We start from the raw sequence: 72,089 nt of genomic DNA on the forward strand, positions 1-72,089 counted from the left end.
GCTGTGGTCCCCTGGATGCCTGCGGACCGCAGAGGTCCTCTGTGACAGACACCAATCTGTTTTTGGAGAAAGAGCGCCACCTGCCGTCTCTCAACTCTGTCCGCCTGCAGCAATGTTTCCCGAAAGCCCCAGTGCTGTCATGTTTCAGCAGCGTCGTGTCTGAAGGGGTGAGATTCCCCCACAACGGGGAGGGAAAATATAGCACCTATAAACGTGGTACCTATACCCCATGTCGGACTGTGAACCAGGGGCCTCCCCCACGGGAACCCTGGCAGGGCCCTTCGCTCACGTCCCCTTCCTTCCCCTCCTGGGTGGCTTCTCTCCTCCGACTCAGAATGGAAAAGAAAGCCTTAGAGACTTCTGGTTCAGCTGAGGATCTGAATGGTAAAGAAGGGCGCCCAGGGTCACACAGCGGCCCCATGTGCATTCCAACACAGACTTCTCTCTCACCAGGTAAAGGCTGGTTTGAATTCACACAGTTCAGGTCTCTCTCTCTCTCTCCACCTGCAGTAGAAATGTTGCAGGCTTTTCTGCCCTGCTGCATTGCTGATCTCACCATGCTAGCCCCACTCCAGCTTGCTCGCTCTCTCTCTCGCTCTCTCTCTCTCTCTCCTGCAGCATGCTTTGTAGCACAGCTGTGTGCCTCCAAATGTTATCTCCCCTCCTGGAGCCCGAATCCCAGGAAAGGAGGCTGCTCAGCGTCTGAATCTTTGCATCCAGGAGCTTACCACGGTGAAACGTCTGGGGAGGAGCTCCCCACATGCCCCGGTCTCACTGGCTTCGGAAATCCATCCGCTCTCCTGGCCTCTCGAAAGCTTCAGCATTAATCATTTTACAATTCATACGTGTGTCAAATCCACATGTTGTACACCTCGAACTTACACAATGTGTCATGTAAATCTTTAAAAAATGTTTTTTCAGCTGTCACCGACTGGTCACCGGGAGGCCCGATCTCCCCCAGACTGACGGAAAAGGACAGGGGACCCCCAGGTCCTCTCATGGCCCCTTGGTCCCTCTCTCTCTCCCTACTCACTGCGCACCCCCCCAAACCACATCAGCCAATATTAACGCTTTTACATCTGACTACTCCAGTAAACCATGGGAGGCAACACGTAGACCGATTTTACAACGGTCACGGTCTCCCAGAGTTTTCCCAAAGCTTCTGAATGTTCGTCTCTCAACACACAAAAGATACAGCCATGAATTCTACTTCTCTTTGCTCCCATCCCCACCCCCAGGGAAGAAACCTGCAAGGCAGAGTTGGACCTTCACAGCCCGGAGAGAGGAGAGAAGCCAAATGTCACAGAATTATTGCCACCAAAGGAGACTCCGAGACCTCCCATAACCACTCAGTATCTCCCTTTTCTCGTCTGTGAGATGGGTGTAACAAAAGTGTTGGCCGATACGAATGTGGAAGGGTTACCCGAGACAATAAGGTACTTAGACCTCACTTAGCACTCAGACGAGGTCAGCCACTATCTACACACTCCCCTTGGTCCTCACGCCCATCTTGCTCCTGAGTCCCCAGTGTCATATGTGGCACAAAGGAGGTCTGCAGTCAACAGCTGTTTGATCAAGTAGGCAATGTATCTCACACAACAAGCTGTTGATAGAACAAGAGGAGTGTGAAGGGCAGGAATCTTCAGGGCTCCAGACTGAGACGCAAGCTACAGTAAGTTGGGGGGTGAGTCCCAAGGGAGCACCAGGAGGGAAGCTGCCTTGGAAAGGCTGGGAAGAGAGGGGAGAAGAAACATCCAGAGACCTCAGCCTTCCGTTTCAATACAGGTGGCCGGGAGTCAAGGATTCTCAGTGGGGAAAGGCCAGGCTCGTCAATAAATGGCACTGGAAAAGCTGTGTATCCACACGCCAAAGAATGAAATCAGAACCCTGTCTGACCCCCCCACCCCCACCCCCGGGGCAAAAATTAGCTCGAAATGGATGGAAGATCTTAAACTGTGTCTACCTTAAACTCACACGGTGTCATACGTCATCCCTCGATTATATTTCAGGGGAAGTGGGAAAAGTGAAAACATAAAGTCGAAAATGATTTTTTTTTTTTTTTTTTAAGCTGAGCCATTAGCTAACCCATCGGCCTCGGGTTCTGCCTGGAGCTTCACCCACGGGCCTGGGGCCGATTCCCTCCCAGGAGAACGCCACCAGCACCGTCCTGGCCCAACGCCAGCTCGGTTAAGCACCCCCCCCCGCCCCCCCTCGATCGCCTTCCGCTTGTCCCCTCCCCCACAGGCTCCCGGTGCCCAAGGACCCGCACTCCCACGCCCCACCCCCACCCCCACAGTGTTAGCAGGAGGTGTGATCCCCGCCAGCTCGTGGAGAGGCTGTGTCGTGCCAACAGCGCCTCCCTGCGGGGTGCACCTGACTTCCTTCTGATGTTCAGGCAAAGGCAGCCAGACTCTCCAGGGGTCGGCTGGAACGCGTCCCGGGCAGGGCGGGTGGATCTCACGGACACACTCCATTACGCACTCTGTATGCCCAGCCCTCCCTGGGCTGAGGCAGCAGAAGCTTCTCCTTTGCCTGGCACCGAGGAACCCCCCCCCCCCCCCGGGGGGCAGGCGGCAGCGGGGCTGCGTGCAGGAGGGGGAGAGCAGCGGGCGACAGAAAAGGTGTCTTCTGAGCAGCAGGCTGGCGGACAGGGGAACCATCTGGTAACACTCAAGGGGAAGCGGATCCACTTTGCTCCGCACGACGCCGCTGCAAGAACCGTCTGGACCTTCGCACCCCACACAGCACCGGCAGAATGCTGGGGCCCCTGGCCTGGCATCTCGGACACACCCAGGCACAAAGCTCAGGGAACCGAACGATGCTTTTTGAACGGGAGCCCCGAGGCTTCAACCTCTCTGTTTTGACCCGCCTGTAACGACCACGAGATGGCCTCGCAGACGACTCACACGTGGCTTGTCAACCTCCACCCTCCGGAGATGGAGACAAAGCTCTCCCGTTGCTACAACAGCTAGAAGTACTTGGAACCTACATTTTGTAAATTACCACGCGGGTCGTTTCTATCTTTTTGATCGTTGGAACACAGCTATAACCCTTTCAGGGGAAGTGTTTGAGCCTTTTGAAAATACATTTTGTAAATTACCACGTCCGCCACAGTAAGCGCTGCCCCAGGACAGAGGCTACGACCCCCTGGCCACATGGGTTAAGGTTTTGAATCGAGAGTAGAACCCAGAGGGGCAAAATGAGAGCCGCTGGTTGATCAGGACCCTCCAACCAACCCGGAAAGGCCTCTCGGCTACCCACCACTGCGTTGTGGCCACGAGGACTGACATCACCGCCAACCCGATGCCACACTGAAGCCCAAGTCCAAACTCCAGTCCTGCCCAGAGTTTAAGCAGGACAGCCATGGGAAAGTCGCTGGGCCTTTCGGATTCGCAGTTCCCTCTTCCGTAAAGTGGAGGAAGCTCGGAGATGCCCAAAGATCCTCCCAGACCCTCACGTCACTCGTCTCCTTCCCCATCCGCTGCAGGCGTCGGAAAATCAGAGTCAGAAGGGACCTTAGGTTACCTGGTCCCATTTTACAGATGGAGAACCCGGGCCACCAGGCAAGGTATTATCCCAACCCAAGTTATTATGCCACCCCTGACTAGAACCCAGAGCTCCTGGGGCCGAGTCTAGTGTGCCTTACAACCATAGAGTAGCAGGGAGCGTCACTCCTAGGTCCGGTGGCCCAGAAAGCAAACCCTGAGACAGACATTTAGCTGAGGGAAGTTTACTGGGGGGGGGGGGGGGGGGGGGGGGGGGTGCACTCAGTAATAATACCTTTAAGGGACAGGGCGCCTGGGTGGCTCAGTCGGGTGAGCATCCGACCTCGGCTCAGGCCATGATCTCGCAGTTCATGGGTTTGAGCCCCGCGTTGGGCTCTGTGCTGGCAGCTCAGAGCCTGGAGCCTGCTTCGGATTCTGTGTCTTCTGCCCCTCCCACACTCACATTCTGTCTCTTTCTCTCTCTCAAAAATAAACATAAAAAAAATTTTTTTAATAATAAAAAAATAACAGTACCTTGACGCGAGTGAGAGAAGCAAAATTAGGCAGAGGAAGAAGTTGAATCATACAGGAAGCCCAGAAGCTGAACTTCCCTCCAAAGTTGCCCTGAATCGAGACGAAGGTGCCAGGCCGTATTCCACACCAACCAGTCATTGGATGTGGGCTTCCCTTCGGGAGGAGCTGTAGCCTTGGGCTACCTGAAGATGAGCTTAGTTCCTAGAGGGGAACTCCCATGGGAGTCATGAGCAGCTGGCACCCTTAGCCCTTGGGGGGCAAAGTACCTTGGTCCCATGCAGGAATTCCGGGCAGCACAGCACGGCATCCCGTACAATGTAGCTTTTGTACCACCGGGATCAGTGACTCCGTGTTCTGAGTGTGCCCCTTCTGGGAGCAACTCCTAGGCTCTTCTGGGGCTTCTATTCACCAGTGGAAACTACCAGAGGAAGATGAGTGGGACCAACCACCGTCACCACATCCGATCAGGGGGCCGCAGCTGAATCCCACTAACCCCATCCTCTCCGACCCATTCTGGATACCTCTCACCTCGAGCCAACACCTCTGTTGTTCTAGGAAACTTACCTGTTGGAGGGATCCAGACCCTCATCCCTAAGGAGCCCACGCCCCTGGTTACTACACCACAGCACACGGCTCTCTGGCATGGCTTTCTACACTCGCCCATTTACCTCCTATCAGGCAGGGGTGTACCAAGAGATGCCCCAGGGGAGTACCTGAAGGCCAAACATATTCAGTCCTTCCCCTTTATGCAACAATGGTACCACCCCCTCCCATCACTGGGGTCAATGGCTCCTGCCCTAGGGGCAGCTTCTTGCCTTGCCTGCTGATCTCCTGGTACCAGGAGTCAGAAGACATCAGATGAAAGCATCCATCCTCTGGAAACCAGCCTCTTCAGACCCACAGGGTCTGCATCTGTGGGGTTGGGGAGCATAGATCCCCCAGCTGGGTCACTAGGAGGGATGGTAAGCAGGACCGCTCCTATGCCTTGGTTCCTGGATACAGAAAGTCTATCTTTCGGGGTCACGGCCTCCTATAGTGGACGCGTCTCTGGAGTATATGCCATATGGATGGCCTTGATCCCTGCCACCACGGGGCCACCACAGGGCCACCGCTCCATTCACATATCCATTGCTCAAGTACTGCAGGACAGAGGCTGGCTGACGTCAACGGCTGAGTCACTCCGCCCACTTAGTCGTTCGGTGTCTCTCCTGCCGTGGCTGCGCTCTGGTGGTATGAATATGCAATGCCAGGATCCTAACCCTTTCTGCCCCCTCCCTGAGGCCCAATCACGTGCCTCTCCCCCCCCCCCCCCCCCCCCCCCCCGTCCCCCGTGCCCTAAATCTTTCCATCTTTGTCTCCGCAGGCCCCTAACCAACGGTCGCACCATTCACTATTTCTCATGAGTCTCTGGATATTATTACTTTAGTCCAGTGCTCCTTCCGCCCAGAATGGATGGCCAGGACCAGCCCTCAAGGCTCTGCCTGTTGAGAGGCCTTCCTCTCATCTCCCTCTTTAGGAGCCAGTGGCAAGCAGGGCTGTAGTTCACGGCAGTCCGTTTCGGCCTGCACCCACATGCAGAGTCAGCCCATCTGTGACCCACACCTGACGTTTCTTCCCCTCCCTAAGTGGCTCCTAAGTGGGGCTCCATTGCAGCCATGGGCACCGGTGTCAGCTGGAGGAGCAGCGACAGCAGTGGTGACGCGAGGTCTGACCACGTGCTCACGCAGCGCACTTGGGCTCCCTGACCCTGCCGGTGCTCGTTCCCGGATGAACCGCTCGCCTTCTACAGACCCACCTGAAAGAACACAACCCACCCCCCTTCGGCTGCAAGCGACTCCTGCCAAGGGACCCGGCCATGAGTCCTCAGCAGCCAACAGTCTGGAAGCTGGGACAAGGAGTACCTTGACCCTAAAGGGGAAAGCTGGACAGTGCACTGGAGACCCCTCCCCGGCATCAGATCAGACCTTCATAAGAAACCCGTGAAGAAGAAAGAGATACCGAACATCTTGCAGGTGAGGAACCTGAGGTCTCCCGAGATTAAACTAAACTCCAGTTGATGGTGAACCAATCCGGTGTGAGAACGAACGGTCCCTGCACCGGCCCCGTCCAGTAGAAATGTAATGTGAGCCACATGTGGAGTTTTAGATTTTCTAGTAGCAACATTAAAAATATTAAGAGGGGGGCGCCCGGGTGGCGCAGTCGGTTAGGCGTCCGACTTCAGCCAGGGTCACGATCTCGCGGTCCGTGAGTTCGAGCCCCGCGTCGGGCTCTGGGCTGATGGCTCAGAGCCTGGAGCCTGCTTCCGATTCTGTGTCTCCCTCTCTCTCTGCCCCTCCCCCGTTCATGCTCTGTCTCTCTCTGTCTCAAAAATAAATAAACATTAAAAAAAATTTTTTTTTTAAATATTAAGAGGAAACAGATGGGACTGATTTTTTTTTTTTTTTTTTTACTTTTCAGTATTTTTAATTGTTGGAGAGGCATTTACCACGTTCCGTTCGTAGACTTAAACACATAAAAACAGACCTTCTTTCAGCTTATAAAAGAAATATAGGAGAACTTTTGACAAAGACACGTCATGACCTTACGTACAAGAGGCAATGGCACCCTCCCTAAGCACCAGACTTTCTAGCATTGTCAGACAGAACCATCGCACCGGGACTAGATAGATGGGTTTAATTGTAGTACTATATCTTATTTAACCCAAGAGATCGAAAATAGTATCATTGCAACACGTAATCCATATTACAAGTGAATGAGACACTCTACATTCTTTTTACCATACTAAGTCTTTGAAATCTGGCACGTGTTTTACATTTACATTTCAACTTGAACTAGCCACATTTCAAACACTCAGTAGCCACGTGTGGCTACTGGCAACCGTACGGGAAATTCCAGTTTTCGACTCTATCCAAGTCTCTGCTCTATCCTCCCTGACGCACTCCTTTCAAATTGGCAGGGCCAAGAATCTCGGGGGCGGAGATGCTCGGGCAATAATCCTGCCTCTGGTGGAAATCTATGTCCTTGCCATTTATGACGCTTCCAGAACCCCCCACTCCTGCGGTTCAGCCCCCATGCAGCTTCACAGGTGTTGCCACCACGTGCTGGGAAGGTTCCATTTGAAAAGGAAAGAAAAAAGCAGTTGTAGGCAAATGTTTGACTCCATCTCTGTGCGTGCCATATAATTTAGTGCTAAATCTGCCTCCATTTGGTTTCTGTGGCAACCAAGAGAACCAGCTTTCCACAGCTCATATGTCCAATATCTAAATGCAGGGTGCCCACAACACGCTCAGCATCCCAAACGTCTGAGCTCTGATGTTCTCAGAAGCCCCTGATTCCGAGCGTGAGCCACAGGCACAAGGATGCAATGTGGGAGCTTCTATTAAAGTCTTTGCCCAACGCGGCAAATGTAGGAAACGTAGGACTAGGCAGCTTTCCGTCCCAGCAATCTTCAGGAGTGGGAAAGCTCTTCGTTGGTCTGGAAAGACTTGGGAGAGGGAGTTGGTGCGGGCAAAAGGAGGCATTATGCCTGCTGTAGTCATTGCCAACCCATGTAGCCTTAGCAGATGCACCTGCTCTGCACAGATGGGCCCCTGGGGGCAGTCATGAGCCCTCAAAAGCAAATTTCCTTTCTTCTGTCTCTGTCCCTTCAGCAAGCAGCATGCATGGGATTCAGGGGGAGTAGACTGATATCTGGCTCCGGCACTGACTTAGATGCTTGAGATGCTTCTCTGTCTCTGGACCTGGAGATGTGGAGCCATCCTAGAGAACCCTCCGCCATCCCTGGGCGAGGCTCCAAGATTGGAGGGGATGATTTGAGGATCTTCTGGTAGGTGTTAGCTCCCCCCCCCCCCCCGCCCATTCAATACCGAGTTCCTGCCCATTGGCTCAGAACCCCGGAATGCACCTGTTTCCTTAGAAGCCCCCAGAGCAGTGATATCCACAATTTTCTGACCACCACCCACCACATAAAACGCCAGTCACATCATGACCCAGGACACCGGTCTGCCCATGTTCCCAGTGAGTTCCTCCAATCTAGTCTCCATGCTCACTGTATCCAGAGTGATCTTTTTAAAAACATGCATTGTGTCTACATAAAACTCCTTGGTTGCCTCTCATTGCTCTTAGAATCAAAATAAAATTCCACTCACCCCTATTCATCCTTCAGATCTCAGCTCTGCCATCATCTATTTCCTAATTTCTCTGGCCAGGCACAAGCTTTTGTTTATGAACATTAGATGTTTCTCCTTTGACACACTGTCACCATGGCAGTTTTGCATATGGTGGCATGGCTATTTGACTAACACCTAGCTCTCCGACTAAACTTGAAGCTCCGAAGAGCAGGAATAGTTCCTGATTTTTCCCAGCATTATATCCTGATGCCGATTACATCGTTTGGCATAGGGTAAAAGCTCTATAAATATTTGTCACCTGAATGAATGAATAAGTGAATTTCAAGTGACAGCTCCTGACAACTGGTAAAATTTCATAGAATTCTCTTGTCGAAAAGATTCTAATGCTGAGGAGACCAGGCTCAGTTTCAAAGAGTGTTGTGATTGATTGACGAGAGCTAACACGGGCCCCTGATTAGAAGCAGTGCCCTGACTCCTGATGACCCTCCATGTTCGGAAAGAATCCGATTTTCTTGGGTAGGACCAGGCTCTGAGCAGTTTCCTCGGGTTGGCTGAGTGCTTGGACTGGAGGCCCCAAACCCATCCGGATCCCCTCAGCATCCCCGAGAGCGCCTCTTGACCACTTCTGATTTCAAGCTCTGAACCTGAAGTATCTTTTCGTTTTGGGGCCACCGGTCCTCCCTCCCAAGGAGATGAAGGCAAGAGGTCCAATCTTTTACAAGATATGTTCCTAGCATCCTCAGGAAAAGCGATGTCGTTTGTGGAAGACTAACCGGGACGGGACAACCCAGCTCCAAGATGGAAACTCTACCCTGAGTGCAGACCAGGACCGACCCAATGGCATGGCCCACGGGTTCCCTCTGCACCCTCCCCCTGCCAGGGCTGGCCTGGACAGTGGCTCCCACTGCCCGATCGGCAGGCCGGGTGGCTGTGGCAGCTACTGAACCAGCCATCCTATAATTTTGCTCGGCATTGATGAAGGGGGAGCCGAGGGTCTAGGGAAAGAATCTGCTGTCCCGTGGTAGGGTAGCGTTTTGCTAGGTTCTTCCCTTCCTTCCTTCCTTTTCTCACTGCTCTTCTCTGCTACCCAGCTGGCTCAGTCTGTCAGCTTCTGCACAGCCCTGCTGACTCCAGCCAAGTGAAGTCAGGAGACAGCCCCGGTGGCCCCACGCTGGGAACGATGGGATGTGCTGTCCCAGCTCCCCCCGCCCCAGCCCCCCACCGCCCACACCGCTCCGAGCAACTGGTCACTTTGGACCACAGGCCCCCTGCCTCTGCAGGGCCCCAGGAGGCCGTTCTCTTTGCTCCACTCGCTCTGGGCCTCTCCTCGCAGCCACAGCTCGGACCACAGTTTTCTGGCCTCCACACACGTCAGCCCTTCCTGTCGTGCTCTGCCAATGATGTAGTTGGCAATCTATTTTCAGTGGGAAGTTTAAAAACCTACACGTTGAAGAGGAAGAGAAAGCAGGGCTGCAGGTCAGCCGAACCGGCAGCCAAGTAGCACTGCACAGCTGACCCTCTGGAGCGTTCTTTCAGGCTCCAAACCCGGGGACAGAGGTGGTCCAGTCACCCAGTTCTCAGCTTGGACGGTTCAGGGACGCCAAGGAACGGAAGAACTGGCACCTGGACTCAGGACTTAAATCCCAAATCCCTTCCCTCTGCAGCCACACCACCTGTCTCAGGCGGTTGGCCGTGGTCCTTCCCCAAAGGAAGGACATCAGTCTGGGGACTTCGGCGACCGAGAGGTCGCAGCACGCCTGGGGAAGCCTCCCCCGCTCGGACACAAGGACTTGGCCCCAAGCTGGGAGAATGGCGCAGTGTTTCGACCCAGAAAGAGCTGCGCGAGTTCTCAATGCTCCCCCTGCGCTTCCACGCACGGTGTCCTCCATAGGCCAAGGTGGGTCACAAAGTTGTTACGGAAAATTCTCTGCACCTGGAGCGTCCTGTGAGAGGCAGCAGGGCACAGCCGAAAGGAACCCGGGTTTTTGTCCTCAGAGAGACCTGGGTTTGAAATGTGCCCCTGCCTGTGCGCCCTCAGGTTGCCTCTCAGACCATCAGTCTCTTGACCCATAAACCGGGACTGATCACGCCTTTGTCGGGTTGTGCCGAAGGGACGGCGTGTGGCACAGAGAACGCTAAGACATCCTGAGGGCTTTGCTTGTTTTTATCCGTTTTTCTTTTTTTTTTTTTTAATTTTTTTTTTTAACGTTTAATTATTTTTGAGACAGAGAGAGACAGAGCATGAACGGGGGAGGGTCAGAGAGAGAGGGAGACACAGAATCTGAAACAGGCTCCAGGCTCCGAGCTGTCAGCACAGAACCCCTATGTGGGGCTCAAACTCACGAACCATGAGATCATGACCTGAGCCAAAGTCGGACGTGTAATCAACCAAGCCACCTAGGCGGCCCCCCAGAAAATTCTTATATGGCATGGCCGTCACCCCAGGGGCCCTTTCTAGAGCTTCCCATTTCCGGCCCAAGTTCTGACCTTCCCTCTCTGGTGATTCGCAAATCTGACCTCCTTTCAGGGTCGCCACTGACAGTCTCTTCCAACAACCGTTCCGGAATTGCGCGCTTTCTCTAACAATACCACAGGACTTCAATACACTGGCCATGGAATTAAACCTACTGGTTGTTTTCTGTCTGTGGCACGAATCTTTCCAGCCTGATAACTTCCTGGGACCCAAATCACTGACACAGCTGGAACCGGGGTGTCGGATAAAAGGCAGCTGTCACTTCACGTCTTACAAAGTGTTTCTACAAAAACTGCCCCCAGCTGCTAACATCTTTCACTAGGGAGAGCTGATTCATGGAATTTAAAATAGGATTTCTGCATAGCCAAATAATTCTGCTGAGGAAGATAGAAAGAGAGAAACAAGGACTGACTTCTTCAAGTTGTTCCTTTGAGGACGAGTCAGGGCACAGACGGTCGTAAACACTGGATGGCTAGTGTGGAGAAAGGGAATGTTGGAGAAGACACCCCCGTGTGGGTCCCGAAGGTGTCTACAAAAGTACACAGCTCCTGGGGGTTCACTGAGACCCTCCCCAGGCTAGAAATATCCAGCAGGAAACCAAAATTAGGGCCCACCAGCCCTTCAGAGACCAAAAGTTCTGCGAAACCACTGATGGGATCTGTTTCCGGTCACACTCTTAGCAAAATACTTGGTGACGATGTCGCCACAACCTCTGTGACACACAGGACTTTGGATCTCATCCCTTCCCGTCTTCCTGGGCACTTTTCATTGCTGAGCTTTCTCTCTTACACGTTCGACCTCTTTCTGACAACTGGTTTCGTCCAGCTGACCTTTAATATCTACACTTTTCACCAGAAAGATGAGTTTCACTCAACTTTTTTCTTTGCTGGCTCCTCTTTGTCTCCCTGCCCTTCACACGTTAGTTTTCCTCAGGGCTCAGTGCAAAGACTTCCATGATTCTCTGTTGTCCTCTGTCTCTGGAAAACCTCACCCATAGCCCGTTGTGTCCATTGCCACCAACGGTACTGACCCACCTGACTCACAGGTTTCCATGTTGACCTCAGTCCCATGCCCATCAGTCCATTAGATACCTCAATGGCACCTCCTATTCACCTATGGAAGCACCTCCCATTTTTCAATCCCCCAAAGAAACAAACAAAAAGGACAAGAGTCTCTTGTTCCAATAGTTTCTGATTTCTGGAATGACACCATCTTTTAGCTGTCAACCCAGAGGTCACCCTTGACATCTTCCTGCTACTTCCCACGGCCAAGCCGTCACCACATCTTATCCACTTACCTGCCAACTATCCCTCAGACCCGCCAACTGTCCACCTGCCTCCACACTTCAGGCCTTTCATATGCTGTTCCACTGCCCAGGAAGCGCTTCCCTCCTTCTTCTGGTCACCTGGATCTCAGGTCAGTGATCACTTGCTTACTTGGGGAAGCTGTGCTGACTTCTCTGTTGAGGTCAAATGTGCCCATTACAGCTGGACCTCCAGAGACCTTGTCACTGTTGCAACTTTACATCTGTTGGCCTAGGGATTTGATGACTACGCCTCTAGTAATATTGGAAGCTCCTGGCAAGTAGTCTGTATTTGTGCACCTGCTGCCTGGTCTCCACCTGCCGTAGTTCCCATCACCCAACTGTGTGCCGTGCAAGGATTCATTTAAAGAATAAACAAAAGAGGTTTTCCAAGTTGTTAGGGATCTGACCAGAGTGATTCGTCAGCACACCTGCCGCCCTCAGGCCATCATCATCTGGAGCAGGTTTCATCAAAAAGCATTCTGTGAAATATGGCCTTTTGTAGCAACATGGATGGAACTGGAGAGTGTGATGCTAAGTGAAATAAGCCATACAGAGAAAGACAGATACCATAGGTTTTCACTCTTATGTGGATCCTGAGAAACTTAACAGAAGACCATGGGGGAGGGGAAGAAAAAAATTGGTTAGAAAGGGAGGGAGCCAAAACATAAGAGACTCCTAAAAACTGAGAACATACTGAGGGTTTATGGGGGGTGGGAGGGAGGGGTGGGTGGGTGATGGGCATTGAGGAGGGTACCTGTTGGGATGAGCACTGGGTGTTGTATGGAAACCAATTTGAAAATAAATTTCGTGATAAAAAAAAAAAGCCAGACAGAGAATGACAAACAAACAAACAAACAAACACAAAAAAGCATTCTGTAATTAAGAAGCTAGAGAGAGGCACCTGGGTGCCTCAGTTGGTTAAGAGTCAGACTCTTGATTTCCGCTCAGGTCATGATCCCGGGGACACGGGATCGAGGCATGTGTCGAGCTCCCCTCTGAACGTGGAGCCTACTTGAGATTCTCTCTCCCTCTTCCTCAACCCTTGCCCCTCTCATGATCCCTCTCTCATAAAAAAAATAAATAAAATAAAAATAAAAAGCTAAAGAAAACAAAGTGAGAAATGAGAAAATGCTTCCTTTTTATTTCTCATAGGAAAGAAAGAAAGAAAGAAAGAAAGAAAGAAAGAAAGAAAGAAAGAAAGAAAGAGAGAAAGAAAGAAAGAAAAGAAAAAATTCCTAAAAGCTTCTTGGGAAACACCAAACCAAATATGAGGTGACCAAGGAAGTCTTGATAGTAAATGCAGGACATGGCCCGAGCGTTTCTTCGTTGCCTTAGCACCAAGAAATGGCTCTAGAGATCTGTATTTCTGAAGGCAGGCTGAAAAGACCCTATTTTCTAAGGACAGTGCTTACCTGCTCTGACTCAATTTGCTAAAAACCAATTCCCAGAGGACCAGTTCCATGGACTAAGTTTTGGGCAAACGGGCTGACTTCCGTATTTCTCCAAACGTGATCCCTGCATTTCCTGTATTACCACCCCCTGGAATGCTTCCTAAAAGCACAGGCCATCCCAGACTTATTAAGGGTGGGATCCAGGAATCTGAATTTTCAATACCCCAGATGATTCTTGTGCAAGTTAAATGTGAGAGCAGGACTGTGGTTCTGGAGAGTAGACGGCCACGATTTGCAAATACACTGAATCAGCCTCTCCTTGCCTCCTGGCAAGCCCCAAGCAATGACAAGAACCTGCCAAACACAGTAGTGAAAACCTCTCTCCTGGGAAAACAAAGATATCTTGCTTTCTAAGTTCTGTAGGAAGAGTTTGCTTTAAAAAAAAAAAAAAAATGGACACCAAGGAAGTTGGCTCGAATCGTTCCTGCTGTGGAATTGAGCCAAGGGTACTATCGCTTGTGAGTGCCTCTGGCCAGCAGGCTAGATCCCGAACTGACTTTGGGAAGCAGGGTCTATGGGAGACAGAGCTTTGCAAAGTTTTGGCATCCAGGTGTTAGGGAGAGGCTCAGCCCCCAATCGCCTCAGGACCTTGAGCGACAGAACACTTGCACGTGGGGCACGAGATGGGCTGAGGTCAGGGAAAATGGCTGTGCTTGAAACAGGACAGAAAACCCCATCCTGCAATAACTGTCTGTCTCCTACATTTATTTCACTTTAAGTAATGTCATTTGTGAACACAGTTGTCTCCAGGAGGCATCCATCAATAGAGGGGGAAGCCCTTGTCCACCATAGCAGGTGGACTGACGTGGAAATAACAGGTAATAACGGCAATAACAGGTCCCTAGAACTCCACCTGCACAGACTATAATTCATGCCTGTGAAGAAAAGTAGATTGAATTCACAGCACCCTCCAGAGGAGAAAAGAGTCCGAAAGGTTTCGTAATTTGCCCAAGGTCACACAGCAACGTCACACGTATGCAACGTCGTGACTAACGCCCAAGGTCACACGTATGCAATGTCGTGACTAATGCCATTCCATCCACATTCGAAGTCCCCTCCGGCGGGCTCCTGCAATGCCAGCCTCCCTCCCTACTTCCATTTTAGATCTCTCTTAACCTTTAGCTCTGCCCAGATCAAGCCAGAATTCTACTTCATTTGTTTCCCGCAGCATTAATGAGATATAAGTGACATACGACATTGCGGAAGCTTAAGGTGTACAATGTGATGATTACCACAATAAGGTTAGTTAACCCCTCCATCCCCTTGTATAATTCCTTTTTGTGTGGGGGTGGTGAGATCTCCTCTCTCAGTGACTTTCAAGTATATAACACAGTAATGTTCACTACGGTCATCACAGTGTATGTCGAATCCCCATGTTACACTGGGAAGTTTGTACCTTTTGACCGCTGTTGTCCCATCTCCTCCACCACCAGCAACCACCCCCACCCCCGCCCCCAGCAGCTCCTGGCAACCACTGTTCTATGATTCACAGGCTTTCAAATTATTTCTTCAGGGTCATATTCCTAATCTTCCCTTCGTGCGTCTGGCTTTTCTTTTTTTCCTTGCATGGATCTGTATCTTTTCATGCTCTGTATAGCTTTTCTCAGTTCACACCCCAAAGGGAACACTAACCTTTGGAACCAAGACTCACACGTACCAGCCTCCAGGTTTTTAATGGAGTACAAGATATGTCTTAAATACAAGTAAACATCTTACGTACTGGGCAATTACCCTGTGCAAAGTACTATTCAAAGGTGTTGGGGGGAAAAAAAAAGATGTGGGCATGGCCTCTGCCCTCAAAGAGTGTACAATCAAATGGGGCACAGACGTAGAAAGCACAAGTCCACAAGCAAGTGGGCTTGCTTATCCTCGCGGGTGCCATGGATGGTTTCCAGACTATGGTGGATGTCGCTGGAATGACTCCCTCTCCTGGACAGGTGGCATACAAACTGCACTCTGTGCATTAAATTCAGTTTTGTGCCTCCCAGAGCCATTTTTTCTCTTCTGTCTTTCATTGGCAGAGCTTCTAATACTCTGGTTTCCATCTTCTCTCACCCTGGACCCATGACCGCTGCTCATCAAACCATCTGTGGCCGCACCAAGAGGCGGACTGTGGTGCAACAGTTTCAGCCAATCCAGGAACAAATGTGAGTCATTAACTGTTAGGAATAATCTACCTGTTTAAGTGTGTGTTTCGAGTTCACTTAAAGTAGAGTCCTATCCTAACTTAGCGAAGGGATTTCAAATCTGCTGACTGGCAACCAGCAGCATGAGGCTGGCCTCTGTAGTGGGCAAGAATGAAAAAAAATAATACAGTTCCCTGGTGAGAAGCTCCTACTTGGATCTTGTTTGAATAAACCAGCTGTGAAAGACATCTGGAAATCACTGGGAAATATGAATACAGACTAAGTGTTTGCTGATATTGGGAAATTATTAGCAATTTTGTTAGAGTAAAATAGTACTATAGCTATAGGGGGAAATGTTCTTTTAAGATACATACTAAGTCTTTAGGTGTGCAATAAAATAAAATTGTCTGTAATTGACTTCACATTCTTCTGCATAAACAAATAAATAATAAATATTAAGTAAACACGGCTCAATTTTAACAATTGTTAAATCTAGATGATTCATATGTGTGTGTTCATTTTACTATCCTCTTTCTGCTTGTCTGTGGATTCAAACATTTTTTTATAACAAAAGTTTTTTATTGGTACCAAAGGAAAAGTAATCTAATATTTATTGTGTGTTAGGCCCATTATAAATACTTCCTCTTACATTATCTTATTAAACGTAACAATGACAAGTGAAATATTAGCCCCATTTTACAGATGAAGATTGAGGTCTAAAGAGAAACATTAATCATACATTCAAAAAACATTAAGCATCTATGATATGCCAGACACAGTTTCTGCCCTCAAAAAACTCATTTACCAGCCAGCAGGGGAATCAGCTACATAAGCCATAATGACAACTATTGTTACTGCTTTTTATAGAGCACCTAGTGTGACAAGCACTTCAAATGTCTTTTTTTTTTTCAGCTTATTTATTTATTTATTTTGAGAGAGAGAGAGAGAACGCAAGCCAGGGAAGGGGGGGGAGAGAGAGAGAGAGAGAGAGAGAGAGAGAATCCCAAGCAGGCTCCAAGCTGTTAGCGCACAGCCCAATGCAGGTCTTGAACTCACAGACCATGAGATCATGACCTGAGTCAAAATCAAGAGTCGGATGCTTAACCGACTGAGCCACCCAGGCGCCCGGGCATTTCAAATGTCTTAACTCAGTCTTCACAACGACCCCTTGAGGTTAGTAGCACTATCACTCCCCATTTATAGATGAGAAGACTGAGGCCCAGAGAGGTTGAAGACATTGCCCAAAGTATCCCACAAAATATACAATAAAGTATCATGGATGGTCCTACAGACATATATATAGGACACAAGGAGGAAGTGAGCATTCCTCCTGAAAAGGGAAGCCATCAGGAAAGGCAACGCGCAGAGGCTACGTAACTCGATTCTACCTACCAGGTGACGTAAGTGGAGCCATGGTGCATCTAACTCAGGGTTTCTCAACCTCAACACTAGCGACATTTGAGGCTGCATAATTCTCTGTTGTGGGAGGCTGTCCTGTGTGTTGTAGGGTGCTCAGCAGCATCCCTGGCCACCACCCACCAGATGCCAGTAGCCACCTCCTGCTGGGTCATACGGAAATGCTTCAGACATTGCCAAATGTCCCCTGGGGGACAAAATTGCCCCCCTTTGAGAAACACTCATCTACTTTAAATTGCAATTCCATCTATAAACTATCGATCTTATCCTCTTATCTCAAACTATACTCTTATCCTTAGCTAAATGTAAATGGGATCCCCCAAAACTATTTTACCCAAAGGTCCTCCAAAACACCATGCGACTGTCACTTTCTCTAGCCCATTCGAAGAGTCTTGATCTGTGACTTTTCTCATATGGATGTTTAGCCTTTCCACTAACCTCAACCTTGGCTATAAAGTCATCTCTAGAGCCAGAGAAGAAAATCATTTCTACCCAAAACCTGTAAGTAGAGAGACAAGAGGCACAAAGAGATCGGGTCATCACCCCAGACTTTGAAATCATGACTATCAAATATATTCAGGCTCCCATCCTTTGCTGTCGACACTTGTATTAACTTGCGTCTGCTGGCTCTTCAGATAGGGAATGACCTTGTGAGTTCCTTCAAATTGGAGTTTGCAGACTACATGATTGATAACGACAGTTCTGCAGGCAGGAAACCAGCATGAAACACAGCTGCCCAGCTGCACTCGGCTCACTAACCAGCCCAAACACAGGTCAGTCCCAACAACACCAAAACTCATGAGATATTACATCAGTTCTTCAGAAAATATGGCAGGCAGATAAACATCCAGGAAAACTGAAAATGGAAGCCAGCCCACGCTGACCCACATCAACAGTTCTATCATCATTATTAGCAACACAGGTAAGTGGAAATAGAGCTAGAGAATATTATTTGCAATGTATCTGTCTCTGGACGTGGGCTTTATTTCTAAGTCAGCCTATCTTTCCATTAGAGTTTCTCATCAGAGTTGAACTACGAAAGGGTGAGTGAGTGACTGTGTGGATAGAGTGATGGCCAAGTACTAAAAAAGAACTTTGGAAAATACCTTTTCATCCCCTGAATGATCCCCGAAATTTCTTTAAAGCATAATTCATTTGGCTTAAAGCTTTGGTCTCTGGCAAAATGAAAAATAAGACAGAGAAAAAACTCTCAGAGTGGTAACGGGACATCTACACTATAGTGTGAATAAGTTTCACATATTAAAAAGAAGTTTTGAGAGGGAATACAGCAATAACATAGATTAGATAGAGACAGACAGACAGACAGACACATGTATTTCCCAAAATATTTTGGGAGGAAATACCAGTAAACCTGGCTTAGAACATTTTGCAATCCCATTGTTTCTAACTCAGAAATAAGAACAATTAGGCAACAAAATAAGAAGCATTTTCCAGTTCATTTAAAAAAGAAGACACGACACTTTACCAAGAATTTGACTGGTGGATAGGGAGAGAAAAGCAGAGGGAAAGTAGGAAAGACAACTAAGTATACATCCACTTAACAACTTCTTCTAGAGCCTACTCTAGTTATCATCATACATTTCAAAAACATTCTTGCACCAAGAATAAACATGTTTAACAAGATAAGGGTCGGGGGCTTTCACCCAAAGACACGCAGAACGAATAATACACATTTTTAAAATCTTTTTTTCTCCACTAGCCCAGTGGTGTGGTAAGTGTAATTTTATGATATTTTATGTATGTAATTTTATGTATGTAATTTTATGATATTGAACTTGAATTTTATGATATTGAACTTGAACTGAATGGCGTCCCCCTCCACATTCACTTGTTAAAGTTCTAATCCCCAGTAACTCAGAATGTCACTCTGTTTGGGAATACGGTCTTTTAAAAAGTAATTCATATTACCAAATCTGCCGACACACGGATCTCAGAATTTTCACCACCAGAACCAGGGGAAAATGTACGTCTACTGTTTGAGCCCCCCAGGCTCTGGTCCAGCCCTGGGAAACTAATAAAAACTTCAAACTGCTTATCAGCTTGAGTTGATTTTATCGTTACCTAAGCATAATGGCCTAAGGTTTATACAGGGCACAGGGGCCCCCGCCATGATGTTGTGTTCCCGAAAGTTCTTCTGTGGCATCAGTCACTAGAATGTCTCAAAAGTTAACCAAACAGGATGCACGGGGGCCAGACAGCCTACAAACATCAAGAGAATTTACTGCAGCCAGTTGCCAACAGAATTTGGCCAATGGGAACCACTGGGCAGAAAAAATCAAATCCAAATATTACTCGAGCGTTCCCAGGCAAACCCTCTGGGCACCCACGTTTCTTTTGATGCTGTTTTCACTTCTGCAAATATCCAGGCCACTCTTTGTCGCCCATGCTTTGCCTTCTGTGTCCTCTATATTTTCAGAGGTCAGCAAGCATTTCTAGTAATGATGCTTTCTCGCGCATGGCTGACAGAATGTGAAATAGGATATAGCCGCTCTGGAAAATAGTCTGACTTTTCCTCCGTGAAACACAGAGTTACCAATTGACCTAGCAATGCCACTTCTAGGTATATACCCAAGAAAAATGAAAACAGATGCCCATACGAAACTTACACACAAATGTTCATGGCAGCATTATTTATAATATCCAAAAGTACAGAAGCACCTGGGTGGCTCAGTCGGTTAAGCGTCGGACTCTCGATTTCAGCTCAGGTCGTGATCTCGTGGTGTGTGATTTTGAGCCCCACACGGGCTCTGTGCTGACGGTGCGGAGCCTGTCTGAGATTCTCCCTCTTTCTCTGCCCCTCCCCTGCTCACACTCTCTCTGTCTCTCTCAAAATAAATACGCTTAAAAAAAAAAAAAAAAGTGCAAACCCAAATGTCCATCAACTGATGAGTGGATAAATAAAATGTGGCATACACATACAATGGAATATTATTTTGCGATAAAACGGAAAAAGGACCGATCATGCTACAACGTGGATGGACTTTGAAAACATGAAGCTAAGCAAAAGAAGCCAGATTTTTATAAAAGGTCACATACTGTATGATTTTGTTCATATGAGATATCCAGGATTGGCAAATCTAGGAGATTAGTAGTTGCCAGGGCTTGGAGACAGAGGAGAATTCAGTGAAGGATAATGGATACAGATTTTCTTTTGGGGGTAATGATGCTCTAAAATCAATTGTGACGATCGATGCATCAACTCTGTGAATATTACTAAAATCCATTGGAGTATTCTTTAAATGGGCAAAGTGCAGGCGCCCGGGTGGCTCAGTCGGTTGAGCGTCCGACTTCGGCTCAGGTCATGACCTCACGGTCCGTGGGTTCGAGCCCCGTGCCGGGCTCTGTGCTGGACAGCTCAGAGCCTGGAGCCTGCTTCGGATTCTGTGTCTCCCTCTCCCTCTGCCCCTCCCCTGCTCGTGCTCTGTCTCTGTCTCAAAAATAAATAAAAACATTAAAAAAAAATCTTTAAATGGGCTAAGTGTATTCTGTATGAACTATACCTCCAAAAAGCTGTTCTAAATAAACATTTTTCTATTCCCCATTTCCTTCTGGCTGTTCTCCTTTTCCCAAACCCAGTACATACACCACAGACTTCCTCCTTGACAGGGGTAACAAAAAAGGGGATTCAGGATTAGGACCTAGAGTACACAGCGATCAAGGCCCTTTTCAGACCTCAAGAATATAAAATACCTATGGATCATTTAATTATCCTATTGTTGCTCTGACGAATTACCACAAACTTGGTGGCTTCCAACCACACAAATTTATTATCAGACCGTTCTGAGGATCACAAGTCTGCAATGGGTTTCCCGGGGATCAAATCAACATATCATCAGGGCTGTGCTCCTTCTAGAAGCTCTACAGGAGAAGATGTTCCCTGTCTTTTCCAGCTTCTGGATGCTGCCTGGTCCTTGACACATGGACCGTTCCTCTGTCCCCAAAGTCAGCACCTTCAGATCTTTCTCGGATTCTATTACCCACGACAATCTCCCCATCTCAGATCTCCACATAATCATATATGCCAAGTCCTTTTGCCCTGTAAGCTAACACATCCAAAAGTTCCAGGGACAGAACATGCACATCTTGAGGGGGCCATTATACTGCCTACACATCTACTATGTCAAGCAAGTGGTTACAGCATTAGGGGAGACAGTGGACCTTAAGAAAGGACCATGGAAGAGAGAGAAAACAGGATAACTAGGTCCTCAAGATCACAGACCCAGTTCAAGGCTACCCCAGGCACATGACCGGCCTCTCCATTTGTCTCCTTATGAATATAAGCAAACAATCAACGGAGGTAGTTTCAATTTTTCAAACAAAGAGAAAGAAAAATCCAGATTTGTAACGGTCCTTGGAGGACATTTATGAGCTCTTAGAAAAGACAGCAGTGATCTCCAGGAACCAGCAGCAACTCACGAACGAAGTTCAAGACCTGACAGTTACACCTTCCTTTTTCCTTTGAGAGGGGACACTCCAGCTAAGAAATGTGGAGATTTGGCATATCTCACCTACTCCAAAGTCTCAACTTGGAGAACTATGGGCTACAATGTAAGGCACTTCTCTACGTAAACAATTGACTAAATAATCTTTGTTGAAAGGATATTGAGGGGTGCCTGGGTGGCTCAGTCGGTTAAGCGTCCGACTTCAACTCAGGTCGTGATCTTGTGGTCCGTGAGTTCGAGCCCCGCGTCAGGCTGTGGGCTGATGGCTCAGAGCCTGGAGCCTGTTTCGGATTCTGTGTTTCCCTCTCTCTCTGCCCCTCCCCTGTTCATGCTCTGTCTCTCTCTGTCTCAAAAATAAACGTTAAAAAAAAATTTTTTAAGTAAAAAAAAAAAAAAAAAAGAATGTCAATGAATGGATTGGGGTTGTCTTGTGAGTCATCTCTCGTGTTGGGCCACAGGGCTGAGGTTTAAGGTTTTTATCAGTGGCTTAGAGGAATAATTCTCATGCTTGTGGATGGTACAAGCAGACAGGAGACCTTGAACAGGATGCCTGGGTGTATGTGTGCAACACAACAGGGTTAGATCGTGGGGGCACACGGAGGACAAATGAGTTGGGATGCTAGGTGGGGGCCTGATCATCAGGGGGAAGTGGCAGATGCAGACCTCTGCTTTAACCGATCTGTCACACGATAAAAATAAAAGATACTGAAATGGGTGAAACCCAACGTGAAAAGGGCGCTGGACACAGCCGCGTAGAGACGAGGACAAAGGTGTGCCTGTAGACTGCAGACGTGTGAAGGCACACAGACAGGGTCAAGAGGCCAGGGGACAAAAGTAAATGCAAGACGACAGAGGAATGATTTCATTGATTATAGCACAACAGTCACATAGTAAGACCACCATCATGAACATAAGGTTCTCAAAAATATTTAATGGCGTGGAAAACAATATTAAATTCTTCTAAAGTGGTCTTCAAACTAATGTACGGTAGAATGCCAGTTGTGTGATTTTTTTTTTTTTTTTAAGTGTGGCTACAAGAAAACTCAGAAAGGGTTCAACATGAATGGCACCTGTCTCCGGGTGTTAGGATGGTGCGTGATTTTCTTTTCCTTTTTCGCATCCCCACATTTTCCCAATTTTCTACCATGGACATGTATCACGTTCAAGATCAGAAAGGTGGAAGCGTTGGTACTTAGGCAGAAGGAAAGCTGTCTTTTCACCTCGGACAAGAAAGAAGACAGAAAGAACATGGGTAGGAGCAGAAATACTTGGAGAAAGAACGGGAAGGGGTGTCGGTGAGGGAACTCGTGCTAGGCAGATGTTTCAGTCAAATCAGGAAGGCAGTATTCCTTAGAGAGCATTTCTGCAAGGAGGCAGTTTTCCCCTTGAGTAAAGGGGACATTTTTTTACTCTGTGTTCACTTTGGAATTTTGGCACCTTTTAAATGAGGAATGTCGGCGGGCAGCACGCTGAAATTAATCTACAGTCCGGCTTTTCTCCCAACTTAACAAAACTCACTAGGAACCACATGAGCCTCTGCAGGGGCTGACTGTCTATGTGCATAAAGCAAAGTGGGGCAGAACTCTCCATGTTACCGGTGACTATGCGCAGCCACCGTGACATCAGCTGTCACTCCACCGGCAATACACCTGCCGTGCAAATTATGCAATCGGCAGAAAGTAAGCCATCGGCCCATGGCCCACCGATGGCCCTATCTGCCTCAGTTCCATCATCTGAAAACTGAAGACATGCTCTCCACCTCTGAGGGTGAGGCAGTTACACTCACATGACAGAGATGTAGGAATTACCAAAGCACTTCACAATTACGCCCGATTAATCCAACGGTCCGCCACCGGCATGGGGGGGGGGGATGTTTCCTGCTGGAGGCTGATGGTCGTTATTGTTATCAACACCCTAACTTTCTGCTAAAATGGTCTCTCAGGAGACCCGTGGGTCCAGCATCGTCCCTTCACAAGGCACCGAGACCCAGAGAGGTTAATGGGCTTCCCCAAAGCCTCCCAGCTGGCGGGTGCAGAGTCAAGGAGAGAAACCGGGCCCACAGACATCAGGCTGCTTCTCCTTCTCTCTCCCTCCCCCCCCCCCATCCGCCCTTGGGAGAAAGGGTGCCAGGATGAGGGACACACATCATCTAGTGAAATGGCGATGGTCTCAGCTGGGAACATAAGATGTGCCTAGGAGAAGCAGACGGACCCTGGGGACAAAAGAAGAGGGGCCGGCCATGGGAACCTTGGTCCTGAAGATCCATAGTAGGACCTCGGGGATAGATTCATTTGTGTGCTTTCCAAAGCCTATTTATATCTTGAGTTGGAACCACCTCAAGAACTATCAAGTGTCACGTATTTACCACCAATTCAAAACATAAATAAATGACACAGGGGCACCCGGCTGGCTCAGTCAGTCTGGGGTCCAACTCTTGATTTCAGCTCAGGTCATGATCTCGCAGTCTGTGAGTCTGAGCCCCGCGTCAGGCTCTGTGCTGACAGCTCGGAGCCTGGAGCCTGCTTCGGATTCTGTGTCTCCCTCTCTCTCTCTGCCCCTCCTCCACTCACGCTCTGTCCGTCTCTCTCTCTCAAAAATAAACATTAACAAATTTTTAAGTAATGCATTCTTTACTAATGATTTCCTCTTCTCTCTTCCCTCTCTGCCTTTAATAAACCTTCCTCTTCAACGCTCAGAGGAGTTCCTTTCTATTTGCTAAATGGGATGTTGCCCGATTCATGATTTGTGAAATAAAGCCAAGTTGATTGTCAAAGTTACTCAGATGAGTTTTGTGTTTTAACATAGTGAAATTGAAGGCATGTCATTTCTTAGTTGAATCTCAGTCTCAATGTGGGGCTATGTCATTTTTTCCCCACAGGATTGTTTTAGAAATAAAAAGAGGTTATATATGTAAAGTGCTTAGCACAGTATTTAACGTGAAGTGTTCAATAAAGGATGGCTACTATTATAATTTCTGAGGGCAATCTATAATTATGGTATTAAGAAGACAAGGAAGGGCGCCTGGCTGGCTCAGTTGGTTGAACGGTCACGTGAGCGATCTCACGGTTCATGGGTTCAAGCCCCACATCCGGCTCGCTGCTGTCGGCACGGAGCCCGCTTTGGATCCTCTGTTCCCCTCTCTCTGCCCTCCCCCACACTCATGTTCTCTCAAAAATGAATAAAACATTAAAAAAAGAAGAAGAAGGGGCACCTAGGTGGCTCAGTCGGTTAAGCGGCCGACTTCGGCTCAGGTCATGATCTCGCGGTCCATGAGTTCGAGCCCCGCGTCGGGCTCTGTGCTGACAGCCCAGAACCTGGAGCCTGTTTCAGATTCTGTGTCTCCCTCTCTCTGACCCTCCCCTGTTCATTCTCTGTCTCTCCCTGTCTCGAAAATAAATAAAACGTTAAAAAAAAAATTAAAAAAAAAAAAAGAAGAAGAAGACAGGGAAATGGGTAATATTTTTTTAAATTTCTCTACAATTTCATTCCTTCCAGAGGCTACCTTTAGTCACAAAAAATAAAAAATAAATAAAAACAAACGCAAGCAGAATGACGTTTCTAAAGATTCGAGACAGCTTTTTCTGGATGGCCCATTTAAACCCCAGCATCAAATGGTGTCAGTCCCAGGCTAGTAGATCTGAATGCACTTCCTTTCAGAGAGGCCTGCAAACAGAAGCAAGCAGACGGGTGACAGCAGTAGTTCCCTGGGGATAATCGGCACCTTGCCCCCGGCCACGTAGACCAACCAGGCCCCGGACAGAGGCAGGTACCACAACTCCCCTGGCCCCGTGCTTTTCTAAATGGTCGTGACGAGCCCTAAGGAGAAAAAGCGCTTCCCTTGTTCTACAGGAGCGGGTCCACAGAATCAGATTCAAAGTAAAAAAAGACAATCAGGGGCGCCTGGGTGGCGCAGTCGGTTAAGCGGCCGACTTCAGCCAGGTCACGATCTCGCGGTCCGTGAGTTCGAGCCCCGCGTCGGGCTCTGGGCTGATGGCTCGGAGCCCGGAGCCTGTTTCTGATTCTGTGTCTCCCTCTCTCTCTGCCCCTCCCCCGTTCATGCTCTGTCTCTCTCTGTCCCAAAAATAAATAAACGTTGAAAAAAAAAAATTAAAAAAAAAAAAAAGACAATCAGAGGTCCCTGATGTCCTTTCAGTGCCAGGTGTATTAATATGCTAAACAGCGACCTGCAAAGCCAGCTCCAGAGTGTCTGTGATGTCGCCTTCAGAAATGCTGCAGCCAAACCCTGCCCTGCCCCCTTCCAACAGACACGAAAGCTCTTGAGAAAATTCCCTCTGTCATAGCAGGAGACGGCGGATGTTTAACAGACAACCTGGGTCCGAGGTCGATGGGAAAATGGAGTGGACTAAAGATATTTCCTACAAAACGCATCCCAAAAGATCCTGAAATCGCGCATCATGGATTAACAATTGATTTGCTAACCTCCCCAGCCTTCCTTCTCTCGGCCTTGAGCTTGGAAGCCACAGACCCAAGTCACCAAGCCTTGAAAAGAGCACGTGTCACATGTCCTGAGAAGCACACGCATGTATTACGTCCCTTCATTTCCACAATATCCGTGCCAGGCAGGAAGTATTTACCATTTTTCAATGAGGCAAGGGAGGCTCCAGGAGGAATCTGCCCCAGTCCCTGCAACCAACAAGTGGCACCACGGGATTCCCTCTTTACCTTCTCCCCAAGGAAAAAAAATATACAAGGTAGTAGCCTTTGGGAGCAACAGAAAGAATTATAACCTGTGACCGAAGCGAAAATATCCGGAACTGCCGGTTGGTATCTTAGGAGGTGGGCGGAGAGAATCGAGGACGGGGAATGTGGATCAGAATGGCGCTAAGGGTACGTTCTCAGTCGAAACAAAAGCTTCAACCACGTTGCCTGGAGCTCTTTTTCCCTCTTGCTCCTTTTACCTCCTTCGTTTGAGGTCTAAGTAGTTTGACATTTTTCCCCCGAATTTGTTTTTTTGTTAAGCTCACGGTTAGCGCCTGCCGGGGTAACTATTCACGCCTGCGTACGGTCCGGCAAGACGATCCTTAGGGATCGTCCTTACACGACCAGGGTCCCGGCGCCTGAGTTCTGAAATCCACGCACGTGCACGCTGCTCCCAGCCATGGCCAAGTGCGGCAGGGATGCTAACGCACTGGCGCTCCTGAGAGACACAGGACCCCTCTGGAAGCTGGCCTTGGCCGGGGGACTCTCAAAGGCCTTCTTGAACATTCCTTATGCTCGCGGCAGTCTAAGAAGCTTCCCCCACCTTTCTCTCCTCTTCTCCCTCGCTTGGGATCAGACCCGCATTTTGATTTGACTGATCTCTCAGACTTTCTGACTTCTTCCTCTTTTTTTTCCTCCCAGGCATTTCCTTAATAAAATTCTGGCACGTGTCATTCCATCTTGGCCTCTGCTTCTTGGAGATGCCCAGACTAACACAAGTTAACAGAGGGGGTCCGCTGGACAAACCGGTTCACCATCAATCCCACCAATACTGTGCCTTGGATTGCAGCCCCCCCCCCCCCCTGCTATGGACTGAGCTGTGTCTTTCCAACAATTCCTCTGCTGAAGTTCTAAAGTCTCGTACTTCAGAATGTGGCTTTATGTGGAGACAGCGTCTTTAAGGAGGTAATGAAGTTAAAATGAGATCATCAGAGTGGGTCCAAATGGAAGATGACTGGTGTCCTTACAAGGAGAGAGATTAGGGACACAACATGCATTGAGGGAGGGCATGTGAAGACACAGGGAGAGAGGGCTCCAAAGAAATCAACCCTACCGACGCCTGGTCTTGGGCCTGTAGGCCTCAAGAGATGTGGGAAGATAGATTTCTGTTGTTTAAATCCCCCGGGCTCTGTACTCTGTGATGGCATCCGGAGCAAAGTAATACAGTCCCCTGACATTTTATGGCCTGAATTGGAAGGTGCCTTCTACTCTCTTTGAGTTCCTTACTCTTTCTCCACTCCCGTTCTGGGTGGGGTCCTTCACCTGCCTGACAGGGAGCCCTTCAATCTCTTGCACACACAAAGGACACAGACAACACGCCCAGCACCCTGATAACAGGGGTTCTGAGTATCCCGCACCAACCCACATCCGCAATGGAGAGTATACACTGGCTTGAAATTTCAGGAAGTCTTTTGGAGTAAGTTTCTCCGGACGAGTTTTAATCTCACCGAGGATCCCTCTTAGAGTAGATGGATAGAGAATTAATTTCTTGTTGCTAAAGTTCTGGGGGGAGGGGGTGGATCTCTTTTCCTTTTATGCCACTATTTTATGCCGTTCTACCAAGGTTTCCCCACGGCTCTCGGCCGGCATGTGCCAGATGGAAACTGGGTTCATCCATGTCGCTCTCATCTCAGTCCTTCCCATTTTGAGAACGCTGACTTCGGACTAAACTCTGATCCTTACAGGTCATAAGACCTTCACAAGCTACCAACCGCCTCATGTAGGAGCATGCCCCCCAAGACCACTCATCACAGGTCTTCTGTGGAAATCACCACCTTGTCACCTTCAGATTCTAGCTCAGAGAGATTGAAGGAGATGTTGCCTGACTATGTAACTCATATCTGCCTCGATAGAAGCTTTTATGAGCTGAAAAAAGTAGTGTGCACAGAAAGACTAGACAGAGGGGACACTATTTTTTAAAAAAAAAAAAATGATTAATTAAATTAACTAGTTAATTAAAATTTACAAAGACGAGCAAGAAAAAAAGCTAATGCAAATAATTCTGTGAAGGTGATAAAATTAAAGATGTGTGCGTGGTTTTGAAATCTTCTTTAATGTATAAATGACTTTAATGGATAAATGTGTACATTTCTTTCACGTATAAAGAAAATCAAAAAAAAGGATAAACTGGTGTAAAATAAAAATTCAGGGGCGCCTGGGTGGCGCAGTCGGTTAAGCGTCCGACTTCAGCCAGGTCATGATCTCGCGGTCCATGAGTTCGAGCCCCGCGTCGGGCTCTGGGCTGATGGCTCAGAGCCTGGAGCCTGTTTCCGATTCTGTGTCTCCCTCTCTCTCTGCCCCTCCCCCGTTCATGCTCTGTTTCTCTCTGTCCCCCAAAAATAAATAAATGTTGAAAAAAAAATTTTTTTTTAATTAAAAAAAAATAAAAATAAAAAATAAAAATAAAAATAAAAATTCATCGGGGGAGGAGCCAAGATGGCGGAACAGCAAGGGAAGTTTTTGTGTGTGTCTCGCGTCCCTGAAATACAACCAGACCAACACTAAACCATCCTGCACACCTAGAAAACGGATCTGAGGATTCACACAACAATCTGCGCCACCTGAACCACCGAACTCAGCAGGTACGCGGTGCAGACAGGTGAACTGGGGGAGAGAGAAGCCGGGAGGGCAGGGAGCCGCTTTTGGGTGCAGAGAGAGGATGGAGGTGGGGGGTGGGGGGGAGGAAATACAGGAAAAGCACCCCCCCCCCCAGCAAAAGCAGCTGGAGAGAAAGCGGAAAAGTAGAAACAGCCGCAGGGACTGGACTAAAAAGGGAGAAAGGAGAGGCTGTAAATTCCCTGAAGACTCTGTAAACAGGGGGAGCAGAGGCTGAAACTCCGCAGCTCCATACCTGGCGGCGCTCGGGTGGGAAGGGCGAATCCCCAGGAGCAGAGTGGAGTCCGGGGGGCTTCAGGCCACACGGGAGAGGCGGTTCCCCCGCTGGGAGGCCACCTGGTAGAGGCAGCCTGGCCCCCGCACAGGCAAAGACCCCGGCGGACCCGGGAGAACGGCCACATTCGCTGGTGCTGGAACAAGGTCGCTGGGGGCGGAGCCCGGTGCCAGATGCGTGTGGTGATTTTCCATAATCCCTGAAACGCCGCTGCTACACGATGGCGCGAACTTTCTCTGGGGCGGGCTGGCCCCCGGCGGCAGTCTCGGGGCGTCGGCAGCAGCACGGTCCCTCGAACGTTCCCGGGTATGGCCGGCACCCGGCCATTGCTCGGTGAGACCCTCTGCAGAGGGGCAGAAAGGGTCAGAGCCGCGGTCCCTCAGAAGTAAGGGGTCGGGAGACACAGCCGCATCTGAGATAAAACTCAGGAGGGAGGTGCTGCCTGGGGCTCGGTTGCAGATGGTGTAAAAGCGGGGAGTGGATAAACCGAAGACAAAGGGCAGGTGCAGGATTGCTAAACTAATCCGGAAGAAGGGAGTTCGATACTAGAGAGCAGGTAGCCGGGCAACACCATCGCCACCATTCCCGCGCATGCGCATACGCACCTACAAGCGCCACAACAACCCACCCCAGTAAGCTAAGCAGCGCCATCTAGTGGAGAACGGAGCCGTTACACTAAGCCCCGCCCAACTGGGCTAACCTGGCTCTTCAGGAACACAAATCTCTCCGCTTGCTTAGTTTCTGGACTGGAAAGAAATCATAGTTTGACTTCTATGGGAAAACAAAGTAATTTCAATCATATTTCAGTCTGTTCACTGGTCCATCTATTCAATTTTGTTTCTTTTTTTTCTCTTTTTCATTTCTTTTCTTTTTCTTGAATACAGAAAGAAAAAAATTATTTTTGTTTTCAATTTTTATTGAAAATATTTTCCTCTAATTTTTTTCTACTGTATTTTTTTTACTTTGGTGTAAATTTTTTCGAATTCTATTTTACTTCCATCATTTCATTTTATTCTATTTCAGTGTATTCATCTTTTCAAATTTTCCAACAATTTCCTTTTTTTTTTTCCTTTCCCCTTTTTTTCTCGAGTCTATCAACCCCCTTTCAACACCCAGACCAAAACACGCCTAGGATCTAGCATCATCTACTTGATTTGTGTTTGTGTGTGTGTGTTGTTTTCAATTTTTTAATTTTAATTTCTTTTATTTTTTTATCTCATTAATTCCTTTTCTCCCTTCAAAATGATGAAAAGAAGCAATTCGCCCCAAAGAAAGAACAGGAAGAAACGACAGCCAGGGACTTAACCAACACAGATACAAGCAAGATGTCTGAACCAGAATTTAAAATTATGATAATAAGAATACCAGCTGGAGTCGAAAATAGATTAGAATCCCTTTCTGCAGAAACAAAAGAAGTAAAAGCTACTCAGGATGAAATAAAAAATGCTATAACTGAGCTGCAATCTCCAATGGATGCCACAGTGGCAAGGATGGATGAGGCAGCACAGAGAATCAACGATATAGAGGACAAACATGGAGAATAATGAAGCAGAAAAAAAAGAGGGAGGCTAAGGCAAAGGAGCAAAATTTAAGAATTAGAGAAATCGGTAACTCATTAAAAAGGAACAACATCAGAATCATAGGGGTCCCAGCAGATGAGGAGAGAGAAAAAGGGTAGAAGGGTTCTGTAAGCAAATCATAGCAGAAAACTTTCCTAACCTCGGGAAAGACACAGACATCAAAATCCAGGAAACACAGAGGACTCCCATAAGATTCAATAAGAACCAACCATCAACAAGGCCTGTCATAGTCAAATTCACAAAATACTCAGGCAAGGAAAGAATCATGAAAGCAGAAAGGGAAAGAAAGTCCTTAACCTACAAGGGAAGACAGATCAGGTTTGCAGCAGACCTATCCACAGAAATTTGGCAGGCCAAAAGGAGTGGCAGGATATATTCAATGTGCTGAATCAGAAAGATATGCAGCCAACAATTCTTTATCCAGCAAGGCTGTCATTCAAAATAGAAGGAGAGATTAAAAGTTTCCCAAACAAAAATTAAAGGAGTTCGTGACCACTGAACCAGCCCTGCAAGAAATTGTAAGGGGGACTCTCTGAGGGGAGAAAAGACTAAATAAATAAATAAATAAATAAATAAATAAATAAATAAACAAATACCAAAAGCAACAAAGACTGGAAAGGGCCAGAGAACACCACCAGAAACTCCAACTCCACAAGCAACATAATGGCAATAAATTCATATCTTTCAGTACTCACTGTAAACGTCAATGGACTCAATGCCCCAATCAAAAGACATAGGGCAATAGAATGGATAAGAAAACCAGGTCCATCAATATGCTGTTTACAAGAGACCCACTTTAGACCTAAAGACACCTTCAGATTGAAAGTTAGGGGATGGAGAACCATCTATCATGCTAATGGTCACCAAAAGAAAGCCAGAGTAGCCATATTGATATCAGACAAACTAGATTTTTTTTTTCAACGTTTATTTATTTATTTGGGACAGAGAGAGACAGAGCATGAACAGGGGAGGGGCGGAGAGAGAGGGAGACACAAAATCGGAAACAGGCTCCAGGCTCCGAGCCATCAGCCCAGAGCCCGACGCGGGGCTCGAACTCACAGACCGCGAGATCGTGACCTGGCTGAAGTCGGACGCTTAACCGACTGCGCCACCCAGGCGCCCCAGACAAACTAGATTTTTAAACAAAGGTTGTAACAAAAGATGAAGAAAGGCATTATATTATAATTAAGGGATCTATCCACCACAAAGATCTAACAATTGGAAATATCTATGCCCCAACTTAGAACACCCAAATATGTAAATCAATCAATCACAAACATAAAGAAACTCATCGATAGTAATACCATAATAGTAAGAGACTTCAATACCCCACTCACAACAATGGACAGATCACCTAATCAAAAAGTCAACAAGGAAACAACGGCTTTGAATGACACACTGGACCAGATGGACTTAACAGATATATTCTGAACATTTCTTCCTAAAGCAGCTGAATATACACTATTCCCCAGTGCACATGGAACGTTCTCCAGAATAGACCACATACTGTGACAGATATCAGCCCTGAACAAGTACAAAAAGATCAAGATCATACCATGCATATTTTCAGACCACAACGCTTTGAAATTCGAAATCAACCACAAGAAAAAATTTGGAAAGGTAACAAATACTTGGAGACTAAAGAACATCCTACTAAAGAATGAATGAGCTCACTAAGAAGTTAAAGAGGAAATTAAAAAATACAAGGAAGCTGGGGCACCTAGGTGGCTCAGTCAGTTGGGCGGCCAACGTCAGCTCAGGTCATGATCTCATGGCTGGAGAGTTCAAGCTCCACGTCAGGCTCTGGGCTAACAGCTAGGAGCCTGCAGCCTGCTTCGGATTCTGTGTCTCCCTCTCTCTCTCTACCCTTCCACCACTCGCACTCTGTCTCTCTCTGTCTCAAAGGTAAATAAACATTAAAAAAAATAATAATAAATAAAAGTACGTGGAGGGGCGCCTGGGTAGCTCAGTCAGTTAAGCATCTGACTTCGGCTCAGGTCATGATCTCACGGTTTATGAGTTCGAGCCCCATGTCGGGCTCTGTGCTGATAGCTCAGAGCCTGGAGCCTGCTTCAGATTCTGTGTCTCCCCCTCTCTCTGTCCCTCCCATGCTCATGTTCTGCCTCTCTCTGTCTCTCAATAATAAACATTAAAAATAATTTTTTTTAAAGTACATGGAAACCAATGAAAATGATAACACCACAGCCCAAAACCTCTGGGACGCAGCAAAGGTGGTCATAAGAGGAAAGTAGATAGCAATCCAGACCTTCCTAAAGAAGGAAGAAAGGTCTCAGATACACGACCTAACCTTACACCTTAAAGAGCTGGAAAAAGAACAGCAAATAAACCCAAAACCAGCAGAAGACAGGAAATAATAAAGATGAGAGCAGAAATTAATGCCAAAAAAAACAAAACAAAACAGTAGAACAGATCAGTGAAACCAGAAGCTGCTTCTTTGAAAGAATTAACAAAATTGATAACTACTAGCCAGTTTGATCAAAAAGAAAAAGGAAAGGACCCAAATAAATAAAATCAAGAATGAAAGAGGAGAGATCACAACCAACACTGCAGAAATACAAACAATAATAAGAGAATATTATGAGCAATTATACGACAATAAAATGGGCAATCTGGAAGAAATAGACAAATTCCTAGAAACATATACGCTACTAAAACTGAAACAGGAAGAAATAGAAAATTTGAAAAGACCCATAACCAGTAAAGAAATCAAGTTAGCAATCAAAAATCTCCCAAAAAGCAAGAGTCCAGGTTTAGATGGCTTTCCAGGGAATTCTGCCAAACATTTAAGGAAAAGTTAACACCTATTCTCTTGAAGCTATTCCAAAAAATAGAAATGGAAGGAAAACTTCCAAATTCTTCCTATGAAGCCGGCATTACCTTGATTCCAAAACCAGACAAAGACCCCACTAAAAAGGAGAACTACAGACCAATTTCCCTGATGAACATGAATGCAAAAATCCTCAACAAGATATTAGCCAACCGGCTCCAACAATACATTAAAAAAATTCACCACAACCACGTGGGATTTATACCTGGGATGCAGGGCTGGTTCAATATCCACAAAATAATCGATGTGATTCATCACATCAATAAAAGAAAGGACAAGAACCACATGATGCTCTCAATAGATGCAGAGAAAGCATTTGACAAAATACATCATCTTGTCTTGATAAAAACCCTCAAGGAAATAGGGAAAGAAGGATCATACCTCGAGATCATAAAAGCCATATATAAAAGACCCAGCGCTAATATCATCCTCAATGGGGAAAAACTGAGAGCTTTCCCTCTAAGGTCAGGAACAAGACAGGGATGTCCACTCTCGCCACTGTTATTCAACGTAGTATTGGAAGTCTTAGCCTCAGCAATCAGACAACACAAAGAAATAAAAGGCATCCAGATTGGCCAGGACGAGGTCAAACTTTCACTCTTTGCAGATGACATGACACTGTATATGGAAAACCCAAAAGATTCCACCAAAAAACTGCTAGAACTGAGTCATGAATTCAGCAAAGTTGCAGGATATAAAATCACTACACAGAAATCAGTTGCATTCCTATACACCAACAATGAAGCAACAGAAAGAGAAATCAAGGAATCACACCAAAAACCATAAAATACCTAGGAATAAATCTAACCAAAGAGATGAAAAATCTATACACTGAAAACTATAGAAAGCTTACGAAAGAAATTGAAGAAGACACACAAAAAAAGGAAAAAGATTCCATGTTCCTGGATAGGAAGAACAAATATTGTTAAAATGTCAATACTACCCAAAGCAATCTACATATTCAATGCAATTCCTATCAAAATAACACGAGCATTCTTCACAGAGCTAGAACAAACAATCCTAAAATTTGTATGGAAACAGAAAAGACCCCGAATAGCCAAAGCAATCTTGGAGAAGAAAACCAAAGCAGGAGGCATCACAATCCCAGTCTTCAAGCTGTATTACAAAGCTGTAATCATCAAGACAGTGTGGTACTTGCACAAAAACAGACACTCAGATCAATGGAACAGAATACAAAAACCCAGAAATGGACCCACAAACGTTTGGCCAACTAATCTTTGACAAAGCAGGAAAGAATATCCATTGGAATAAAGACAGTCTCTTCAGCAAGTGGTGCTGGGAAACTGGACAGCGACGTGCAGAAAAATGAACCTGGACCACTTTCTTACACCATACACAAAAATAAAACCAAAATGGATGAAAGACCTAAATGTAAGACAGGATGCCATCAAAATCCTCGAGGAGAAAGCAGGCAAAAACCTCTTTGATCTTGCCCGCAACTTCTTACTCAACACGTCTCCAGAGGCAAGGGAAACAAAAGCAAAAATGAACTATTGGGACCTCATCAAAATAAAAAGCTTCTGCACAGTGAAGGAAACAATCAGCAAAACTAAAAGGCAACCGATGGAATGGGAGAAGACATTTGCAAATGGTTAGTACCCAAAATCTATAAAGAACTTATCAAACTCAACCCCCAAAAAACAAATAATCCAGTGAAGAAATGGGGAAAAGACACGAATTGACACTTTTCCAAAGAAGATATCCAGATGGCCAACCGACACATGGAAAACTGCTCAACATCACTCATCATCAGGGAAATACAAATCAAAACCACAATGAGATACCACCTCACACCAGTCAGAATGGCTAACATCAACAACTCAGGCAACAACAGATGTTGGCAACGATGCGGAGAGAGAGGAACCGTTTAGCACTGCTGGTGGGAATGCAAACTAGTGCAGCCACTCTGGAAAACAGTTTTGAGGTTCCTCAAAAAATTAAAAATAGAACTACCCTACGATCCAGCAATTGCACTGGTAGGTATTTACCCAAGGGATACAGGTATGCTGTTTCGAAGGCAGCACATGCACCCCGATGTTTATAGCAGCACTATCAACAATAGCCAAAGTATGGAAAGAGCCCAAATGTCCATTGATGGATGAATGGATAAAGAAGATGTGGTGTATACATATATAATGGAGTATTACTCAGCAATCAAAAAGAATGAAATCTTGCCATTTGCAACTACGTGAATGGAACTAAAGGGTATTATGCTAAGCAAAATTAGTCAGTCAGAGAAAGACAAATATCATATGACTTCACTCATATGAGGACTTTAAGACACAGAACAGATGAACACAAGGGAAGGGAAGCAAAAATAACATAAAAACAGGTAGGGGAGCAAAACATAAGAGACTCTTAAATATGGAGAACAAATAGAGGGCTACTGGAGGGGTTGTGGGAGGGGAGATGGGCTAAATGGGTCATTAAGGAATCTACTCCTGAAATCATTGTTGCACTATATGCTAACTAACTTGGATGTAAAATTAAAAAATAAAATAAAACTTTAAAATAAATAAATAAATAAATAAATAAATAAATAAATAGAAACAATATCTAAAAAAAATAATAGAACTTGTAAGTTTATCTGGGTACATAGCCAACAGAGAGAAAGATGATACTTACTAGCCTCCCTTGCAGCTAAGAAAGGCCATAAAGCTAAGTTCTGGAAAATGGAATATAAGCAGAGTGTTGTATGAAAATTCCAGGAAATATTCTTATATAAGAGGAGTAGTACACTGTTTTTTATATCTTCCTCCTTTTTGATGGCCAGGAAATGAATATGATAGCTAGAAGCAGAATAACCATGCCAGACCATGAGGTAGAAACCTAATGCCAAACGTGTAAAAGCACTAAAAGCACTTCTAAGAAGCCTAAGTCCTTCATGATTATGAGCCATCTGTACTAAATCCCTATGTATTTTTCTAGAAATGTATCCATTTCATCTAAATTGTAAAATTTATTTGCATATTCATAATATTCTCTTACTGTCTTTAGAATATCTGTAGGATCTGTAGTGATGTCTTCTTTTTTACTCTTGATACTGATTATGTCTTCTTTCTTTTCTTGATCAGTCTTGCCAAAGGTACATTAATTTTATTGGTCTTCAAAGATTTGACTTTTAGATTTATTGATGATCCCTTCTATTTATATATTTTCTATTACCATTATAATTTATTTCTTTCTATTGGGGGAGTGTTATTTAACTATTTTTCTACATCCTTGAATGTAGGAATATAAATCTTTCTTGCTTTTGCTACATCTCATAAGTAATCATATGTCATATTTTCATTATCATTCATCTATTTTCTAAATACCAATTCTTGTTTGTCCCATAAGTAATTTAGAAGTATATTTTTTAGTTTCCAAAAATGTATGGCTATTCTAGTTCTCTTGTATTTATTTATACAAAAATTGTGTCATGGTCAAATTCTGAACAAATACAATTCCTTTTCCACCTCCTATAGAATAGATTTTTTAAAATATCCTGTTTGTACTTAAAAATAACTCTATTCTGTCTTTCTAAGAAATTGTTCTATAATTTGTTTGTTCACTGTGTTACTCAAGTCTTTTAAATTCTTACAGATTTTTGTCTAATTACTCTGTCAATTACTCATGGATGTATAGTAAAATTGTCCACTATGGTTGTGAATTTGTTTACTTATCCCTGAAGTTTTTATAATTTTTACTTTATATATATTGAGATTATGCTATTTGATGTAAATTTAGAAATGTTTTATAAACCTAGTGAACCGTCCTTTTGTCATTATCCAGAGATATGTTTATTTCTAGCAATGCTTTTTTTTCCTTAAAGTCTGTTTTATCTGATATTAACATAGCTACTTTGGCTTTTGGGTTTGGTTTTAATTTCTACAGTATATCTTTTTCTATGATCTTAGTCTTTGTGAATCTTTATGTTTTACCTCTGTCCCTTATAAAGAATATATGGTTTCTTTTTAAAACAAACTGCTGATGATGTTAATTAGCATCTTTGCTCCATTTATACTTAACACAATGACTGATACATTAGCACTTATCTGTCATGATGTGGTATTGTTCTGCCTATTCTACATCCTTCCCCTTATTTATTGCTGCATTTGAATTGATTATATTTTAATCATTCAGTTAGTTGGCTCCCATCCATTTGTTCATAAGCTATATGCTGTTTTGGAATTCTCTCAGTGTTACCCTTGAAATTATCAGATGCATTTGGGGCTTATCAAAGTCTAATTAATTACTGTTAATTAATATTCTCATCCTCGTCCTAACAATGCAAAGACCTGAAACATTTTTCACTGCATTCTCTAACCCTTATCTAATACCCACTAACATGCTCTTGCTGTCCTGCATTTAATTTTGTATATATTTTTTAATTCCAAAAGACATGATGATGATGATGATGATGATGATGATTGCTTTATGCAATATGCACACATAGCAATATTTTTTTCCATTTACCCACATATTAAGATTTTTATTCATCTTGGGGCACCTGGGTGGCTCAGTTAAGTCTCCAACTTCTCCCTAGTCACGATCTCGTAGTTCCCGGGTCCGAGCCCCGCGTCGGGTTCTGCGCTGACGGCTCAGAGCCTGGAGCCTGCTTCAGACTCTGTGTCTCCCTCTCTCTCTCTGCCCCTCCCCCACTCACACTCTGTATCTCTCAAAAATAAATAAACATGGGGCGCCTGGGTGGCGCAGTCGGTTAAGCGTCCGACTTCAGCCAGGTCACGATCTCACGGTCTGTGAGTTCGAGCCCCGCGTCGGGCTCTGGGCTGATGGCTCAGAGCCTGGAGCCTGTTTCCGATTCTGTGTCTCCCTCTCTCTCTGCCCCTCCCCCGTTCATGCTCTGTCTCTCTCTGTCCCAAAAATAAATAAACATTGAAAAAAAAAATTTTTTTTTTAAATAAAAATAAAAATAAAAAAAATAAAAAAATAAAAAAAAATAAACATTACAAATTTAAAAAAAAAAAAGATTTTTACTCAACTTAACTTCTTCCTGCTTTTTCATCTGGCATCATATTCCTTTGGCCTGAAGTTAACCCTTTAGTATTTCCTTTACTACTGATGGCAAATTCTGTTTCATTTTGTCTGGAAATGTCTTTATTTTCCCTGCATACGTTAGTACTTTTCTTCTCTCAGCATTTTGGAAATATCAGTCCTCCGTATTTGGTCCCCCACTGTCGCAAGTAGGAAGGCAGCTGTTGGCCTGTTGCTCTTTTCAAGGTAATCCAAGTTATGTTCTTGATCTTTCTCGCTGTAATATGCCACGCGTCGACTTCCGGTTCAAAATGTATTGGGTTTCTTAAAATCTGGATTAATGTCTTTCATCGGTTTTGAAAAAAAAACGCTCAGTCATTATCTCTTCAAATATTTCTGTTCCTTAAGAAAAAACGTGACAGATGCAGTATTTCCCTCCCCTCTTTCCAAGATTCAAATTAAATGATTGTCCTACCTTCTCACTGTATTCTCCACTCAGATATATTGCCTTTTGTGTTTTATTATAAAGACTGCCACTATTAGCATTAGCTATTTCCTCTTCTATTCCCAGTTTTTCATTTTAGTGCTTCCTCTCAGACCAAAACAAAGTAATTGCTCTAGATGCTTAAAAATTACTGTGCTTTTCAAATATTTATTCTTTTCATACAATTACCTCTCCCTCTCCGTAATGCTAGCAATGCTGACAATGGTCTTAGCTGGCCTTACCCCATCTTACCCAGATCCCTAAAGCCTTGCCAGGCTCATGACCTCATTCTCCCTCCCAGACTCTCTTGCAGAAGGGCAACAGACAAGAAACCTTAGCCGGCCTGGTTTGGGGAGAAGGGGGTACCAAAGGAAGGCTCCAATTTGCTACAGGGAATTAAGATAAATGTTTTTTGCAGTTTTTATTTTGTTTTTAAAGTTTTGTTCCCATAGCAAGGGGCTTTCCTCTAAGGACTGATCCATTGATTCATTACCTCACTGGGGTGGGTCATCTTCTCAAACTCAGGACAGAAATTGGGCGGGGGGGGGGGGGGGGGAGGGGGCGGTGTGAAGGGGGAGCAGGGAAAATGGAAGAAGCCAATGGCCAAGCCAGTAGATGCTGGGTGCCTGCAGATGGGAGGAGTCAGAGGCAAAACAGACCAGAGGAAAAAAGACACAAAAAGTTCCAAGGCTGGGGATGGTACAACAAGATGCCCCGTTCACCCCATTTGCCCCAGCTCCCCCATCTCCCGTTTCAGCAACAACAACACCTTTACTACCCGCTGAGGCCTCCTGCCCAGCCAATCCTCCTTATCCACTCTCAGGAGGACCCTGTCTCTTCCGTGACAACGAAATCCCTTCATCTGCTACCACACTTCTCTCCTTTCCTTCGCTGCCTGAGCTCCTCGGACCCTGGGTCCCGTCGTCCCCTCCCGCCTGCTCCCTGGGCATCAGCGTTCCCTCACACTGGAGGGAGTCTCCCTTGAGATCCACATTCAATACCCACTTAGTTGTCGTCTTCATATGTATTTCTCGAAGGCACTTAACATCTTCCCACTATCGAAATCTGGGTCCCCTATTACGTGTTCTCCTTTTCAGTAAACAGTCTCCAAATCTCTCTGGTCACATAGAGCGGAAATTTCATACCTTCATACCTACCATTCCTCAAGCCCATATCTGGTCCACCTGCCTATCCTGACCCCCAAGCCCCTAAACATGTCTCAAGCCTGTCCCCGTTGATCTTCTTAGCCACCACCCGATACCTGCTGACCCATCTGCCTGCATAGACTTTGCTGTCCCATCCATTTCTGTAGCAGCCACCAGGACCTCTGTGAAAATGCAAATCTGACTCCATCGCTCCCTTGCTAAAAATGCGTCAGTGGTTCCTTAATGATCTTAGGAAAGAGAACCCAAAAATCCTTAAAATAGTGTAGTAACAGGAATCCTATTTTGAAACATATGCACACCCCCACACACTTTTACCTTCTGTCTTCCCCGAGAAGTCAACTGTCTCCCTAGATGGCAAAGCATCTATCCACTGGGGAGAAATTTGGCCTGAAAAGGAAGAATGCCGAGGGAAGGAAGGGTGTTCATATCCAGAGTTTTAATTTCAAAATGGAGTTCTGCAGCAAACCAATAGCCACGCAAGGGAGAATTTTCTGAATCCGTTTATCCTCTTTTTTGGCTTAACTGGGAATCAAGACTGACTGTCCACACCACAGGGTCTCCACAGGACAGAGCCGGTTCCCCCTGCAAAGGCCATTTGGAAAACAAAACAGAAACACAGCAAGACCTGAGGTCAGGCTGAATCATCCAGGGGATAATTGCTGGGCCCTGACCAATTGGAGGGAAGGATAGAGGAAGGGGGGGAGAGGGGAAGGGAGGAAGGGGGGAAGGGGGGGAGGGAGGGAGGCCCAGCCACAAGGTGCACAGACTGCCGGCCACGGCCACCAACGTCAGCAGGGCGCTAGGTGGCCAGAGAGACAAGGGGCGCTACTGCGAAGACCAAAACAGGCGGAGAACAGTCCAGGTCACTTCAGGGCTCCAAGGTCACTTTTGTCACTGTTGCTACAAGTACCAAGCAAGCCAAAGCCCAGCCCCATGCTCAGGAGCCAGCCTGAAAAGTTGCCCGGTAAGCGTAGCCAAATCTAAGCATGTTTACTCAAAAATGACTATTTCTATTTTTATTTCACGCTAAGTTTTGAAGCTGAAATTCTTGCTCCTCAGCAGATGGAGTTTCTGAGAAAGATGAAATTAGAGACCGATCCCCCCACCCCCCCCAAAAAAAAAAGAAAAGAAAAAGAGAAGGAGGGCAGGGAAGTGGAGAGGGAAAGAGGAGGGGCAGAGGAAGGGGGAAGGGGAGGAGGAGGAACCATCACTGCTCCCCACCTGTGCCTCTGTCTATGGTGTCCTGGAACCCCCCCCACCCCCCTCCACCTGCTGTCTCTCACACCCCACTCTCCCTCCATTCTCAAGACACAGTGTTCCCCCCCCCCCACCTCCCCGGTCCTTTTTCAAACCTGCTCACCTACAGGCACTTTCCCACACAGTCTATCCCCCCTCCCCCTGGCTGCCGCACCCTGCCCGGTGGAGCGGACTGTTTGGCCCTGCCTCGCTTTCCCGAGGAAGGCGCCCCAGACCATCCCCCCTGGCCCCGCACCCCTCCCCCACCTGCAGGGGCCCAGAACCACCACCCCCCCCCCCCCCCCCGCTTATGGCCCCAGAGTTCCCTGAACTTCTCCTGGTCGCTGTCTCCCCCGCTGGCAACCATGGTGCTGTCGGGTTGTGCCCTTGATTCCGCCAACCCGGAGACCCTGAGCCCCACGCTGGCAGGACCGTTTTGCTCACCCCTGCATCTCACACCAAGGGCATTCCATCAGTCTTTACCAAATGAAAGAATTGCTCCATAAATCTATAAAGAGGTGAACAATCCCATCTGTTCAAAAATGTACTGGGCTGCCCTGTGAGCCAAGCGGCCCCCATCCCTGCGGATTCAAGTTCAGCAGCACGGTTGCCATGGGGGGGACACTTTAGCGGCAATGCTCGCACTGGATGGATGGCCAGGGTGCACACGGCTCAAGTCTCATCCACCTCGAGTCCCATGCTTCACGGGATTGAAGTGTTCCCAGAGCCAGTGCCATTTCCTCAGATCATGAGGGTGGCCAAGGCATCCTTGCCCAGCGTGTGCTTGAGACCAGAGGACGGCGTGCTCCACCGCAGGAGGAGGAGAATTAGCATATGTCTGTGTCCCTGGTGGCTCTGCCTTCATCGCTGGGGATTTGTTGTTGTCTCCCCATTAGCTGCTGCTGCTGCTCAAGGCAGTGTGTGTGTGTGTGTGTGTGTGTGTACGTGACGTGCATGGACACAGTACATATGTACGGGTAGGGGTGAGATACGGAACTGGGGGACCAACTTGTAACCAACATAAAATGTTTTGTGCCAGCCTCAGCAGCACCATGGGTGATGCACGTACGACGTGCAGAGAAAGACCCTCTTCCAGGCGTAGCTCACTACCCAACCCCCCCACCACCACCTATATCTTTATCCAAAAGGCTAACGATTTGGTTCCCCTGAGTTTTAAAATATTTTGCTTCTGAAAGCCTTGTTAAAATGAAAATGCTTTTGGAAGGGGAACGGTTCAAGCTTCTATACTCCGCGTTGTAGAGACGATTGCGATGGCTAATTAAGAAGGGCCTGGAACATCAGACACAAGAGGAGGAGTGGGGAACGTCAGCAAAGGAGGATGGGAAAACCCAGCATCCAGAGAGCTGCCAATGGTGGCCTCTGTCACCTGTAAAGGTCACTGTCTCACTGTCGCAACTCGGCTTGGGAGGCCCACAGGATATAACTGTCTGTCCTCAAAGGAACACTGCAGATCTCTGAGATAAAGGGGTGTGGTCCGTTTAGTTTAGATTCAAAGAAAAAGTGCCGGGTTCACTTGAGGTTCTCTGATCAAGGGCAACAAGCAGCATCTTGGGGGCTCTGCAGCACCGACGGTGACAGCCTGGCCATTTCCCGGTTATGAGACATAAGGAGCAGCAGCAGGGAAAGCCACCTATTACTGGTGGGATGAGGTCCACATAACTGCTCTGGGGAGCTCAGGACCACCCCCTATACCCACCCCCTGCAGAGATCCTGCAGCACTCAGTGTCAAGTTTAGGGAGGACCCGGGGAAGTGAGGGTGCAGAAAGAAATGAAGGATGGAGAGAGGAAAACAAAGAAAGAGAAGGAGGAGGATAGGTTAAGCATCTGGAAAATTACTGCAGGCTCATGGCTTTTGCTGCTTCAAAGCCAGGATGAGTCATCGGCTGGTTGCCTAGGCAACAGCTATCTTCCTCCTGCCGCTGATCAATTTCATCTGCACAAATGTCCCGGGAAACCGTGAGCTGTAAAGATAATATGCCCGAGTCACAGAAAGTCCTGCCAAACGAGGTCTGCATTTCAAGTGTTCTGAGCCAGACCTTATGTATGCTTACCCATCGTCTCTGTAACCCACCCCAGCCCCATTCCAATGTTCACACACACACACACACACACACACACACAGCAATGGGCCAGAGCAGGGGTCAGGGATACAGGCAGGAGGAGATTGTCACCTCTGCCTTATTCTGGCTATGCCGGGATCATAACTGCCCAACGTCACCGTCCCCCCCTTAAAGACAGAGTAGATATGTGGTCATTCTGTCCTCTTAAGTCTCCAAGCAGTTCCCTGGATGATGGAATACAGCCACGGAGGGCAGTCAGGGGCAACTCCGGGGGTCAGAACAGGGAATAGTGGCCACTGTCTCTACCCTGAGTCCTCCAAAGACATCGCTGTCACCTTCTAATACTTTCTTTTTCCTCCCAACACTTGTCACTACATGTGATAGACTAAGTATGTAATTGCTTTGTCTTACCCACTAGAGCACATGCTCCTTTAGGGCAGGAACTTTATTTGTCCCGCTCTCCAGTATATCCTCACCTCCCAGCCCAGCTCATCATCCTGCACATACTAGGTGCTCAGTGATAGTTGGTTGGCTGAACAAAGGGATGAGTAAATGAATAGCAATGTTTTCGGACCACCTCACAGAGAAGGCCACCCTAAAAAAAATTACGCAATCAATACCGTCAACCGCCTTCTGAAGGGGTTAACATCCACGGGACTTCTGTACTATCGGCGAGACAACACCTATAATATGACAAGTCAGGAAACCGTCAGTTTCCATGGTTTCCCCCATCCTCCCGCCACCATTTAGGGCGCGAAGAACTCAGGAAAGATCTTACGGGGAAAAAGGACGCGCGTCTCACATACACGTAGCCACCCCGCAGCACAAAACTGGTAGAGTTTCCAGGCCCGTTCATCTGCTGCCAGTGTCCTCTAGGGAATGACAGTGTGGCAGGCACACTGCGTGCATTTTTTGTTTGTTTCACCTTCAAAACAACCCAGGTGATACATATTTTATAATTCCCGTTTTACAGACGAGGAAACTGAGACAAAAGGAGGTGATAAATAGATAGATGGATAGATACATACATACATACATACATACATAAATGATAGATAAATAGATGACTGATAGATGATAGATAGATAGATAGATAGATAGATAATAGACAGATAGAAGATAGATAGATAGATAGATAGATAGATAGATAGATAGATAATAGATGATTGATAGATAATAGATGGACAGATAGATAGATGATTGATAGATAGATAGATAGATAGATAGATAGATAGATAGATAAGCAGCATCAGCATGCGACCCCAGTTCTGAGTTCTTAGCCACAGCCGGTGTCACCTCTGCTTGCCTCACCCCTGCACTTGTCCCTGTTGTTCCTTTGGTGAGATTTCCAACCCCCCTTTCTCCTTCAAGCAGCCCAGAATGTCAATTTTAGCCTGAAGTGTTTTGCCTCTCGTACTGCGCTACCTAATTTTCCGAGTATCTTCACGTAAATGATGTCCTTTGGGCCTCAAAACAATGCCGGCTGCTAAGCACGGGCTCGCCTCACTGCAGATGGGGAACATGAGAAACAGAAAGGTGATGTGATTTGCATGACACCGTTCACCCAATCAGAGCTGGGGTTTGCGCATCGATGCTCAGACGCCACTGTCTCTCCAGTCCAAGTGCGCTCCGGAAAAGAGCATCCGAGGGCACTCTCAGTGTGATCAGCCCCAGGCCCTGCCCGCACCCTAATTTGGCTCTGGGCCCCCACCATTGCTCAGAGCTGTCCGTGAGAAGCCTCAAGCTGGCTCTCATTGATCCCCCTTGTCAGCTAATTCTAGGCACAGCCAGCCCTGGGGAACCTTAGGGACCTTCCTTCTGCAATAACAGGAAAGCAACCTGAGATTTCAGAGGAAATCTGAGTATGTGAGAGTCTAAATGTTATGGCTCAATTTGGAAAATGGTGCCAGATATTTGTACTAATTTTATCTTCACTCTTTCCTGGCCCTGATCCCCTCAGCCTCAGTCTGCTCTCCACCCGCCCCCTTTCCCCTTCAAAAAGAAATAACCTTGCATCATCCGCCATGCAGTAAAAATGCTTCAAATTATAGCTCTGGGGCCATCCTTCTGAGAAACGAGTTCACAAAATATTCTTACCCGCTCTCTCTCTCTGCAAACACTGCTAGGCCAGGTGGGAATGAGTAATTAGAAGAGCCAGAATTATACATTTGAATCCAAACACTTATAAGATGTCCCTACTGGCCGGCAACCAACAGGCATATAAAAGAAACATGCTGATGATCACCAAAAATGAGGAGTCTTGCTTGCTTTGAGTGGTTTCTATGAACGACTCCACCTGCCCTCCAGAGCCATTCTTTTTCTTCAGTATGGCTTCCTTTCTCTATGATTTGTCTATATGGACAATTTTCCTGTCTGTATGAAAGCCACATTTTTCCCTCTGTGTCTGAGCCCATGTGTTTTGTGCACACATTTGCATGTCTTCGTTGGTGGGAGGTGGACCGAGAGAGGGCCTGCCATGTGCTGGGCACTGGGCCAGGTGCTTCCGGTATGTGACCTCAGCCCCACCTCCAGGGGCCTATAGCAGCAATATGATTGCTAGTGGGTTTTTTTCCTTTTACAGGTGAAGACACTGGGGCTCGAAGAAGTTAAGGAATTCGCCGACCAGCACAAAATAATGTAAAATTAATCCTAGCAGTAGACCTAGAACGTAACTGGATATCATCCACGCGTTCACACAACACTTTTATTTCAGCATGGGACTACTCTTTCCAGTGAATCTGAATGACCATCACCGCTGAGAGACCAGGAGAAAACTATATTGAATCTTTAATAACGTTCTTTTCCCCCATTTATGAGATCCACGAAGACAATGGAGTGTTCACCTTAATTTTGTTTGGGCCAAAATTAGTTCTCACAGTTTAACCCCTCAAAAGCATGATGTTATGTGTCAAAATTATTTACAAACCAAGTCAGAGACATTTTGGATTTTCCAAATCCACCTATCCCCTCAACTATGAGGGCAGGATGATAACTATCTGTTATGTTTCCAGTAATACGTCATTACATTCATTCTAATGATGATACATGAGGCCATGTTAGACTATTTAAACGATTTGTCTGTCTTCAATGATTGAGCTTAAGAAAAAACAAATTCTGGGGCGCCTGGGTGGCGCAGTCGGTTAAGCATCCGACTTCAGCCAGGTCACGATCTCGCGGTCCGGGAGTTCGAGCCCCGCGTCGGACTCTGGGCTGATGGCTCAGAGCCTGGAGCCTGTTTCCGATTCTGTGTCTCCCTCTCTCTCTGCCCCTCCCCCGTTCATGCTCTGTCTCTCTCTGTCCCAAAAATAAATAAACGTTGAAAAAAAAAAAAAATTAAAAAAAAAAGAAAAAAGAAAAAACAAATTCTGATTAATGAAAAAAAATAAGTCTAATTCTTAATCAAGCCTTGTCTATGAACATACATCTGAAGAAAAGTGGGCCAGGCCACAAGAAAATCATCCTGCTGATGTCTTCCTTAATTAGTCATATCTGACCCACAACTTGGACAGTACTTCTGTTACACTCATGTGCTGACCGATTAGATACATCATCACCCCATCCATAGAAAGCATAAGAATGGTTACTGCTGACTTTATAAAGAGCAAAATATTCTCAAGCTACTGAATTTTTCAATATTAACATGGATGAGTAAAGTTCTTTCCTTTCTTTAGAGCCATGCGCTTTGCCTTACTCTATGATTGTGGTCAGAAAGTTGAGTATAAATCGTGTTTTTATAACACAAAACATATTTTCCCATTCATTCTTGTGTGTGTGTTCTCATTCATTTATGTGATTAACGTGGGCATTTTCCTGAAGGAAATGAAAGTTTCATTAAATATAAATGGCACACGTTTCCTATTGTTAAAATTGAGGATCTTAAACACGGTGACCTCAAGAAGATCTGGGAAAGCTCAAACACAGGACAGCAAGTTAGGACAAAAAGAGGCAAAAAAAAAAAAAAAAAAAAAAAAAAACCACTGGAAGCTGGGGTCTTGGCTGGGTAGTATCATTGGAGCAAAGGATGTATGGGACCAAGTGACGAGATAAGAGGCTGCAGAGACAAGCAAAAGTCAGACCTTGAAAGGCCTTATCAAGGCGCACACACTGCGAAATCCACTAGCGGGTTTTTAGGCACAGCGACATGGTCAGCTTGGAAGCGAACTCTGAGAAAGATGACTCAATCAGCAGTATGAAGATGCCCTGGAGGACAGACGCCACCGACGGCAGGAAGAATGTTTATAGTAACCCAGCGAGAAGCAATGGAGAACTAATCCAAGGCCATCGATGAGGATGGAGATGGGGTGGTGGGTCCGGGAGAGTTTAGACAGACGGAAGCTCCAGGAGGTTGTGACTGGGCCCGTGGGAAAGGAAGGAAGTACAAGTTAGTGAAGGAGCCAGCCTGGAAAGGATCATGAAGAGGCTGCTATGCCAGGTAAGGAGATAAGAAACACCAGAGCAGGTGCATGTTTGGCCAGGGATTTAAAATAATGAACTTCCAACGTATGTGTACAGCTTGTGGAGCTGTCCCACAGAGCGCTCGGTGGGACTGGAACATCAGAGGGGAAATCGGTGCTCACCCGTGGAAGCCGAAGCTGGCTCTTGGTGAGGTCGCTCACTACGTGGGTACAGAGCGAGGAGAGAAACACGTTTAAGGGGGTGAGTGAAGAGGCTTCCATGAAAAAAGATAAGGCGGGGAAGGCCCAGCAAATAGTGATGACCTTGGATGTCGAACAGAAAGAGAAGTTCAGGAAGAAAGCAGTCCACACAGTCAAAGACGGCGGAGATGAAAAAGTACTCTTTGTTTTGCAGAGCATGGGTGAGTCCGTTTCAATGCAGTAAGAACAGAAGCCAGAATGTAACAGGTCTAAGAGTTGGAGTAAAGATTGCAGATACAGTCACTGGCATTCCAGGCACGTTATATACCTGCAAAAAGGTTTACAATACTTGTTTTTCATTACAGAACAATATATCCATATGATATAAAGCTTAGCAAATAAAGAACACAAGCTCACCCATGATTTCTATATCTCGAAACAAACCACTGCACTTGGTCAATTTTCTCCCAGTCTTTAACCATGTGAATATACTTCACTTCGAACTACTGTCTCTTAAGAAACCTGAAGGTGAAACCCTACAAAAATTCCAACACGTCCCCCAAAGGTATCTCTAGCTTGCCTTAAATATTTGTCTTACTTCAAAGCATCTTTGCAAGAGCGTGGCCCCAAATAATAGGCCTTGAACTTAAAGCTGGGGCCATGTGTTGTTCATAACATACCCAAACTTAAACTTCTTTTCATAGCCTTTAGAAGTCTCACTCCACCAAAGCCAGCAATCGAGTGTCAAACTCGGAACCTCAGCCAAGTGTCTCCCTGCCCCCAGGGGCTACTCCAGGCTTCACCTGAAACATACAAGGTGTATGGATCAGGTCCCCGGAAACTGGAATGGAAGTGGGCAATCATCCCACATCAGATCCTTTACTAGAAGCAACTTCTTTCTTATTCCATACATCATACCAAACATTCTCCAGCTTCTCACGTCGCCCAACGCATACTTAACGAACTGGGCTTGCTGGAGTAAGAACGAAAAAGGTTCAAGTGTACCTAAGCCTGACCTCACCTCCAGGCCGGCCTGGCGAATGTTGCCAGAAGGCTGGGCTGCCTCTGACGTAACACCTCGTCTCCTTCTTTGATATTCCTGAAAACAAAACCTCTTCCGAAATTTGCCCTGACTTCACGGAGACTGGGACAAATGGATAAACGTTTTTCAAATGTCAGCAGCCAGGCTTTCATATGGAAATTTTACAAGGGAAGAGGTAATGTTGGAAGTGGTGGGATGGAGGAGTGAAAGTTTAAGACTAAAGATGTCTATGAATTTGTGTCTCAGAGGCCATCCCTGGTGCTAGTAATTCTGGGAGGAAAGCCACATACATATTTGCATTTTACTGGGAGTTCCCCAGAGCCACAAGTCTTAACCCCAAGGCAGCACAGCTTGAAAAGCAGGAGTAAGAGTCTGGGGATACTTCAACTTTGTGGTGTCCTTCCAATGGTACTCTCTATCTAGTGATCTATAGCTCAAATTTTTTGGTATCCAGTTAGGGATTATTCCTTTTGCAAAGAGCTTTTACAAGTACAGAGACTCGTGTCGAATGGGCCCCTTGAAGCGTTGGGCACTAGCCCTCTTCTGTCGGTTGATAGGGTCTGGGTGGCCCTGTCTAACCATGGCTGGATAAACCTGGATAAAACTAAATCTCGTAGGCGGTCCCATGTGGAGTCCTTAGTATGGTAAACAGATCCAAGCAGACCCACCCCAGAGGACCTCACAACTCTTCCTTACTTCTCGCTGGCAGCTTGAAAACCACTCATCCAACCCAATGTCCCAGTTTTACAGATGAGCAAATAGGAAGCCCAAAGAAAGAACATGACGTCCAAGGTCATACAGCTAGTGGCAAAACCAGGATCTGCTCACTTCTGGTGCTTTCTCCCATTCCATTCTGGAGCTGCCAGTGTGACTTTCTATTTTACGCTTAGTACTCATTGGATCACACTGGTCCGGGAGACCATCAAGCCACTCGGACCCCGTGTCTAGGACTTGTGTCACCAGGACCTTCAAGAGCAAGCCAGATTCCTTTTCCACCTCCATCCTTCCAGTCCACGGCCTGATTGGAAATTTAGAATTTAGGATTCAAATTTTAAATGGTCCAGATGAGCTGGGTAAGCAGTCATTAATGAACAATGAAACTCCATTGTATTTGATCTTCCTCTGGTCCCTCCTGAATTCACAAGCAGAGCCTTGTAATTAATTCCTTTGCCATTGGAAACAGGGAGAGCATCCAGAGGGGTCAGCAGGGCTCTAAGGAGAGCAAGCCTGGGGACACCCTGGGTAGCATTCCTGCAGGGAGCATCTACTGAGCGCCTACTGTTAGTCATACTCTGTGCCTTGCACGGGGGACGCAGAGACTGTGAGTCCCCAGGCCTGGTCAGGAGGGGTCTGGGTGGCCCTGTCTAACCATGGCTGGATAAACCTGGATAAAACTAAATCTCATAGGCGGTCCTATGTGGAGTCCTTAACTCTACCCCAACCTGTCTCGGGAGTTCCATGATTATCTCTGAGCCTCCAAACGAGGAGAAGCACTGACAGAGTCAGGGACAAAAAGCAAATCTACCAGGTCAGTGATTATGAGGTAAACAGGGCCAGTCCTGGCCACAACCGCACCTCTCCTCTCCCCTTTTCACCTCCTCCTTCTCTCTCTCCTGCCGGGATACCCACCGCATCCCACGCCCAACACCTGCCCCTCTGTCCCTCGCACTGTTCCCGCTCTGTCGCGGGGCTCGCAAAGATGTATGCTGTGTTTTTTCCTCGACCTTCTGAACTTCCCCGAGCTCCCATGTGCCCAGAGATACAAATATTCACCTGCTAGCTCCCATGTGCCCAGAGATACAAATATTCACCTGCTAGGACCGCCAGAACAATGAAATGAGGCAATGAGTAAAAGTTATCTATGGCACAAAACAGTTCTCCGAGTTGTTACCCTTATTACTATTCATTTCTGTTACGGTTGTTATCCCTTCCCTTAATGATACTACTTTCCCCTGGGGTATTTGCATTCAGTGGGAGACAAAGGCTTCAAACCAAGAGGAAGAGAGCAGGCAGGGGTCCTTCAGGGCACCCTCAATATCTCCCCGGGAGTATACCCACGGTGGGGGGTGGGGGGGGTCTCCCTCCACAGCCCAGCCTCCTGGGATGACTGCGTCTGCTGCCCCACTGAGGGCCACGTGGCTGTCCTGCTCAGGCACACAGGGCAATCGCCACGCAGCCCGCGGGGACGGGAGCCACAAAACAGATGTTCCCGTGCATCCGCCTTCATCCAGAGAAGTGCTTCCCTTGCGGGCAAATAACTTCGTTTTGCAGGCTTGCCGGAGTCCAGGATAGCCCAAGGTCAAGCTCCCTGGGGCCTCATCTAAAGTTTATAATGAGGCCGGGACTCTGCTGAAGCAAGCCTCAGCATAAAACTGCCTTTCAGCTCGAGGGCAAGGCACCACGACTCAGCATTCTGGTCTACCTCCCCCTGGTCTCTGACTTCTCCCTCCTCCTCCTCATCCACTGCCTGCTGCCTCAGCCAGGGCTCCTGTCATCTCTCTCTCCCCCCAAGTAAACCATAACCAACCAATAATTTACTAAGTGCTTACTACTCTGTGCCGGGCCATCTAGACAAAAGTTTTTGCATGCAGTTTCTCGCCAAGCGTCGACACAAGCCACGAGGTGGAAATTATTTGTTGGGAAATATTTGGAAATTTTTGGAAAATACTTGGAAATATTTGTTGTTGGAAATATTTGTTGGGAAATTATTTGTTGGGAAATTATTTGATGGGAAAGTTGAGGATGCCCAGCGAAGGTCACTAACTCGACCAGAACTTCCGCCCTTTCACCCCCACTCTCTAGCCTCCTTCCCCCTTGCCCTCCCCGCACCGACTCCACTCTACCATGAGTCCCCCTCTCCTCCGGCCCACCCACCATCCGCTTACAAGAATCCCTTCACCATGTCATTCACACCCTGGAAATCCTTCAGAGACTCGCCGTTGGGTCCAAATAAGGTCAAGGTCCCCTCAATCGGCATCCTAGACTTTTCCCACCCTCACTCCAAGCCAACCACCCCGTCCCACGATCCGCTCCGTCCCACATGAAGCCGCATGTCATCCGAAAGCAGCTCTCCATCCCTCACACCCACCACCCCTTGCGGAATGTGGTTTCCCCAATCTTCCGCCTGACAAACATCTCTTCGCCCTTGAAGACGCAGCCCAAAATGCCACTTGCCCTGTGAAATCTTCCCAAACTCCCTCTGCTTCTTCACTCTGTCTCTCCCTCTGGGGTCTCCCAGCCCTTCCCACTCTTTCCACTAACCTGCTACTGCATCAGATTGTATGCCATTGCTGGTCGGGGGTCAGCACCCCAAATGGGCTGGGAGCTCTCCCGGGGCAGGGGGAGTTTTTCATTCTAGTCCCGGAACCTTCCACGGGGCCTGGACCGGGTGGTCGATTGAACATTTCCTGCATGCTGTATGGAGGAATCATTTATTTATTCGTTCGGCCAGTTGGTTTTTAGTCCGTCGTGGGCTAGTCTGCTGTCAGGGAGCTAATCTTCGACTATGCACAAGGCACCACACTAGGGACTAGGGAGGCAGAGAGGAAGAAAAGTCAGACCCCCCGGGAGGAGTCCCAGCTTTGGTCTAATGCTTATATAACCGTGGGCTTTTATTACTTTTTTCTTGACTCCCTTCCCAGAAAACAAATTGAACTGCAGAGCCTGCAAAATACCACCCAATTCCATCCTATTTAATCTGAACACAAGTGCCATCCATTTAACTGCTAACCAAAAAAAAAAAAAAAAACCCTCAATTGTCGGGTCTAAATCACAGCTCATGCAAATAACCAAGCTTAGATGGCTTCCAGCTCCACTGAGATCCTCAATCCATCATGGTGTTAGTTCCCCAAGTTCTACACATCCAATTAACTTTTCTGATTACTCACGGATTAATTAACCAAATTGTGCTGACGAGAAAGCATCGCGGCTTAAGGTGGCTGTCTACCTAAGTAGACCTTATTCCACCATGATGATTAAACACTGGAAGCACCTTCGGGCAAGGATCCCACCTCTGTGACCCCTGCCAAACCAACCGGCACATGGTGGCCATGGTGGGGGCGGCGGGGGGGGGATCTCCAGAATTGCAGGTGCAAAGAAGCAGAAGACGACGTCATCTGAAAACCTCATTCTGCACAGGAAAGAAACGAGTCCCGGAGAAGGGCAATGACACGCCCAAGGCTCTTTAAGGCTGAGCTGGGACCAGCACCCAGGTTGCCTAAACTCGTTTAACGATAGGGTCAACCCCACAGCTACCCATTGTTTATTGCCTGGGTTATCTGCTGACCCGGAACCACGGGGCCAAAGGCTGAGGAGCTGATCGGTATTAGTGGCCTGAGGGACGTAAATCTGAGGTCAGGGCGACCGAAGCAGCGCAAGTCTGAGGGAGCCCACCCTCGCGAGAAAAGCGCAGGGAAGGGATTCTGAATTCTGGACCCCTCTAGGTCTCCAGGCAGTTGCTGACTTGTGAGCCGCAAGCAGAAGCCACTGGGCAAGAGGCTGAGATGCAAGGCAAACGTTTCAGCAGCCTCACAGCACTCTGGAGACACAATGTGGAGTTGAGGACCCACCGAGACGATGCCGTGGGAAGCGCTCAACGTTGTAGCTGGGACTCCTTGCATCCGCTTCCTGTGGCAACTAATTATCACCAGTGTAACGGCTTTAAACAACCCAAGTTTACGGTCTCAGGGCCCTGGAGGTCAGAAGACTGGCAGGGGTCCCGCTGGGCTCCCATCAAGGTGCCTGGTAGGGCTGCGTTCCCGCTGGAGGCCTTCGAGGAGGAGCTGTGCCCTTGCTTTTGCCAGTTTCCAGAAGCTGCTCACATTCCTTGACATGGGGCCCTTTCCCCACCTCCGACACCAGCAACCGCAGGTCGAGTCCCTCTCGTTGAGCATCACTCTGTGCTCCTGCCTCCCTTTTCCACTGTTAAGGGCCCTTGTGATTCTGCTGGGACCACCCAGAAAATCCAGGATAATCTATTTTAAGGTCAGCTGATTAGCAACGTCAACTCCATCTGTCCCTTTCTTTCCCCTTTGCCATGGAAACTAACAGATTCGTGGATTCCCAGCATCAGGATGCGGACGTCTTGGGAGGGGGGCTTTATTCTGCCAACACACCCTAGAAGTAGTGAAACTGAAACACAGTTCCGAATCACCTCAATCCAAACATGATTAAGGCAACATGCCCCCAGGATAACAGCCAGCCAGAGCAAAAATAAATCCTCTCCGGAGAAAAGTCAGCATCCTCCAGAGCTTCCATAACCTCTCCTATAAAATGTCCAGCGCTTGTGGGGCACCTGGGTGGCTCAGTCGGTTGAGGGTCCCACTTCGGCTCAGGTCATGATGGCGCGCGGTCGTGGGTTCGAGCCCCGCATCGGGCTGTGTGCCGACAGCTCAGAGCCTGGAGCCCACTCCGGGTTCTGCGCGCCCCCCTCTCTCTCTGTCCCTCCCCCGCTCGCGCTCTGCTTCTCTCCCTCAAAAATAAACGTTAAAAAAAAATTTTTTTTAATGTCCAACACCAAATATGTCAATACACAGGACCAGATGACCCCTTAGTTTCTTTCTGCTCCCCCACTAGAATGTCAGCCCCCTGAGAATGAGGGCTACGACAAGTGTGTAATACCCAGGCCTCACCCCAGGCTGTGATGTATAACAGCAGCCCTGCAAATACGTAGTCAGTGACTGGCCAGATGCCCACCACGACTGCACCGCAGTGGAAAACACAGTGGCCCTGGGCAGGGACTTCGGAAGCCAACATGAAACTCTCGGAAATCCTGCCGCACCTGCAAAAAGGCTACAGCTGCCAGGGCCAGCTTCCCACAGGCCAACCTGAATGATAATAACAACAACAACAGTAACAAGAAGGAACGAAGAAAACCAAGCAGCCGATGCCGCGGGCAGCTCACGACCGCCCATCACTGGGACTGAGCAGAGAGCAGACCAGCTGCGCTAGACTCCCACCTGACGTCCTCCGGTGACAGCTGGTCACATCTCCAATCCCCTCCTACCTCTTACTTATTTTGAGAGTCTTCCTTTTTTTTTTTTTTAACGTTTATTTATTTTTGAGACAGAGAGAGACAGAGCATGAACGGGGGAGGGGCAGAGAGAGAGGGAGACACAGAATCGAAGCCGGCTCCAGGCTCCGAGCCGTCAGCCCAGAGCCCGACACGGGGCTCAAACTCACAGACTGTGAGATCATGACCTGAGCCGAAGTCGGACGCTTAACCGACCAAGCCACCCAGGCGCCCCTTCCTTTTTTGTTTTTTTTTTTTTAAGTTTATCTATTTATTTTGAGAGAGCGACAGAGAGAGCAAGTGGGGGAGGGGCAGAGAGAGAGAGAGAGAGAGAGAGAGAGAGAATCCCAAGCGGCTTCCGTGCTGTCAGCCCCCAGCCAGATGCGGGCCTGGAATGCACGAACCGCAAGATCATGACCTGAGCTGAAACCGAGAGTCGGTGGCTTAACCGACTGAGCCCCCCCAGGTGCCCCTATTTTGAAATGTTTCTTAATGTTCCTAGGAGACTTAACCCTTCCAAGATACCTTCCAGGAAAATGGCTGAGAAACAAGAGACGTGGGAGCGTTAAGGCAGAGCTGGGGCACTGTTATCTATTGCGTGCCAGACATTGTGCTAGGCGCTTGACGTGGGTTGTTTATTCTCTAAAATGCCGCTTTGCCAAGAGACTGCAGCGCAGGGAGGTTAATTACTTGAGTCAAGCCTACCCGGGCAGGAAGCAAGCAGAGCCACTGGCCACGGTGACACAAAACGCCTGTGTGGCTTCCCTTCCCATGAAGGGAAGTCTGCCTTCCCTTCATTCACTAGTGTGAGCAACTGGTATAGTTGAACCTCCCAGCCACTCAGAAAGCGAGCATGGAAAGAAAAAGAAGGTGTCTTGTTGAAAGCGGGTGGCCAAGCGGCTCTTCCCCCTTCTCTGCCATCCTGGTACCTAATGGTGCCCCCCGCGGCAATATTTCCAGAACATTCCAGTCCTACAGCAGGACTCCGGGGTAATGGGCCACATGATGCGGTGAGACTTTTCATGCGAAACAGGCGGAGGTGAAGAGTACTGTCAAAGGGCAGACCGGCAGCTTCTTTTCTCTAAAACGTGCAGGGTTTGTGCAAAAAGAGGGTTCTCGGTCACTCACGTGTCCTTCAGATTATTCCTTGACACTGAGAATACCTTTCATTTTTCTGCCCCCCCCCCAGCCCTCCAGCAGGCACTCAGAAAACAGCCGTGACACTGCACTACATCAACAAGCCAGCGGGGTGCTCCAAGCACCCCGACACCTGATAATATCCAGCAGGGATCTTGCCGTCGGTGTCCTCTCCCGTTTGTGTTCACACAATAAAAATTGACCTGAACATCACGTTTTATCAGCAGCCACTACCAGAGCTTTGCATGCGAGGATTGGTTAGAAACCTCACTCTCACCACATCTCCCAGGGAACGGAACCAAAAACACTCCTCCAGGGTGAGGGGGTGCACACACAGGCATTGAGGACCCCTGCCGGCCAGGTCTCCTCCCGGGGAGGTGAGCTTTCCGTGTGGGCACCTGGAAATAGAACCCACACGCTCTCTGCTCCTTGTTGCCCTGGAGCCTTGACAGCTGTCAGCTGTTCGGACATAGCCTGACAATAACGAGCCGTAATGCCTCTTCAGGGTCTTGCTAAGTCATCAGATCCCCTGGTGATGCCATCTGCCGCCGGGGGGAGCACGTCCAGAGATCCTGATCCCCAGGCGGCAGCCTGACAACGGGATTTTAGCCCGGGATTTATGCCAGGCACACAGACCCAACGTGACACTTCAGGGTTTAGAATTCAGAGCCCGGACGCCAAGAGTCCCCAGGGAGAAAAGCAAATGATTTTCTGAAGACAGTGGGACCTGCTGTTTCCTCTTAGGAACCCATTAATAACATGCTAATAAAAACAAAGTATCATCAAAAGAACATATTTAGATCAACTGTTCCCTTCAGCAGGTTGGAATTTCTGCAACAATCAGGGGAACAGCTTTGAGCTCTGCATAGCAGCTCCCACGCGAGACACAATCTGTCTGTTGCAGAGGGGATGAGTCAGCCTGGGGGAAGGGGGGGAGGGCAAGGACAACCTCCTACCCCAACCCCGCCCCCCACAGCAGCAGGGCCGCTCAGCTGGGTTTTCTTGTGAGATGAGCTCTTTTAACAGGTCACTTCTCTCTGCTTTAAAAGGAAGAGTATCTCAGAGGCTCCCAAACTTTGAGGGAAGTGGCCTGTCACCGAAGCAACGACCCTCCTTCAGAGCAGGGGTGAAGCCCACCCAGCTCCTCCTCTGTCCGGGTTTCCAAAATGCAAAGCTCTATAGATACCTTTGACCCCTCCTTTCTGTCTGTTCCTCGCGTCTTCTATACCCCCAGCTATAAACTGGGCTTTGTGCCACTTCCTGATGGGCGTTGCAGGCATTCATTCATTCAGGAAGGCATTCATGCATGCAGGCAGGCAATAATTCATGCGTGCATGCATGCATGCAGGCAGGCAGACATTCGTGCATGCATGCACGCATGCATTCGTTCATGCGTGCATGCAGACAGGCCTTCCGCAGGGCTGGCTGAGCACCATTACGTGCTGCGTCAGGTGTTAGGGGCGTTGGGCTGAAGTTATAGCCCAGCGCCACCCTCCTGGATCCCATCCACCCAGCCCTTCCTCTTACCCCCGCTTCCCACGGCAACAAGAGAAGCCTGGGACACCAGCCTGTCTGCCCAGGTTGGAGGGGCTCCTGCTGGCTCCCTGCTGGCTCCCTGCGGGAGGCGGGCCTCCCGAGAGCTGAGCCTGGCAGAGCAGGGCCTGCTTCCTCCCGTCACACCTCTGCAGCCACTCGAGGGCCCCCCCGGCTCCCCCACTGCGGGGATGTCTCCTAAGGGCCCCTCTTCCCCGGCCTGCCTGGAGAGGCAACTGGGCCTCTGAGCCCCTCCCCTCCCCCCAAGTCCACAGTTTGCCCCCTGGAGGGTGTGCAGACCTGCCTTCCCTCCTCCCCGCCCCCCACCCCTGCTTTCTGTCCACCTGGCTCCCAACAGCGCTTTCCACAGGAGCCTTCGGAGAAGCCCTCAGCTCAGCGACACCGGATTCCGACCTTCACCGCCCTTTCTCCGTTTTCTCCTCTGTCGCCAAACGGTGGGGGGGGTGCCACTCTGACACGTGGATTGTTGTGAGCGGAAGGCAATCGGGACCCAGCTGACTCAGGAAAGGCTGTGTTGTGTTTCACCCTTCCCTTGACTGCCTGAAAAACGTAGATCAAGGGCTGGTGCCAGGAGGACAGTTCCTACCAGAGATGACTTTTTATATCAGGCTGAGCCACGCGACCAACATCTGTTTCCCAGACGTTTGCTCTCCCGTCGTCCCGTGAACTGCTTCCTCCCCCCAGCCCCAGACCCCGTCCCCTTCTCCTTAGCTCCCAGCCTCCATTGCCTGGTGTCTTGGAGCTTCCCCAGTCTTTGGGGCTCCCGTGTGTATGGAATTAATTGGAATCAATTAACAAGCGGCTCTTGCGTCCGTTTAATCATGAGACCCGCCCAGGAACCCACGAGGGAGGGGGGCGGGTGTCCCTCCCCACGACGACGCCCACAAACGGGCATCCCTTCCAGCACCTGAAGAGGGAACTGTCCCGAGACTCTGTCGTCAGCCCCACGCTGGCAGTGGCTGCCACCCCCGGGCTCAGGGGTGGCACCTGTGGGCTGGCTGGTTCCTGAACTCCCGAGGTTCCCAAACACAGCACCGGCACAGCCCGTCTCCTCGCTCCGCCCAGCTCGTCCCTCACTGCGTTTCTAAAACTTCTCCCCGCCCCGTGTCGCTTCTCTGTTTCTCTCCCTAAAACCCTCAGAGGAGGCCACAGAGCACCGTGGCTGCGATCGTGACCGCGGACGCTGGACTGTGTCGTCTCAGTCCTCACCATCCCATCGCTACCCGGGCGACCCTGAGCGGGTGACTTAACTTCGCTGGGCCTTGGTTCCCTCACCTGCAAAAAGGGGATGATCGTAGTATCTTCTAAGAGGTGCTGGAAACGCTGACACATCTGGCACAGAGTGCGTGTCCTGAACGTTCTTACCGAATAAAGAACGGCTCCCTGCTGCGCAGCATTTAAACCCCGGGCTTGGGGCGCCTGGGTGGCTCAGTCGGTTAAGCGGCCGACTTCGGCTCAGGTCACGATCTCACGGTCCGTGGGTTCGAGCCCCGCGTCCGACTCTGGGCTGACAGCTCAGAGCCTGGAGCCTGTTTCGGATTCTGTGTCTCCCTCTCTCTGACCCTCCCCCGTTCATGCTCTGTCTCTCTCTGTCTCAAAAATATTTGGACTTTCTTCTGCCTAGAAGGTTCTTCCCCAATGGCTCCTGGCCTCCCTGCCCACCCCCGTGCTCCTCCACGCCCCACCCCTGTTTTTCATCTCCCTCCTAAGCTTGCTTGCTTTCCACGGGCCTAACAAACCAGCCCTTCTCAGCACATCGCGCAGTGTTTATTGACTAGTAGGTGCTCAATAAATATTCGATGCAAACACAAATGTCCAAGCTGTACGATAGATCAGTCATCAGTAGCCATATCTCCGACTCCCCAGTCATTTCAGATACAATCGTTGTTTGGGCTCCTCAGCGCCAGGAAGAAGGTTCTTTTCCGAGGATATCCGAATCCCAGACAGGCAAGGGGGACTGTGGCCGGGAAGGGGCACAGGCCGAGCCTGGTTCCCCAAAAGGTGACAAGTGCAGTGTTCCAGAGAGCACAGGACCCCGAAGCACTGAAGGCAGGGCCCCTGGACACTGGGTGGGATCAGAGGCCTGACCGGCCTGAGGACCCGCTGAACAACCTTCTTGCCTCTCTGGGCCTCAGTTTCTTCACCTTCAAACTGAGGGGCTTGACTCTTTGCTAAGGATTCCTCCAACTTAAAAAATCCTTGAGTCTGTCCCAATATCGAACGTGACTTGATTCCCGCCATGTCATTCCTCCACGCCAACCATCGTCAGTGGCTCCCCACTGCCCTGAGAATCCAGACTCCGCTTATACTGGTGGCTGGATTGGGTGTTCTCACTCCGGCCTTCCTGTTCCTGTCTAACGGCCCCGCTCCCCATTCAGGTGAAACTCTTCCTGTCGCCTGTTGAACAGGTCCCTTCCCTGTGCCTCCTTTTTCCACCTGAAGAACCTTCCCTCCTCTCTGCAAAGCTGACGTCCCCCCTCTCTTCTGAAACCGAGTCAAACCTCTGCTCCTTCACGCAGCTGTCCCCGGGCCTCCCCGACCCGTGGCGCCTTGACCTTCCTTGTTGGCCTACCGTTCGGGTCCGCGTACCGGTAGTGTACCGCGTTATTTATCGCCCCCGACCTTGCCTTCGCCGATTCCTACATATTGGTATTTTCTCCTCGTTAGGAGCGCGGGCTTCTCAAGGAAGAGACCCTGTCTTCTCCCTTGCTACACTTTCCTCTTACGCGGCCTCAATAATCCGTTGGCCAAGAGAACAGTATTTAGTAAACCCCTGGCTGAATAAGCAACTTTCTGGCTGAATCACGCGTCTCTCGAGTGTTCAGAGGCTGGAGCTAGATGCCAGTGATCACATAAGGGACCGCAGGCTTATCAACCACGGAGGCAGTTTTCGAAAACCAGATGCCTCCGTATTGGCTGCCTCGAAGTGACCAGCCCGTCACCAGCCACCTCCCTTGTGTACCCGAGGCTCCTTCCACTAAGAGACCCACACGTGTTTACGGTCATCTTGCTACTGTCTCACTGGCCCCCCTATATCCTTGGCCCCATGACCGGCGTCACCGGAAAAATCAAAGCTGAGAGGCAACGGAAGAGAGGAAGAGTCTCTCCAGCTGCCCCACCGCCCCGCGGCCCCCTGCCCAATGTCAGTCAGGCTCTGGCCTCGCGGACCCAGCCTACTTTTCGTGACTAATTTTTGCCTTAAATGGACCCCCCTGACTGCGTGTTTTCTTCTTTTGAACAAGAATGCCGGGAATCCTCACCCAGCGGCATCGGCCTGAAGGATCCAGGTCTGAAGGCTGCTCTTCTCCTGAGTCTTCCAAAAACAGAAGCATCTCGAACTCACCTCCTCACTTCCCTCCCTTCCTCTGTGCAAGCTTCGCACCTTGTGTGCACGAATGACCAGGGGCCAGGGGCCACCGAGCCCTTCAGGCCCTCGCCTGGCTTCCGTGGAGAACCAGGAACAGAAGGCCGGCAGCCCCGCTCCCTGATCCCGCCACAGCCACAGCCGTTCCCAGACGTGGCCTCTGGGGACAGAGTGGCTCGCTGTGCTGAGGGACAGTGTCCAGACAGACAGGCGGCAGGAGCCAGGAAAGGTGGCAGGGAAGGGGCCGTGGCAGGAGGAACGGCAGAAAGCCAAAACCCACAGACAGCAGTGAACGGTCAACGCAGGTAACGGGACCCATCCAGAAACCTGTATCTACCTCTCCAGGTCTCACTTCCAGCCCGGGGTTTTCTCGGTTGCAAGATAAGGTCGGGAAGGAAAAAACACAGACAGCGGCACTTCCTTTTCCCCCAAACACCAGATGGTGCCAGATACAGAGTTCTTTCCGCCGAAGTCGGTTACTGACAGGGAGCTGGGCTCCCGCAAAGCACCCCCTGCAGACCCGTGCAAAGGGACGGTGCTCTATTCGTGCCCAAGTGGGTTTCACCGAAAAGGCATTTCAGAATTATTTTTGTAAAGGGTGGCTGGGTTCCCAAACCACCTGCAAAAGCTTACTTCCACCCTAAACGTAGCTGAAATAGTGAGCGCTTGCAAAAAGAAAAACCATTTAGTGGAGGAGGTGGCGGGTGAGCAGGAGATAAGAAATGAAAGCAAAGAAATGATTCTAAATAACCAGTAAAATTGGGTTGAGAGTCCCTTGAGGGCATGAGCCTTCCTTAGTGAACTGTTCGTCTGCCTTGCAAGTCACAGCTCACAGCCCGTCACTGCACGGTTTTGCTCACTGAACTCCGGGTGCTTGAGAATAAAGCCGGTTTCGTTAGAGGTGGATAAGGAGGCATCTGAAGACTCGTGTGGATTTCCTGGAATGGCTTCCCGGGATGTGGACCCTGACTGCCCTAGTTGTCTATTATCACCTCAGGTCTAGAACTTTCCTTTCCTCCACACAGATACATTGGTAGCAATCATCATGCACTTATTAATGATAACAAGCATCCTTTTTTTTTTTTTTTTGGTCCAAAAATGAACAAAACGAAGTAAAAGGGAAAACAGAGGAGACCAGAAAAGGAACGAAGGGAAGGAGGGAGATTTTCCTCGGGTGTCTCTGGGCAAAGGTGTGGAAAGGAAGGAGACATTCTTAAGCTAGAAGAGAGAGGGCAAAAAGGGAAAAAAGGAGAGAAGAGGAGAGAGGAGGAGGGAAGGGAAGGGAAGGGAAGGAAGGCGCTTAAAGATCACCGGGCTCGGTTCACGCGCTTCCTAAGCGGAAAAATCATCCCGTCGAGGATGTGAGGATTGAAAGAAACATGGCGTCAGCGCTTGGACCCTGGTGCCTTCTCACACATGGTAGCCGGCCCTTCTGTTACTATTACAAGACTCTTATTAGTGTTCCAACACCAGGAAGGTCGCAGTGCGGACCACGTCACCTCACGCCAGCCCTCAGTGGGGGCCCACAGAGGGACACCCTGCACATCACCAATCAGGATGACCGGGAGAGGAAGAAACAGCAAAAGGAGAGGCTGCTGGCTGGGCACCCAGTGCAAATTCACAGCGTCACCCAGGCCTGCGGGGCAAGGCCGTTCTCCCCAGAGAACCTAGAGCTCCCTGGAGAGACGGGCACCCAGCAGCGGGCGGGGGGTGGGGGTGGGGGGGTAGGAGGACTTTGCCACGTTGTCCAGTTATCCAGCAACCAACGCATCCAGCAACCCCCAGATCAGGGAGGATTTCCTCTTTTGTGAGGCTTCACAAGAGAGAGTCGACCCTGTTCCCACCGAAGAAGCCAGCGCACTGGGTCACCCAGAGTTACGCCCAAGGCACCTGGTGCTCCCCGCCTCCTGACCCACCGGAGCCAACCTCGTTGGCGCCCGCTCGTTTGCAACGTCTGCTTCTCCAGCTGCCCAGCGAGCTCAAGCACCAGAGCTTCGGCTTCTGTTATTTACACCCGAAGGAGTCCCACCCGGCGCCCAACTGGGGGGAGTCCGTCGGTCCTCAGCTGCTCGTCTTGCCCTGCGATGACCCTTGTGCCTTCATCAGGCCGCTTCCCGACTCAGTGGCTGCTGAGGACCTTGAAGATCTGCCATCCCCGCCCCCCAAGCAGAGACGTTCTGCGCCCCGCCCCCAAACCAAGGGCCAGGAGTCCTTCCAGCGGCGGGATCTCCGGTGCCTGGGGGGGGGCCACCACCTCCCGTGACAGCCTTTCTGCTCCTGAAGAGCTCGGATTCGGGGCAAGTTCCCAGGTACAACAAGATGACATCTGGCTGCTGGAAACGTCCACCCATTAAACCGATTCCCTCAGCCAGTTTTCAAAGCGTCGCAGGACTGAAAGCGAACAGAGTTCCTGCTTTTATACATTCTGGCGTGGTGACAACGAACAGGAACAGAGAGCAGCCACCAAGAACGCAGGCAGGGCTGCTTCTAAGCTCTTTGCAGGGAGCCAGCCACTTACCGCTTATACCTTCCCCGTAAGGAGTACGATGGCTGCCCCCCCCCCCCATTTTATGCAGGAGAGGGTGGGGTCGGGAGAGGTTACCAAACATGCCTGAAGTGACACACCCGGAAAGGAAGAGAACCAGGGTCTGAACCCTGCAGTCGGAGGCCACAGCCCAGCATCCTTGGCAAAGTCACGCTGCGACACGAAAACTGCCCAGAAACAAATGGAACTGTTGTTCAGATGCTGACCTGCAGAGCAGAGGGCGGTGATTGACGGTCCCAATCGCGCGCTCCGGGGGGGAGGGCCCCTGCGGGAGCAGAGCTGCTGAGGACCCAGAGGGTGGAGGAGGGTTTGGTGGGAGAGGGGGCGGTGGGAGCACGGATATAAGGAATGGGTCTGGCCCATGATGCTACCTGGAGCTCTGTCTACAAGTAACTCTCATGTCCTCTTACCCTTCCCCGCGCCTCCTTCACACACCCGTACGTTTTTTTGTGTTTTGTTTCCTCGGGAGCCTGCTAACCCCCTGGGTGCCTGCTCTGCCCAGGCCCGCTGGCTCCGCACGACTTCCCCGATGGCGACGGCGGCTGTGCAGCCGCAGCCAGGCTGGGCCGGGCCAGGCAGAGGGGCAGCCGCAGGTTCGTGCCCTCACTGCACCCAGACACGTGCACCTCTGAATTGTCACCATCGATTCGGCTGCTCTATCGGATGACTCCCAGATCTTTTCCCAGAAACAGCCCTCATTCTATATTTGGACAGTTGTTTTTTTTTTAAATCTGCAAAGTTCTAACTTCCTCATGTTAGTTTCAGCCTGCTATTCCAGGCCACTGAAATTATTTTCAAATCTCTGTCCTGCCATCACTGTTACTAGGTTCTTCTGAGCTTTGTCTCATCTGCTGGATTATAAAATGTTTCTTTCTTCAGTTGAAGCATAAATAAAATTGTTGAGCAAGACAAAGCCAAGGTCACGGACAAAGTCCTCTGCCTCAACCAGAGATTCCCCAGGCTGACAAAGGATACTGTTTATACCAACGAGTCTGGGACATCTGACAATAGCATCCGGTCAAATATTATACACTCTCCTCCCTCGAGATCACACAGAGCACATTTTCCTAAATGCCAGGGAGGAATGGCACATGCTGTACCCCCCAGCTTTACCTTAAACTTGCAAATGAATTGCCCTGTTTCAAAAAATAGAATGATGCTCATTTCTTGTATTTTTTCCCTGTAGGAAGTGACCCCTGCATCCATTTCAAAATATTCAGAATCCCTTTAAGAAATGGTTTTTAATGTGATCTCTGTCAATACCTGGCTTATCTTCCTGATTTCTCAGGGTTATCTGCAAAAGCTCTGAAGTCATCCCTACATTTTTCTTCAGGAGAGCTCACCACCGCCTTGCCAGGAGGAGAGTGGCCTGGCTCTCTTTAATTGTCCATTCTTTCTTACGGAGAAAAGGAAACTTGCATCAGAACCTTTTTAAAACACATTGGGGAATAAATGTAATAAAAGAATCCCCAGAGAAGATTAATTTTTTTTTAATATTGAGCAGCTTCTGTATAGAGTGAGAATTTCCGGACCCAAACAAGATTCCAAAAGAAAGCGTTTTCTATGCTCAGCAACGTCTAGGACCCCTTCCGAACACGCTTTTCCCTAGGTATTGAGTATAGCATTCTCTCCTTTTCTTTCAAATTTCCTCCTGCAGGCGGCACCGTGAGTGGGAGGGCCGTGGAGGAAGTCTGCACCCCAAGGTGCCAGACCTGGTTCCTCCCTAGCTTGGTGCTGGTCTGTTTTGAGTCACTGTGCAAGTTCACGCCACCCGTCCTCAAACCTACCACCAGCCCACCCTTCCCTTTATACGGCCTGCCTTCAAGGAAACTGTCGGAGGTGTCAAAGCAGGGGGTTGATAGGAATCTAAGTCAACGTGTGAGCATTTCCCCTCGAGGGGGATAAAAAGAAGACACAGACCACAGTGAAGAAAATAAAAGCAGAGATACCTGATTAAGATCTCCCTGCCATTATGTATGCATGGCCTCAGACCAGGCGACTGAAGGGCAATCAGTTCTGCTTTTTTCCGGCCATTTTGGACTTCTGTGGGAAATGAAATGATACCTTTGGAAAAAAGTAAAAAATGATCATTCTTAATGCTAATGGGCACACGGCAAAACTAGTATACTTATTTATGGCCTGTCCCAAGCTAACTTGGCCCAATCACTTTGCACTGTCAATGCAAAGCAAGGCTCAACAAGAAACTCACACTCCAAGGAAGTTACCCTGAAGAAACCAAGAGAAGAAAACTACATACGTAGGCCCAAAACTGTTCGATGCTGCATAAAAAGGTCAACCCGGCGCAGTCCCAGGTATATCTTATGCACTCAAAACTATCTTTTGAAAAGCTAAGTAGGTCCAACAGTCTGATGATGATTTAATAACTTTGGTCAACAAGATGGACAAGAACATGAACAAGATGAAATAGTACACAGAAACGAAAGTCATAGTAGAAAGTCTATAAAAATAAAGGGACAGGGCTCCTGAGTGGTTTAGCCAGTTAAGCATCCAACGCTTGATTTCAGCTCCGGTCATGGGGTTGAGCCCCGAATCAGGCTCCAGGCTGAGTGCGGAGCCTGCTTGGGGAAAAAAAAAAAAAAAAAAAAAAAAAAAAAAAAAATATATATATATATATATATATATGTATATGTATATGGATGATTGCTCAGCATAAAATTAAATAAATATGCTACACTTCAAACTAACATCCAAATTGATTGCAATTAAATAGATATGTGTGTCAAGAGGATAATATGAGAAATATAAATAGTTATGCAAAGTGAGAGAATTGAAAGCAATTTTCATAATTTTATTAACTTTTACTCTGTTGCATTTTCTTTACCACTTCAGAAGTGATTTCGGCAGAAAGAAAAATGCACCGCCTGTGAAGGCCAGAGACTATAAAGATCTTAAACAGTTATTTTAGAAGTCATCGTGGACGCTCTTGGAGGGTTAAAATGCCTGTCCAGGGGCGCCTGGGTGGCTCAGTCGGTGGAGCGTCCGACTTCGGCACAGGTCATGATCTCACGGTTTGTGAGTTCGAGCCCCGTGTCGGGCTCTGTGCAGGCAGCACGGAGCCTGGAGCCTGCTTCGAATTCTATGTCTCCCTCTCTCTCTCTGCTCCTCCCTCGCTCATGCTCTGTCTCTCTCCTTCAAAAAATAAATTAAAAAACATTAAAAAAATTTTTTTTAAATAAAATAAAATGCCTGTCCAAAGGTGGGGGCTGCCCTGTGGGAGACACGGTTGGCATCCCTTAGAACCGCCCAAACTGGATTCCTCCTTCTTGAAACGTACTTGACTTCATGGCTCAATAAAATGGAGGTCGAATTATCTACTTTGCCCCCGGATTCTCATACTGTTTCTGAAAATACAATCACTCTCTTTCTGACATTGTCATCTAATCTTCCGGGGCTGGTTTTGGAAGTGGCCAGCAGGGCTTTTTCCCTTCCGAAAGGTCACAAAAAAGAGTGGCCCCCATGCAGCCCCAATTTTCAAGTTGGTTTTTAATCGATCTTAACACAGCTCACAACATTGTCATTATTAATGTGTATCCAGGACCTAATGAGGTTAAATTTGGAACAGATTAAGCCGCCCAAACAAGGCTTTGGACTTCAGTGTCCAAGGAATTGGATTTCGAGAGAGGTTTTGGTTCCCCGCCCCCCCCCCCCCCCCCCCCAAGAGCTTATACATTTGACCTAACCTTTCCAGACACTCGCTCTCGCCTGGGTTTCCAGCTTCGCCAAGAGGGGAGGGGGCATGCGCGAGGGGCCCTAGCACATGCGCACAATGGTGCTCCTCCCCACCCCCGCCCCCCCCCACCCCCCGCCCCGGAGTTCAGCGGGGCTCTCCAGGTCCATGCAGCTCCTGCTGGTGCACGATCGCCTGCTGAGTTTCTTGGGAGAAGGACACCTGGCCCCAAAAGTCATTCTGAGGCGGCAGCTTTAAACGGGGTGACGGTCACCATTGGGACTGGTTGTGTGCTGGGATCCCCAGCTTACCAGTCCTCAGGGCTCCCAGGTGTCTGTTTGCAAAAGATGTCCCTGCAGCCTGCCAAGCAGTGTAGACTCCTCCAGCTTTCCCTGAAGGGACAATACGTGCATTGGTGTCACTTGGGGCTTGGAGTGTGATAGATGCCAGATGCCCCCAGTAGCCCACTCCTGCGACCCCGCCTCTCCCAAGAGCTGCTGTCTTCTGGGTCCCTGGCTCCCCTGACCTGAGTGTCAGCTCGCACCTGCACAGCAGGCACCCCCTTGTCTGCCCAGGGCTGCCGGGGCCGTCCAGGCCTGTGGAGCTTAGGCTGGTCCTGAACCGCCTGCAGAGGATCCGGGTGGAAGGAGGCTCTCCACCGCACAGATCTCTTTGAGGCGGGAGCTGCCTTTGGACTTGATACATGGCGGAACCTGGGGCTTCTCCAGCACTAGGGCAGCCCTGAGTCACGGGAAGACACTCAGGCCAGCCCTCCCAGCACCCGCCCCCCACCCTGCGTTGCAGTTGAGATTCCTCCAGGGAATTGCCTTCAGGGAAAATGTTCACTATTGGGTAGGTTATGGCTTGCACTTAGACAGACGGCGTGTTCCTCCGAAAGACAGCTCCTGTGACCTGGCCTCCCTTGAACCTTGCCCTGTGCGCTATCCCTGGTTCCCCTGAACTACGTGGACATGAGCAGCAGGCACCCCTCAGCAGGCCTTGGGCAGCCGGAGCGCTCCAGGCCTGAGGAGTTGGGACCCACCCTCAACCACCTGCGCAGCCTCAGTCGTGGAGGCAGCCGCCAGCCCACAAATGTCATTGAGGCGTCAGCTGCAAATTGACAAGTCAGACCTCATCTGAACTTGGTGTCTGATGAGCACCCGACCTTCTCCAGAAACCAGGGCTCCCAGCTGTCTTTGACTGAAGACTCACCTGCACTGCCCTGGGAAGACAGTCGCATTCCCTCCAGTTCTGCCTTCGGGGTGAATATGCCCATTGGGTAGGGTGGGGCTTGGGATTACGGGGCTGCCTTATTCACCCAACAGGCTCCTGCCCCTTGCCATGTTCTAGACCCCTGTCCTTCGCTGAACTGCTGGGCATATGCATGGACGATATACACCCCCCCCCCCCCAGCAGGTTATGCTGTGTGGTTCAGGGGAGGCATAGATCTTGAATAGAAGAGTGCCCCATACCAATGCCCTACTGTATCTATCTGAGCCTCAATTTCCCAATTAAGATGTGGATAGTAGTCTTTGCAAAGGTCAAGTGAGATAAAAAGTCCTTGACATCTCTTTGCAAGTGACAAAGCGGCCATGGCCATGTTTTTGCACGTTATAGTTTATACATGGATTTGCTTGATGGTCTTCTTGTCTGCCTCCCCATTTGCATGCCCTCTGGCAAACAGAAATCTGAGACACAGCACAGTAATTCTGGAGACGCAGGGAAAACGCCAGTTATGAGCAAACCTAGCATTCATACGCAAATTTACCAGGAACCGCTTTACACCGTCAGCAAAGACATGAAGCAGTTTCGGTGAGGTCACACGTGAAAACAGAATTGTAGAGTTTGAATGTGTGGGATCCCAACTCTCCTTCGTTAAGCAAAGAAGGCTTTCTGGGGAAGGAGGGATTTCAGGTAGCATGTAAATATCAGAAAGAGGAGGCCTACAACGCACACTATGTGGGTGAAGTGGTCCACTGACCGGGACGGGACAGCAAGTAGATAGATCTCATCGATCACCCAGGCTCTTAAGAGAATGCAAGGGGCACGCGGGCCACGTTATGTCTCGCTGAGGTCGCAGGGAGACTTTGAAAGGTGAGGACGTCAACACCGCCGCCCAGATGGGTGTCTCATCCTCTGTAAACGTACAGCTCTCCACTGCCCTTGAAACTGTAGGCTGCTTAGGTGACGAAAAATGAGAGAGTAATCTGACAGGAGCTCTCCCTCTCTCTCGGATTCTCGCTTCCTCTCCCTGCCCTTTCGCAGCTTCCAGGCCCACCCTGGAGCCACGTAGATAGCTTTCGGGCAAGCCGAAACACTGATCTTCAGCAAAAGGATTGCTTTTCCAAGCGCAGCAGGCCCAGCTGAAACGGGCTGGCTTCTCCAAAGAACTCTGCTGGCCTTCTAAAAATACCCTGCTGAAGCAAGAGCAGGGGTGGGTGTGGGGAGCAGGGATGATGGGGGCGGGTTCACTAAATTCTAAGAACCATTTGGTCTTTGGGAGACGGGACTCAGGGGTTTCGGACCCTAGCAAAGTGCTTGCTTTCACCGCCCCCTCGGTCCCCCATTTGTCCCTCTCCTTGCTCTGGGATGCAGCTTGGACAGGGCTGTGTCATGCGATGGGCCCAATGGTCTACTCCCCGAAGGCTCTGCCTTAAAAGCAGGTGGATTCTTCCTCCCGAGCTAATCCCTGTCAGTTAGAAAGAAACCCCGTGTTAACATCAGTCTGGGATCCACGTATTGATCTACACGAGGCCCCACGACGCGAGGTCACCATGACGGACATCACCAAAGCGTGCAGAACTACCTCCTCTGCGGCCAGTAAACTTTCATGAGACTTTCACATTTTAGGTGCCAAACTGCCGGGAGAACGGGCCTCAGAGAATATCCACACCCAATATCAAATGATCGGCTCCGAAGCATCGACCAAAATTGCATTGTATCGTCCTCGGAGGGGTTTCATAAACGATGGCCCGTTGCGGTGGGGGCGGGGGGGGGGGGGGGCTCTGGTTTGTTTGCCCATCCTATTCAGAAGGCATTTTTGTCCTGACGACTGTTCAGTTATCTCTATTGCTGTCTTCACAGCTGCTCGTCTTGCTTGGGTGGGTCCTTCGCTGAAAGGAAAATCTGCGGCCCCACTTTTTTTCAAGTTCTGCCGCAGAAGACTGCAGACGCTGTTGGGCCGGCGCTTTGCTGCCACCTAGTGTCGAGCCTCGGGGTTGCAGCGGTGAAGAGGTAGAGGCGTCCGGAGCATGCGCTCTGCGGACCTTCACAGTCGGTGGTCCGCCGGTGGTCCGCAGGCTCCCAGATCCAGTGCTGCACGGACACGGGGGTGCAGAGTTCTGGGTTATATGGCTGATTTCAGGAGGCCGACCATGCATACCCAGAGGCAGAAAACCCAAGTCTGCCCCCACCCTCCGCCCCACCTGCAGCCACCCACCCCGCCCCTCGTCCTCACCAGGGCGAGGCTGGTGTGGCCAGCACTCTCCCATTCCCCGCAGACCTTTCCAGTTTGCCCTCGGTGATTTCTCCCGCCCACCTGAATCCCACGCGCTAGGATTGAATCCCCTGAGACCCCCCCCCCCCCCTCCTCTGGGCGCCTCAAGCCCCTACAGAAAGTTCTGAGCACTAAAACCAAGGGAGAGAAAGCGATGTTAGTGAAATCCCGGCGCGGAAACCTCCAGGAGACGCCAGCCATCAAGGTGATGAGCCTGCTTTCCTAAGGGCTGGACAGCACCCTGTGACTCAACTACAGACATTCAAGGAACAAAAGCTAAAGCCAGCTTTACTAAAAATGTCTGCTGCCTGTTTGGGGTCCATCTGCAAATCCAAAGCCCCAGTAGCTCCTGGTGTGTATTCTGTACGGGAACACAACGCGGAACACTCACACAACACTTGCTCAAACCTTTAATAGTAATGCTATGAACTCGGGGCGCCTGGGGGGCTCAGTAGGTTAGGCCTCCACCTCGAACTCGGCTCAGGTTCTGATCTCACGGTAGTGAGGTATAGCCCCACATCGGGCTCAGTGCTGCTGGTGTGGAGCCTGCTTGGGATTCTCTCTCTCTCCCTCTCTCTACCCCTCCTGTGTGTGCTCACTCACTCACTCTCTCTCTCTCAAAATAAATAAAATAAACTTAAAAAAAATAACTCTATGAACTTCACTTACTCAGAAGGATCAGGGTCAGGGAGGTTTAATTCAAATTTTTCATTATCTGAGAGCTAAGGCAAACACGGTCTCTGATCCAGGAAAGTGGCTTCTGGTAGTTACAACTCTCACAGTCTGTGTCCTGTGAATATTTCTGCTAATACATAGGAAGAAGATTCGGAGATGTCCTGATCAAATTCCATATTGCATAGGCTGGGGAAGACTGATAATGCATCCTGTGACAGAATTTCCTTCGAGAATAATTCAACAGACTTCTAAGAGATGAGACTAAAAGCCTGCCGATAGCTTACTTTTTTTAAGCTTGATGGTGCAAATAAAGGATGTGCCAACTTGGCTTGATGGCGGGTGATGGGGTTGCTGACTGCCTTTGACCTGGAACCGCTGTCCAAAAAAACGCCAAACCGGTCTTAGGCGGCGCCGATAAGAGGAAGGTGTCAAAGGCAGGCGCTAAAGTGGTAGGGATGGATTCAATCAGCGATAGGGAAGATTCCAGCAGGAACTGAACTCTGCTTTGACTTGCACAGAGGTAAGTGGCTGTTTTAAAATTTTTTTTTAATGTTTATTTATTTTTGAGACAGAGAGAGACAGAGCATGAACGGGGGA

Source organism: Puma concolor, chromosome E4 (genome assembly GCF_028749965.1).
Source record: "Puma concolor isolate L17-30 chromosome E4, mPumCon1.1.hap2, whole genome shotgun sequence".
Classification (NCBI taxonomy): domain Eukaryota; kingdom Metazoa; phylum Chordata; class Mammalia; order Carnivora; family Felidae; genus Puma; species Puma concolor.